Below are 71,164 nucleotides of genomic sequence, written 5' to 3'. Positions count from 1 at the left end.
TGAAATGACTGATCATGTGCGTATGTTCATTCTTTGGGAAAATTAAACTAGACAAATCTAAAGGATATATGAAGGAGTTAATTTGAGCTAAATGAAGAAGTAGATTGTATTAGTTCTTTTTTTGCTTTGGAAATTAAGTCAAATGTTCCTCATCTACTAAAAAGCTTACAATAAAAAATAAAGACTTTTTGATTTTTTTATACTTAATCATAACAAGATAAGAGATTTGATTTAGAGCAAACTAATTATAAACTTTTGCATGATGGATAATATGAGAGATTATACAACATACTTTGCCATATACATTTTGAGAGTGTTGATAAATGCACTTTAAAAACTTGTGAGTGTGACTCCAAGTTGATCAATGAGCTGCAACTAACCTTGCTTGATATGATTTGTACTTTGTTATGGCCAATTCATTTATTCATGTTTTTGAGGCAATAAGGAAGTCTAGTCCTTAATATCCGTGTTTCTTATTTAGTTTCCCTCTTGTTTTCTTTTAGGACAAATAAAAAATTAAGTTTGGGAAAGTTGATAAACACGGATTTTACATTTTTTAAGGCCTAGATTTGACTCGTTTTAACTATCTTCCATGCAAAATACTATGTTCTTAAATGTAATATTTGTACAATTTATTATTTTAACGTGTTTTGTGATAAATGTGCAAAATCTTATCATAAAAGGGCATGAAAGATCATAATTGAAGATCGAAGGATTTGACCAAGTCGGCGTGTCGATGAAACCAACGGTCCGTTGCGGAAATCAAGCCTGAGCCGACCTCCCGACCAGCGGTTTGCTGAGTTCAATGCCGAGAGTCCAGAAGCAAGTCAGTGGCCCGCTTAGATGAAGTCAGTGACCCGTTGAGTTTGTGCAGCAGATGCAATTTTCCCTATTTCGCTCCATGATTTACTTTCTGTTGTAACCATACTGAAGAAAACACTCCAAAGTTTAACTCCCATTGAGGGGGACTCAACTTTAAAGTCCATTATATTCACGTTTCCATTCCACCAATATTCATCTATCGTCCGCACTTGGATATTAAACCAAGACAAGAAGAGAAGATTGGAGACTTCGAGATTCATCCTTTGAGTTTTCTCTTGTGTTGTTTTTAATATTTTTGTACTTTGGTATGGATTTTGTCACCTTGTCAATAGGTTATATTTGTTGAATTCTAGGGATTTTAGAGCAACTCTTTATGTTTATTTAATTTCTTTTTTTTTATATCCAAGACTTATATTTATTTCATTCAATCCTGTTCGATAATGCTTCTAGTTGAGTGACATAACCTACGTATGATTAAATGGCATGTGGGGGATCATCGAGGGAGTATCCATGTGTTAGATTATGATTGATGACACTATAGTCAATATCTAAAAAAAGGTAAACCAAACAGTGGGAGCATTATAGGGGCTAATTAGAGCATTCACTATGGTTGGCCGATGGTAAATTTATTTAATTTGATAAAATATTAAATATAGAAATGCTAAAAAATTAAAACAAAATAGTGATGATGTGAAAATGAAATTGAAAGGGATAGGCTCTCGGAGGGCCCTTCCATTGTAGGGAGATAGGCCATTTTATAAAATGATGATGTGAAAATAAAAAAAAATAAAAAAAGGTCCCTCTGAGACGGCCCTTAATGCTCTTAATCTGTTTGGAGTTATTAGCTAAAAATATTGACAATCTTAATGCTAGCAGTCAAAGTTGTTCTAGTCAATGGCAATAACTAGGTGACTCGCCTTAGTAATCCTATAGTAGTGGAAATTTATCCATGAAATTCCATTGTCGGTATTGTTTTCTCATCAAATCTGATTATTTATTTTTGTTTTAATTGTTTTGTCTACCTGTTAGTTGCTTTAGTCTAGTTAAAACACTAAAAATCTCATTTCTCCAAATTTTTATATGAAGCCAAGTATTTGGTAGCCAAGAAACTGTCCATGTATTCTATTTCCACCTTGTAAACTTGCAAGTAGTTCTAGTGCTAATAAATTGTGCAGTACCGATCCTCAGTCTGGTGGTTGTATTGAGGTGGTGGTGCTATCTGTCGGTCTCCGAAACCAGCATCTATGCCGGATCCTGTGGGTCTAGCCGCCGAATGTCGGACCGGCAATCTTCTTGTTTGATGATTCCAAAAGCGGTTTCGGAGTGAGCACCAATGCACTTCTCATCCTCATAAGTTTTTCATGTAAAAAAATTGAGAGTAATTACAACATTTTCCTATTATCATTATTTAATATATATTTTAAATTGGATATTTAGTGGTATATATGAATTTATCATAGTAATTAATATGGTTAAGAAAGTAATTGTGATTGTTTAATTATTTTTTATTTGGTAGCATGATGAGATTTGATAAAAACTAGTGGGCTTTTCTGATACTCCTAGGTAGTATTAGCAAGACAGTTGACATTAATCTCTGAAACAAGCATAATTTTGGTTTCACTCTTTGATTACGTATTTAATTTGTCAACTAATTCAAAGTCCGTATTCAACTTTTCTTCCCCCTACCTTGACGAATGATTGTGTAACGTGTGTTGGAAAGCTGGTGTTAAATGAGTTGTTGAACACAAATAAATTGTACTAGCAAAATTTAAAGATGAAGAAAAAGGGGGAGCAACCTTGATAGCTTAAAGACAAAATTATAAAGAGCAAAATCTTGATTAATTCGCCTCTTCCTTTTAGAGTAAAGACAAAAATTATATCAATCAGCTTCAAGAATGTGAACTTGCCAACAAATAATTCGTGAATTAGCTTATTGGTATTGGTACAACTTGTAGACCAATAGATTAGGAGTTCAAATAATTAATCTCATAAAAAAACTTGGTCCACCTATCAATACATTTATATATAGTCACCTATAGGGGTAATTTTATTGTACATAAAAAATTTAAACATATGTAGATAGTTGCCACCTTTTAATTTTATACGATCAATAATGATGCCCGCACGGGCTAGCTCAGTTGGCTCCAGCGGTGGAAATATGTAACAATGAGCGGGTGTTCGAATCTCACTACCATCGTGAGGAGACTTCCACCTCTTAGGTACAAGCGTAAGGTCTCTGTGGAGGTGGGTCTCTGGTGGGACAGTGGATTGAACTCTCCCCTCTAGTGGGCTGCTGAGTACCGTGATTTAACTCCCCTCACTGATGTCAGGCCGGGGGTTGGCGATACAACCTTTTTGTAACAATACAATCAGTAGTTATGAAATTTTGCCTCTTTGATTAAATTGGTGAGTACTATTTTGCTTTTACTATTTAAATAGATATTTTCAACAGTAGAGATTGGTGAGTACTATTTTACTTTTACTATTTAAATAGATATTTTCAACCGTAGAGATGAGATAATAAGTATTTTATAGGAGGGCTCAATGTTTCAGTGTGATGTAGCAGAGGCCATAAATATGGAGTTGGGGCATGGGCGATTAAATTGTGTAGTTTTTGTACTTGATTAAATTTAGAGGGGCTGTATTGTTGGCAGAAATAAATGCATTAAAACCCCAACTAACACTTTCCATCTCTCAACTTGCAAATACCATGGCTGGCCTCCCTTTGATGGGGACATTTGCATATATTAATTCCTTTACCATACATATTTACTAGATATTACATGTATTTAGATTGTACATGTCTTCGTTCGAGGTATACATACGTTGTCCACACAATACATAAATAAAATATGGACCAAGAAAACTGATATCCATACACATATGTTACACTCCAATACTAAAGGAAATATGATCAATGCTATCATATTTTAAAGATTTTCATGAATATTTTATGATTTGTTTTAGCAAATTATTACAAAAAAGTAGTTAGAAATAACATCATAGACCTACATATATCTATGAGGACAAATGATTACATTTATTTAGTTTTTATGACTAAAATTGTCATCCATAACAACGAATTCTAATTCGATCTAAATAAGATATTTTCAACGAAAACTTATTCTACACAGAAAACTATGAAATGTTTTTGATATTTTAGGTCACTTTTAATATCCGTGATAAGTAGGATAAAAAGTCGCATAAAGCCATGTTGATTAAGTTGCACCATGTAGGATAAAAAGCCACACACACAAGTCAAATATCACGCGCGAGTGATCCGCATAAAAAATAACTCACCAAATATAAAACGCTTTTAAAATTTATAGAAATTATCAAAATTGATTAAGTTTGTCTCGATCGATTCAAGAAGATAATTCATCAAACCTATTTATGTACTCAATCTAGTATTTTATCTCTTGTTATTATATTACTACAATATATGGAACCATATAATAAGAAATACAGTCACATAGTAATAGAATTTAAGAGTGCCATCCATATATACCTAGCATTTATGATGGTCTAAATTGGGCGTTAGGCAAAAATTTCCAATATTACCCTCGTAAGATTGACAAGTCTGTTGCCAGCCCATTTATCTTCAGCTCTCAAATGGTCATTGATTTGAGCCTACATGGGTTGGCAAAAATGTGGTGATTGAGACTCCCATCTCCGAACCATCGTGATTCTAACTGTCAACTGTCTGTCACTAATTTAATCCAAATCAAAAATGACCATCAATTCACAGTGTATTGTATATTGATCTAATTGTTGGCTGGTTAATGTTTGAACCAAATGTCTCAAATTCGAATCCATCTTATGTTGATCTAATAGTTGGTTGGTTAATGTTTGGATCCAAATATCTCATGTTCGAATCAATCGTGATACGGGTTTGTAATTTCTATTCATTTAACTGGAAAAAAAATCATCCTTTCTTACCTATCGCACAAGTTTGTGGTGTTAAGTTGTGTTTAATTCAAATGTGGCGCTATTATTCAATAAAACACTTGATTTGAACGCACTTGTTTTGCCAAAAGATACCACTGTGCTAAATTCTGATATTTATGACTAACTTTTCTCATTGTATGCGCTAAACTCACTAAACATAGATTTCCCACAAAACTCATGTTCATTAATACTATTAATTTATTGTTTTGTCCCACCTCTCTACTCATTACGGAACAAAACCCATTTTGGGCACACTTACCATAATTTTATTTGGCCAAAAGATAATACTACTTTGCTAATTATTTATTCTTGCAACACACTTTATTTTGCCAAAGATACTACTTAGCCAAACTTGATATTTATAATTAGAACTTTTCTCATTGTATGTGCTAAACTCGCTAAATATAGATTCCCGACAAACTCATGTTATTAGTTTATTATTTGGTCTCTCATCTATAACCGAACAAAACCCATTTTGAGAAACCTAGCTTTATTTTGTATTGCCAAAAAAATTTTATTTTGCTAATTCTGATACTTGTATTTTTAACACACTTACCTTTATTTAATTTTTGCCAAAAGATACTACTTTGCCATATTCTTTAATATTTTGTCTCTCCTCTCTATTCCATCACCGAACAAACCCCAATTTGACTATTTTCCTTTCCTTAATAAAATGGTTTTGTGTATTATGAATTGAGGAAAGTGTTAGTAATGATTAATAGTACATATAATATGATTGAAGAAAATCATAGATCATGTAGTGAAAATGATAAATAAGCTAATATGTTGGAAGTAATATATATGTTGTCCATGGGATAGTATATATCAATGAAAAATAGACAAATTTTTGTTGATAAATCAAAATAACTAAAATAGACTAGTACTATTATTTAGAGACAAAGATACTGCTCGATATATTTCAAAGTGAATATCATAACACTTCTAATTTAACCTTTATTATTATTATTATTATTATTATTATTATTATTATTATCAAATAATGTTATTTTAATTTTTTACTACTATTATCAACTCACGCGAATGAAAATTAAGTTACATCATATTTAATTTTTCGTCGATTTCGTACCATTTGTGTTTCCAGTCAAGGAAATTGGTCCACATCAGTGGGGTATATATGTTCTCATTCAAATTATTTTACGGTGATTTATATGTGCTAAAACACATGCTTCGATTTTGACAACTGTATATCAACAATCAATTGTCATATTAATTAGGAAAAGTAATACAACGATCCACCACAACTCAGGTAGCAATTACTTTCCTCCCCAAGCAATATATATGTTAGTAATTAATTACACTATTAGGACAATAATAGTAAACACAATTCCATTCCATACACATCAATTTCACATTCTAAACCAAAAAAAAGCCACAAATATAGTGGATGAATCAAGTTGATCACAAATTACTCCATAAAGAGGGTTAGCAAATTAGGCCTATTGCTGTAGCAATAAATGTGTCACAATTCACAAACAACACTTCCAAGAAACAGAGCCAAGCTGCACTATTTCAAGCATTATATATATTCCATCCTCATCTAATTCCATTGTGACATAAAACAACATTTCCTCCTCTTCTCCAATCCATTGTTTACATTACATTTGGTGCTCAAATTGGAAAACACAAAGGTTTTAGCATGGCTGCACCATTGTCTGCTTGGCCTTGGGAATTCTTGGGCAACTACAAGGTACTTGGACACAAAAATATCAACATTTTTCTATTTATAATCAAACTTCTCTTCCAAATCTTGTGTTTTTTACTACTTGCAGCTTGCTGTCTATGGCCTTTTCCTGGGGAAAGCAATGTACACCAGATATCATGAAGAAGCCATGGATCAAATCAATTGGTGTCTTCACATCTTCATCATATGTATGTTGAGACTCTTTGTACACCAGGTATGGAGTTCTTACAGCAGCATGCTGTTTCTCACGCGCAACCGACAAATTAACAAGCAAGGAGTTGATTTTAACCAGATTGACAAAGAATGGAACTGGTAGTTACAACACACTTTTCCCTACTACCTATTCTTGTTTGTTAATTGAGTTGTTAAATTTTTTATGACTTTTGGTTAAATCAGGGATAATTTTGTTATACTTCAAGCTATCATTGCTGCTATAGTGTTGTACATGTTCCCAACCTTTGAAACACCATCTCTGTGGAGCAAAAATGGCCTCACTGCTGCACTAGTCCTTCATGTAGCAGTCTCCGAGCCTCTTTTCTACACCGTGCACAGATGCTTTCACGGAGAATTTCTCTTTACACGTTACCATTCGCTCCACCACTCATCGCCCGTGCCACAGCCCCTTACCGGTATAATTCAATACATAAAGTAGTTTACTTGAAAAAGATCTAAAGTAGTACTAATAGTTTGTTCATATATATATTTGGTTTTTACTACTGCAGCTGGGAATGCTACATTTTTGGAACATCTTTTGCTGGCTGTTGTAGTTGCAGTGCCAATTATTGGTACTTTTGCAATTGGCCATGGATCGATAAGCTTGATCTATGCGTATGTGTTGGTGTTTGATTGCCTGAGGTGTTTTGGACATTCCAATGTGGAGTTCATTCCTCATCAGATATTTGATGCAGCACCCTTCCTCAAATATCTACTCTACACTCCAACGTAATCGATCTTTTCGTTCTAATAAATGTCTCTAATCTTTACTTTATTCTTGATGAGGCTCTCTGTCTAGGATATGATTTGGTTTAAAAGCACTTATATTTTCAGCTAATTTATTAGGGGGCTCCAACTCCAACTACTTTTTATTGTACAGTTTCTTCAAAGGTTGAATCTTTTTACTGATATGTGCAGGTACCACAACCTACATCATGTTGAGAAGGACTCAAACTATTGCCTTTTCATGCCTCTTTTTGATGCATTAGGCAACACATTGAACAAAAATTCATGGGAAGAGCAGAGGAAAAACAGTTTAAGCTCAGGTCCATTATAAAGATCCGAGCTTTTTTCGATTTCGAATGAATGGTACATGATCATTTAACTCTTGAGATAATGCAGGTGTGAATGGGAGGGTTCCAGATTTTGTATTCCTGGCACATATAGTCGATATGTCATCTGCTATGCACGCACCGTTTCTGGTCAGATCAATGGCCTCGTTGCCCTTCCACACAAGACTTTACTTGATCCCGCTTTGGCCTATCTCCTTCGCGGTGATGCTACTGATGTGGGCGAAATCCAAAACTTTCTTGGTCTCGTTCTACTACCTAAGGGACCGGCTGCACCAGACGTGGGTTGTTCCCCGGTTCGGATTTCAAGTAAGGACAAGTGCTAAAGGTTTGGTGTAATAAACATGAAATTGTGGACATGCCTGATGTGTGTTGTGTGCATTGTGCAGTATTTCTTGCCATTTGCAGCAAAAGGCATTAATAGGCAGATTGAAGAGGCTATTCTAAGAGCTGACAGATTGGGAGTTAAAGTCATTAGCCTTGCTGCTTTGAATAAGGTCACTCCCCTTCTCTCTCTTTTCCTTTCATTCAATTCACAGACACATCCACATTCTAATATTGGTGAAACCTTTTTACTGCAGAATGAGGCCCTCAACGGAGGTGGAGCGATCTTCGTGAAGAAGCATCCGAACCTCAAGGTGCGCGTGGTGCACGGGAACACTTTGACAGCAGCTGTGATTCTTCGTGAACTCCCTCAAGATGTGACTGAGGTGTTCTTAACCGGAGCAACTTCAAAATTGGGAAGAGCTATTGCTCTTTACCTCTGCAGAAAGGGAGTTAGAGTTCTTGTAAGTTTACATCAAAGACCATTGTCAATAAAGATGCAAACTACATCTACTTGTGCACTAACTAACACAACCTCTACAGATGCTAACACTATCGACAGAGAGATTCCGAAAGATCCAGAAAGAGGCGTCGGCCGATTGCCAAAAGTACCTTGTACAAGTAACAAAGTATCAAGCTGCACAAAACTGCAAGACATGGATAGTAGGAAAATGGATCACACATTCGGAGCAAAGATTCGCCCCTCCCGGGACGCACTTCCACCAGTTTGTCGTTCCGGCCACAAAGCCATACAGAAGGGACTGCACATATGGGAATCTCGCAGCCATGAGGCTACCGGAAGACGTTCAAGGGCTCGGATCGTGTGAGGTAATTGGTCTGAATTTCAACATTTTGTGAAATGGAAAAGGGATAACATTAACAAGCATGTGGTTTTGTGTTGTGTGCAGTACTCAATGGATAGAGGGATTGTGCATGCTTGCCATGCTGGTGGAGTGGTTCACTCACTTGAAGGTTGGAAGCACAATGAGGTTGGAGCAATAGATGTTGACAGGATTGACTTGGTGTGGGAGGCTGCCATCAAGCATGGTTTTAAGCTCATCTCAGACACCAAACACAAGGATTAATTAGATTCTAGAGCCACAAATAATGTATACTATGAAGCAACATCTTCTTCTTTCTTTCTTTCTTTCACATGAACATCATCATTGCTTTCTGCTATAACAATTCCTTGCACTGATTGTTGAGTTCATTAAGATTGTATTTTTCCACTAATTCTATTCTACATATACATTGTTGGGGTTCAAACTTTAGAGCATCCCACATCAATGAATTTGAAAATGTACAAATAATACATAAATATAATTCCTACTTTGTAAGTTGAGTTGAAATCGTAGTGTGGCTGCGCGGAGCTGAGGTGATCTTGAGGTCACGAGTTCATACCCCGCCACCTGCTGGGACATTTTCGGCCTTAATAAACAAACCCTGTCGGATTTGGGAGACTTTTGGTTTCGGTCTTAATCTGTAAATTCGGTCGTGCAAGATTAGTCAAATTTGGGAGACTCGGGATTAGTCGGATCGAGGAGACTTTCGGTTTCGCACTTAATTCGTAAACCTGGTCGAGCAAGATTAGTTGATTTTGAAAGTTTTTTTATCTTAATCCACAAACTGGTCGAACAGGATTATTCGAATTTGTGAGTCTTTTAATCTTAATATGTAATCTCTGTCGAACAGAATTAGTCGGGGTTGAGTCCAAGTGTGCTTAAAAAAATGTTAATTTTGTCAATTTCATGATTCAGAAAAGGAAAGAGAGGTCAAAACGGCGTCGCTGCGGTGAGGATTGGCTCACCGCACCGCCATTGAAAAAGTACACGTTTCGGCATTTGCGTGTCAATCGCCGCACAAAAACTCAAAACCTATATTTTCTCTCTCTTCTTCGTTCTATCCAGTAATTATCGGCGTTGCCTTAGCAGCTACAGCGCAAAAATGGCGAAGAAACTCGTTACTCGCTGGAAGAAGCCAGCAAAACGAATCAGCAAAAGGAGGAAACTCAAATCGGCGTTGAAGATGATCTTCAACTATATGAAATCGGACGATTACATGTTTGCGCCGCTGATCAGCCCTCAATCCACTCCCTCACCTGCCCCTGTTTCTCCAGGTACATTTATCTCTAACCAATTCACGTCTTCTGCAAATTAGTTATATCCAATTTTTATAAGCAGGTGAAGTCTCCATGGACAAGAAATTGGTTGAGGAGTATCTAAAATGCGATGTATACATGTATGCCCCCTTAGTTGTTGACCAGGGTACAACTAATCCTTCTTCAGGTACAACATACATTTCCCCTGTTTCATGGTGTTGATTTAATTGGAGGAAATGTGATAGAAATACTTATGGCTTTAGAATGGGTGATAGGTAGAGTTGGTACTCTATTGAACCCTTCATTGTGAATTTTGGAGGAGTTGGACATTTTTTTATTTGCGGCCATTCCTTTATTGAACTAGCCTAAATTTAAAGTCCAGATGTATAGTTGGGTCATTCCTTATTTTTTATTTCACGATTTAGTGTTTGATCAGTTAAATTTGGCCTATTGTCGGTGACACACTCTCTAATCATCATAGAAATTCATACTCCGGTAACAGCATAGAAATCCATATGGTTCAATCCTGAAATAATTGATAAATTCATACTCCAATAACACCATAGAAATCCATATATGGTTCGGTCAGATCTTAATTGATGATAGGAGTGGCTCATTCGATGTACATATATTTATTTTTATTTCATTTGACAATAAAATGCAGGTACTAAAGACTTAGTAACGACCCCTATAGATGTCCTAAGGCGAAGACGGATTGTTGTTGATCATAGCCTGTTGCAATCGGAACGAGTTAAGCATGTACATCACCAAGGTTGAATTTACACTCTAATTCTGGTTTCATCTTTTGTGTGTGTGTTTATGTGGTTGTTTTCTTTCTATTATTTGATGTTCTTGTCTTGAACCTCCAGACTAGCTGCACATGCTTGGTCTATTACAAACACAAGGCATGTGGATCTAGTAATAGGATCAATATGGAAACTTTGATGGCGATTGCACGAGAAGAGTTGTCACAGAAAGCCAAGCAAACTGAAAATGGTGGCTCATACATAGCTCACTTTGTCCGCCTATAATGCTACCATGTATAGATTTACTCTACTTTGGTTTGGCATGTCTCAACTAATTAGCTACTACAAGTGGATGCTCTACTCAATTATAAAACCCTTCAAAGCATACTTTACAAATAACATGGTCTTTTACACGGCTTCTAGTGAACCATCTTTGCTTGGAACAAACAAAATACAAATGCTATAAACAATTTGCATTATTTTGTCTCCTCTCTTGAGATTTCAACTAGCTTCTTTTCTTTATCTACCACACATAAATGTGGGGTTTAAATGAGGATATTTAGTTAGGTTGTTAATCAATTATGGGCCCGATCCAACTCTGGCAGAAAAGGCCAGTGCAGCTTTATTACGACGATACACTTTTAAAAGAAGAAAAAAAATGAAAGAAAAACAAAAGTCTCAAACTCCATTTTCAAAAGGACAACACTCCATATTTGAAATTTTCATCCATTTGAAAAGTAGAACAATCACTTTGGACTCCTATGGCGTAGCAGTTTTCCTCTTAGCATAACATTTACATACATATCAAAAAATAAAAATAAAGCCCAACAATGCATTTAAATGATCAACACTCTGCCAATTTAGAGAGTCGGTGACCTTTCAAGTAATGTGCTTTTATCATCTTCAAAAACCTTTTCAATTCACTTCTTTTGACTATCACAAAAATAAATAAAAACCTTTTCAGTAATTCCGGTACGATAATTTGAGTAATACTTCATTTGTAAAAGTGTCTTTTAAAGAAAGATGAATGCAGTAGTATTTTTCATTAATATAATTTTCTCTCTTTTTATTTACGAGTTTTGCACTATTGGTAACTAGTATCACAGTTTGATAAACGGTATAGTGTATTTTCTTTAAAAATATATTTCATATGGAACTATTTTATAATAATAGAGTTATTTCATTTTCTGCACTTGTTTTTAAAAAAATAACTATAAATAGTTAAAGTGGAGAAAGATAAGGGAGAAAATATTGTATGTTCCATTGTTCCATAAAAACATAGGCAATAGATATGGCACGGGAATGAAGACAAAATTGGTAAAGTAAGAGAGATGAGGAGAATGGTATGGTAAAGTAAGAGAGGGGAGGAGAATAATAGTTAAAGTAGTGTTAGTAGGTATTGAGACATGCATTATTAAATAGATATAACTTTTCAAAAATGGAATGCAGATATTTTTGTAGGACGAACGAAAATGAAAAGTGCACATATGGGACAGAAGGAGTATAAGACTATACACTACATTATTCGCTCTCTTAGAGCGTCTCCAATGGCGGACGTCTCGGTAGGACGTCGCTGACGTCCGACCGGACGTCCGCCGTAGTGAAGGGGAAGGGCGCCCACGCCCGTCCCATATGCCCGTCGGATGGCCTCGCCCGTCACCCCCACGTCCGACCGGACGTCCGCCACTGTGTCGACGGTCGGACGTCCCACTCGGACGTCCGATTTTTAAATTTTTTTTTTAAAACTCTGTAAATAGGGCTCGTTGAACTTCATTTCATTCATACCACTTGTGTTGACAAGTTTCTCTCTCTAAATCTACAAATTTCATTTCTACTACAATGGAGTAAAATAGGAACTCCCCCACCACGAGCGGAGAAAACACACCCACGATTCCCACCGGAACAGAGGAAAACTTTGTGGGGATGAATCCCCAGATTGCAGGGATGAATCCCCAAATGGCGGGGATGGCGGGGATGACTCTCCAAATGTTCTACAATATGTACACTTGGATGAGTCGATGCAAAGCACGAGTAAGTGGTTTAGCACGCACGATCCTGTGTACAAAAGGTTGTGCAAGGATGTGGTCGATGCATGTCGGTGCGATTTAGGAATGCCACCCATTGATGATTATGGCGTTGAGATTGGGGGCGGGGACGTCGGAGGCGGCAGCGGCATGGGCGACGGGGACGAGGACGAGGAGGAGTGAGAGCCGAGAGTTGTATTTCTCGACTTTTTATGATTATGTAATTTTTAGGTCTTATGTAATTTTTTTTAATTATGTAATTTTTTTTAATTATGTAATTTTTTTTTAAGTATTATGTAATTTTTTTAATGAAGTATTCGAATTTTCCTGTATTCCGTGTCGACATTTTAATTCCGTAAATTTTTATTCCATAAATTGAATAATTGCGGGAAGTCCTAGTGGAAGTCCTAGTGCATGGGAAGTCCTAGTGATGTGCCAATAAAATGGGAAGGGCTAGTGATGACGTGGCAGGAAGTTTTTGTGGGAAGTCCTAGTGGGAAGGGCGCCTCCGGAGACGCTCTAACTCTCTCTACTTTAACTATTTATTACTAGTATCATATTTCGAAGACGAGTGTAGAAAATGAAATGACTCTAGTACTGTGGAATGAATGGAGTAGTATATTAATATAGTATTAAATCGTAATTGCGTTCAAATGTATAATGCATAAAGTAGAGATTCATATAATTCTTGGATATTATTACTACTAGTATCACACCCGTGCGATGCACAACTCGACTAATTTCATCACTGGGAATTCATATTTTGAAGTAATTACTTAAAATCAGATATTATTAAATTATTTAAGGACTAAAAATCACAAATATATAAACTAATTTTAATGTACAATTCCAAAAACCTAATAACGCAACTTTAGAAATCAACCAAGCACAATTTAAATTCAATTCCAAAAACATAAATAAAGTAACTTTAGAAATCTATACACATATTTAGTTAAGATGTTAAAAAGTTCGAACCGCTTATGATAAATTATTGCTGAATGAGAAATTGTATAAAAAATGTACTACTTCTTCTGTCTCACAAAAATATACACTTTTTAATTTTAAATGTCTTCTAATAAGATGAGACTCATTCTCCACTAATAGTACTTTATTAACTTTTTTCTTTTTATCTATCTCTTACTTGATCAATTATGGATTAAAACTCATATCTAACCAAAATTGCATATTTTTATTGAACGGAGGGAGTAATAAATATTAACTATATAACACATTTGAATTTATTAACTATTAATTTAATAATATCCAAAAAAACATATACATAAAGCATCACCAATATTCTAAAATAGGATTCTAACAAATATGAGTAATCTCGAAATCAGTATAAAGATCTTATGATACCTAACTCAAAGAGTGTGTACAATTTTCAAATTAAAATAATTATGAACAACAAATTCAATCACGCATAAAATTATCTACTAAAAATGTTTTAAGTTTCATCGTTTCTCCTATATACGCTGGCAACATCCCGATAATATTGAACTTCTCAATATCCTGCGTTATAGCAAGATCCATCAGAATCATATAAAAGCAATGAAATATATTGTGATATAGCTTAGAAACTGATAAGATAAGAAATGACAAAACACCTACCATGCAGTCTTGGAAAATGCATTCTAAGCTGACGACATTTGACTTGTCTCCGAGTTTGATCATTTCAAAACAAAAAACACACAGATGTTTGATGACTGATAAAGTTATGCTAGATTGCAGATTACAAATTACAAATTCTAATGAGAAGTTTAACAGGAGAAGCAATGAGAAAGTGAGTAATATCTTATGATTGACACATATTTATAGTCAAAATATATAAAGAATCTATTCAATAATTTTTAGTACGTTTCTAATGATGCGGCGGTTACAAATTAGTGTAACGCTAATTCCATTAATTATGTAATACTAACAATTTGTGGACTAAACAATGTTTGCCTTTATTCCATTAATTAATAAAATATACTATTACTATACTATACAATTCTTCTAATCAGCTAACAGTAACAGCTAATTTGTGGAGTATATATTTATTATATTATTTAATATTAATTGTAACCGTTCAACGGTGTTTATTGTGATGAAATTATATTAGCAGTTATAATATTACTCCTTAATTAGTGTAACCCTTTATAATTAGTGTAACTATTTATAAAATAATTATGCCAGTTACAAATTTAGGCTGAATTTATTTTAAAACTCCCGCACCATATTGTTTAGCCAAAATCATTTAAGAAAAATCTAAAAATAGTGACAGTTACATAAATTAAATGGGTTCAAAATGAAAGGCCATTTAATAATTTTTCTTAATTGCATATACATCCTTTGCATAAAATAATTATTCAAAACGTCCTAAAACTGTCTTTTATATATGCACGAATTAACTTATTTCTATATTTGTATGTTTAATATTGTCAATTAACAATTTATTAAGAGTACATCAAGTCTAGGCACTTGTGAAAAATACCTTTGACAAACCTTTACATTTCTATAGTACGAAAACACAAATAATTTTTCTAACAAATAGTTAATCCACGACTTATAATATTCAAAATATCAAAATTATTAAAAAAAAAATACATTTTGACACAACTATAATAGATTAATAAGAATCACCATTACTATTAACTTATTTATTTTCAATTTCAATTGGGAACGCTTTAATGCACTCAAGTCATATAGTACAAAATAGAAAATTATTGGATTTCACAACAAAAGCTAAAATAACATCTAATGAAAATGAGATTATGAACTTCTTAACACTTCTACCATAAAAATAATATCACCAAATATCAATTCATTGCACTAAAAATGGAACATAAAATGGTAGAACTTTATTGCATTATAATAACGTTAAACGTATATAATTTTAAACATTTGTTCACACCGATTCTAGACGATGAATAAATGATTCATATTAGAATAATAAAAAATGAAACTTGAATAAACAAATATTGTTGTATATCATAACTAACAATCATAATATAACTAAAGAATCTACACTAATTATAGAATTATTTGCAAACAATAAAAGGGAATCAAGGGATGCCTGAGAGTCTAGTCTCCACTCTTCTTGAATCTTCCGTTCCTTGTTCTTTATCTCGGCTCTTGTCAAATCTTCCATCTTTGATGCCGCTATACTCGACTGAGCACATCTCACTCTCAGCACCGTCACCCATTGAAACACATCTGAAATTTTGATTGAAGAAATTTGTTGGGTGAATAAGTATTTGTAGAGAGATCCGTATAAATGTGCTAACATTATTACATTAATTATTGTTCCTTTGAATATTGGTGCATTAATCATTTTTTATTACATTTTAAGTGTAACTTATTGGAATATGAATAGTCTAGCCTATTTTTTATGCATGTTTATAGTTGTTCTCGATAAAGATTTTATTTTTATGACATAATTATAGCCAAATATTTATTAATTATAAGGAGTATATTTTATTCAGCACGTTTAATCACCTATAAATAAGATTCTTCATATTAAAATTTATTGTGCCACCAAAATAGCTAAATCCTAAATCCTTCTTTCTATCTCAGTCAGTAATAGTTATGAAGTAACATTTATATGATAAATAATCAATATTAATTGTACGAAGAATATATGAGAACTAATAATGAATGAAACTATGATTAGGATATTAATTTTTTACATTGTGGGCTATTTTAAGTAACGTATGTATGAGTAGTACATATGAATATGTAAATTTATATTAATTACAATAACACCTAAAATTTATAAATATTTTAAAAAGCGGCTCAAACTCGTCTTTTATATATGTATAGATTGAAGCATTAGTTAGGAAATCTGATTATTTTGTAAAGTCATACCGAAACTTTCGAAACGATAACGATATGAAATTCTTTCATATCGAAATTTTCAGTATGATAACAAAATAAAATTTTCGATACGGTATATCGTATCGACCTAGCCCTTACCTCAACAAAAGAGAAAAATAATCAAATACGAATAGCAAGTAGCATAATCTCACCACTACACACATTTTTAAATAGTGAAAAAAATATAGTAACAGAAATATAATGAAAAGTCACAAAAAGTTTATGAGTCAAACAATTGTTTCTAACATAAAAATATCTCACATTTTAGTCTGCATGCTAAGGTTCGTAAGTCTCTGCATGCTCGCACATCGTTCTCTTCATCTCCCTTGGAGGCGCACTCCTCTCCTTAGCCTACATTCAGAAAAAAAAAATGAAAGAAAAACAAAAGTCTCAAACTCCATTTTCAAAAGGACAATATATTTGAAATTATCATCAATTGAAAAGTAGAACAATCACTTTGGACTCCTATGGCATAGCACTTTACCTCTTAGAGCATCCACAGTGCCGGCTAGCCGACTGGCTAGCCGATTCGCGGCGCCATTGTGGCGTGCCGATTCAGGGGCGCTGGCCGATGCGCTGGCCGCCATTGTGGCGTGCCGATCGGCCAGCGCCTATTTTCGTTTTTTTTTTTTTTTTGAAAACTTATATATACGCGATTTTAGTTTCATTTTCATTTGCACCACTTGTTTTAACGAGTATTCTCTCTCTCTAACTTTATGTACAAGAGCATCATAGAGCGATGGACAACAACAACGAGTTCGGTCCGGCCCTGACGAGCGGCTCTCATACTCCCACGGTACCCGTGGGATCTCGGATGGGGCTAGATGGGCCTGGGGTTGCGTCCCTTGGGGGCGCTTGATGGGGATGATGGCCGGTGCGCCGGGGATGCGAGGGGGGATGCAGGGGGTATGCCGTGGGGGATGGGGATGCCAGGCGGGGCAGGGGAGCCAGGGGAGCGGCGGGTAGTCAGCCGGGGTGGGGAGGTATGCCCCCGAGATGCAGCGAGGATGGCATGCCATAGCAGATGATGGGGATGATGTGGCTGGTGGAGGGATGCAGCACGATATGCATCCCGGGATGCGAGGAGTCACCTGTGGAGGGACGCGGTCCCATCGTCCCTCTCTCGGATTTTTTGACGGCCTCGTCCTCACACGTCGACCAGCAGTGTAGGGCACGCAGTTCACCGGCGATGACCTTTTGTCATTACATGACATGGGGATCGATCTCGGGGATCCGGACACTCCCGTTCCAGCGGGGGGGGCCGTGACGAAGAAGAAGAAGACGAAGGGGAAGGCATGGCGGTCGGCGAGTCGTCGCAGCCCGGGCTCGCTGACGACACCCCGGCCCGGAGGAAGTGGACGGAGGATGAGTACGCCGGGGTGGCCGGGGGTGGTTGGAGGTGTGCGACCTATCCGCTGGTTGCGAACAACCAGCGGGTCGTCAACATGTGGGCTAAGATCAGAGCTACCTATAGGAGGGACTGCTACTCGTCAATTTTAGAGAGTCGATGACCTATCAAGTAATGTACTTTTATTATCTTCGAAAACATTTTCAATTCACTTCTCCTAACTATCACAAAAATACATAAAATCTTTTCATTTTTCTAATTATATTAAAAAATTTATAATGACATTGTTGTTATTTTCTCCAACTCCCTTTTTACGTGTGTATAAAAACGATATTATGCTTCACATGGTTTACAACTTTTCATATATCTACACAACAATACTCCTTCCGTCCACCATTTATACTCTCATTTTGGCTTGACATGAGTTTTACAAAATTATTTGACTTTGATAATAAAAATTGGAAAATGAGTTAGTGGAATGTGGACCCCACTTTATATATTACTCCATCTGTCCCAACTTAATTGTCACTCTTGGTTGGAAAAGTTAGTTGAATGTGAGACCCACTTTTTTATATTGGTTTTATAATAAAATGTGAGTGAAGTGAGTTAGTGGAATGTGGAACATACTTATTATTTATGGTAAAAAAGAAGTGTGACAATTAAATTGGGAGGACCAAAATGTAAAAGAGTGACAATTATGTTGGGACGGAGGGAGCATTTTATAATAGAATGTGAGTGTAGTGTGCCAGGTGAATGGTGAGGTCCATTTACTTAGAATGGAAAAAGGTAAATCGGACTTTGAATCGCAACAATCTGAAATGGAAAAATGGACATTATTTCACGAACGGATGGAGTAGTAATGTATTTTAATCATAGTAATCGACGTATAATTTGTTCGTTTAGTTAAGCCGATTTAGAGATTATCATTTTTATTTTCACACATGGACCAAGATTGTTGGAAATATTTCATTATAATAAAATGTATTTGTTGCTGAGATTGAGGTTAACCATGCATAGGGGAAGACTTGCATAAAAAATAAATCATACGAACAAATTTATTAAACCAATTATGCGATTAATTGATTCACATGTTAAACTCATAATTGCATGTTGGAACACATATAATTTATGCAAAACGAATTAAAACATAATTCATGAATTTCTACGAGTTAAAATTACCGAATTGATTTTTCAAAGAATCATCAGTTGCTTGCTATATCTCAACATGAAGTTTTTCGTACTCAATCACAAATCTTATAATCTTGTAACATCCCGACTTTTGTATCTCTTTAGTTATTCTCGATTGGACGCCATTTGTTTAGGCTGAATTTCAAGTTCGTTTCTTTTGTCGAATAAAGAAAAAATTTATGCTCATGGCGCTTAAGAAGAATTTTCAAGTTATATTTAGTTTTTGGAATAACACCAATTGACTAATTAAATAATTTTTGCGAAGTGATCCTAGAGTAAAGAATGTCTAGATTTATTTGAAGTCTATCAATTGGACTTCGATAGTCCAATTAATTTAGTTACGCTTTCTTTAAGCTAAGAATTCAAATTAAAATATAATTAGTAGTTGGGTCTGATAAATAAAAATATATAGTAAGAGAATTCTTTTACTAGAAGAAATGTTTGAGTCTAATTTTCTCGAGAAGTTCCTCCATTCTCCAAATTGATCTCTTCTCGGGAGCGGTTGAAAATGGAGAATTGATATCTGGAGATTTGGGAAAAACTCCATTGAAGAAGAAAGTAAAAACTGTGAAGAAGAAACTGTCGAAACCGAAAGGATAAAACGTGTTTCACTATTGACTACATTGTGAAAAAATTACAGCAAATTGCAACTAAGAGCCTTATATATAGGCTAAGTAAAAGACCAACTAACTAACAAAAAGCTAACTAATTACATTTTATTTTTCTAATTTCAACACTCCCCCTCAAGATGGGAGCAAAACAAATGCAACCATCTTGCCAAGGAAATGAAGAAACCAACAAACAAAAAACATACAAAATTCTCCTTGTAGGATAGTGATCTTAAAACTCCCTGTATCACATCAGCATCAGCAACAAGGACTTCAACTCTACTTGCAAGTGATCTCAAAACTCCCCCTTAGTAGGGAATCTATCTTGAGCATCAAGACTTATCACAACAACTGGAACAACACCACATTGTAGGATCTCTGCAATTTGAGCAGTAGCAAAAGCTGTGACAACAGATTTCCACCCTAATTTCAAACTTTGAATATGAATGAAGCAACAACACCATGAATGATGCAACAACACCATGAATGAAGCAACAAAACCATCCAGCTTGAGCAAACTTGCTGCAAAGCCAACAATCTGCCTCAAATCCTTGAGCATCATGACCAAGAACAATCACAACACCAATACAAACAACGCCGCATAGAAGCATAGCCTTTCCTCACCCAAACAAAAAACAAATCTGGCAAACTGACTCCTCAATGAAGATCAAAAACACATCCACCAACCAAGCTTCGGTCATAGACGAGATTGAAGAAAAAGGTTTAGAAAAAACAGATTCACCCGAACAATGGTGAACAACAAAAACAATCATCCGACATACAATCGGAAAACCAGAGATAAATCTGAAAACATATTCAGATTCAACAACAAATTTGAGAAAACATATTCTCAAAACGAAAAACTCAACCGATTTTGATCGGAGAGAGACAAACTTGGATCATACAAATCCAATGAACAAAGGATACAAACCTGGATCATACAAATCCAGAAAAAAAGGATGCAAACTTGGATCATACAAATCCAATGAGTAAACGAAAACGAGACAGAAAACAGATCCGAAATTTCAGATCGGCGGAAATTAACGCCGTAAAGAGAGAAAATAGAGAATGAGAAGCAAACAACGAACCGATTCAAACATCTGAATTGAAAAATCAGAGATATTTGAAGAGAGAAATTGAAAAACCAGGAGCACCGGTGAGAAATCGGAATCCGGTTAGAAGCTTGCGGAAGAAATACGGAAAAAAAATAACCGATTCAATTTTAATAACAAACCCTAACTATGAAGATTCAAACGAAAAAAAAGGATAGAGGTAATCAGAGGAAAACAAAGGCGCAGCAATTGCGCTCTGATACCATGTTGAAAATGGAGAATTGATATCTGGAGATTTGGGAAAAACTCCATTGAAGAAGGAAGTAAAAATTGTGAAGAAGAAACTGTCGAAACCGAGAGGATAAAACGTGTTTCACTATTGACTACATTGTGAAAAAATTACAGCAAATTGCAACTAAGAGCCTTATATATAGGCTAAGTAAAAGACCAACTAACTAACAAAAAGCTAACTAATTACGTTTTATTTTTCTAATTTCAACAGGAGCCCAATTCCATAAATTTCCAACAAGAGTTTTTGCTGCATTTTCTTCTCTTTCAGAGATTCACGCTCCAGCTTATCTCCCATGCCTTTTCCGTTACACTCCACTTTCTGCAGGAAATAAATTGCACAATTAACACAATTAAATCCACCAATTTAACCTAATTTATTTTGCAATTTAATCGCACAATTAATTACCATTAATTTCTTTTAATCCACCACCTGCGTTTTAATTTGGAGTTTGATCCCAATTAATCTCCATCATTTCACACGGTGAATACATATATACCTTTATTCCCACCACACTCAATCTTCATAACCTCTAGTTATTTTGGGTCTTTGGCCCATATTAATTAATTCTTTGGGGCTGGAAAATAAACTGATTAGTTGGGCTCATATTGGTTAAAGCTTGGGTCTTTTAATTAACTAGGTGGACTCTTTGAATTTAATGATATGTTGGGCTGATGTTAGTTTAAATGTGGGGACGTGGTAAATATTAATTCTCGGAATTATGAGTTATTAGTGAAATTACTCTAAGCCCGAAATAATTAGTTTGAGGAAATTAATAATGATTAGTTTGAAGGGTAAATTTCGTCTAAATTATCGTCAGCTTTGATTGCACTACGCAACGCTCGTAGATAAATTTCTCTAAAAAACTACGATTGAGACTTACATGATACCCATGCAAAACTCTTTCGAAGAAGAAGAAGACAATGAAATGCATTAAGCACTGATTGGGACTTAAACATTGCCGGAAAATTTCTAACTTTGTGTGTAAATATATAACATTATCAATTACGGGAGTGTGTTATATTGCTAACTTTATAAGTTGCTAACTATATATGCTAACTCACCAATGTAGTGTATTAAAAATGTAAACACGATGACATTAAAATGTCAACACAGTATATTGAAATATCAACAAAATTATGTGTTGACATTTTCAATACACTGCGTTGATGAGTTAGCAGAGTTAGAAACTTAAAAAGTTAGCAATTAATCATACCTCATCAATTATATGAGTAAATATCTTATTCTTATTTCTAACGTTGATGAATTTTCTAGATATAATTTGACTTTTAGAATTATCTATAGGGATATTGACATCTAATATCATAAAACTTTTAAAAGGTTGGATTTTTTTCCCATGAACTTTAAAATTGACAAATAATGTAACAACCCGCCCTCCTAGGGTACAATAAATGCGGCGGCTGCTACCCAAACCGACTCTAAAGAAGTAAACCGGGGCTAGGGTTTCATTTAAAAAGTATTGACCAAAAGAATTGAAAGAATTATCAGAGTATTTAAAACAATAACTTAACCTAGAAGTTTAAAAGAAAAGGAAAGGTATCATAAATGACGATCAAAATATCTTAAGAGTACGACATAATATCCAAGACAAAGTCACAAGAAAAGGCTAAGGCCTCAACTCGAAGTCAAGATGCAAATATCCCAAAAACAAATCCTAAAATGTATCAAATTCAGCGAAAGACGACCAAGAGAAAGAATAGCTATGTATGAAGACACAACTACGCTTGAAGTTCAACATATCCATATTAATTAGTTAACATGCTCAACACCCGCCACCGCTCGTCATCGTTCAACCTGCACATAAGGAAAACACATGCAGGGCTGAGTATTTTGAAATACTCAGTGAGCTCATTGCCAAAACATTTTATAAGTTATGCCACCCTTACCAAGTGAACTCGAGTTTTAAGCAGTTAAGAGAAATATCACGAGTATTACAACATATATTTTCAAAGACTGGCCAGTCAAAATAATCCCCCATTTTCTCATCAAAATAACAATCACAACATTCCATGGTGCGACGAAAGTGTGGCCACACTTTTCGCCCACGAGACCGGCCGACTAGCAAGGACGGCCCTCGATCCCCTCGTGTACACAGCCTGGTAGGGCTTGCGGCCCATACTCAGACCCGAATTCGTATAAGCATATCCAATATCACATTAAAATAAACATAGGCATGGCATAACAGTTAAACCACCCTTATAACGCCAAACAATATTTTGATAAAATAAAGAGAGTTTTTAGAGTAAAGCCCACCTCGACTGCTTAGTTTTCAAGTAGTTTCGCTTTTCCGTTATCCGGCTTCGCAACCAAAGTTTCACCTTTTAATTACATAGGCACATATCACAAATTAGGTTCAATACTACTCTTACTCATGCATGTCTCAATACTTTTTCCCTTTTCCCATTGGTTTATCTTATCATTACTAATTAATCAAGATCATGTTTATCTCACAAGATTATTTAGCCATCAAATACATACTACACAAACACTACACACACACACACACACGTCGCACACACACACACACGCCACACACACATACACGACATACACACATACATATTCCCACATCCCTTTTATCCCACTTGTACTAAATCAAGATGCATGAGGGTTCAAGAAGACCGATTAATCGGTTAGAAAGAAGAAAAAGAAGGAGAAGAAGAAGAATAAGAAGAACTCATAAACAAAATACCTCTTTAGAGAAAACGATCGGTAGAAACAAAGTAGAGACTTGGTTCTTCAAGAATCTTGGCGTTCAAACTCTAAATTCTCCTCAAAGGATGACAAAATATTGGTGTGTGGAATAAGAAAATTTGAGAGAGTGAGGAATGGTGGGGGACGAAAATTTGGGGTCTAGGGTTGGGGTCTTCTCTTATTTATAGTGCTCAACAAGATCTTTAGGTAATTAGAATAGAATATTTGGTAAGATCTTATTCTCCACAATTAAATAAATAAATATTATGAAGTAGGGAAGAAGAGTTAACAAAAATAGATCCTAGGGCAAAATCTCATGATTTTCGAAAATTAGGCTCCCAAAATAGCCAAGGTTTAGTTTTGGTTTATTTTACTGAGTAGAATAAAATATCACGGGGCAAAATAAAAATAAAAATTCTCCCAACTTGGGATGAAAATAGGCGTCTCTATGCCTATTTAAATAAGGCATGGATTTTTAATATTGCCTAGAATAAGGTAAGGCAAGATCTCTTGAAGTATGGAAAGATTTGGTAGAATATATAAATTCTAGGTATGGAAGGAAATCAAATAAGGGATTAACTAAAATAAAATAATTCCTTCCTTCCCACAATAGGTGATTTTCGAAAATCACCCAGAAACAAAGGGGCTCGATTTTTCTCTCTTCAAAAGGAAATAATTAGGTCTTGGATTTAATTTGGATAAATATCCCAAGAATTAAATCAAATCCGGAAAGATAGAATTCCTCCTCTAAAAGGCCAAGGGGTCGAAAATTTCAAGAATTAGGGTGACAAGTATTTATGGAAATTTCCTCTAATATTCTCACTCACCCTTAGACAATTAATTTACCACACAATCTCATAAATTAATATATCACATGCCACATCATTAAATCAATAAGTTTGACTTTTCAAACTTTCAACGCAAACCCTAGACTCAACTTGACCATATCATCACATGAAATAAATGCATGCACGACTCCACGTCATCAATAATTAATTTTAGGGCTCTAAAATTAGGGTTCTAAATTCCGAGATGTTACAAATAATATCACGAACTTTACCCCGGGTTTGTTTTTTCCACGAATGAAAAAATTCATGTTATTTTAATAGATTGAAGAACAATTTTGGAGGGTGTGCTTCAAGAAAAACTATCTTCAAAGATTAAAAAACTTGAAGCTCTCAAAATTATTTTCGAGAAATTAAGAAAACAAAGTTGTATCATAATATTATTTGTGGAAATTTTTTCATTCGTGGGAAAAAATAAATCCGGGGTAAAGTTCGTGATATTATTTGTTAATTTTAAAGTTCGTGGGAAAAATCCAACTTTTTGAAAGATTCATGATATTAGATACCAATATCCCTTATCCATAAGGTAATTCAATTATAGATCATTGATGTGTAAATATTTTGTTTTTGTGGCATACTCTAAACATATTATGGCTCTTATAGGGTCATCTTCTAATGCTTATAACATCCTAATCCAAAACTACACCTTTAGATAAAAATGAGTGAATGAGATTAAAGCTCACAAATTTCAATAAATAGTAGACAGAATATGATCAAAAAGGTAATATCATCATTATGTTATCATATGATAATTTTCGTGTGTTTTTTTATATCAACATAGTGTATTACAAATATCAACAATATGGCATAAGGATATCAACATAAGTACAAGAGAATATCAATACAGTTTTATTGATATTTTACATACACAATATTGAGATTTTACGTACACTATATTGAGATTTCTTTTTGCATTTGTTGATAAAATCTGCTTATCAACTTGTACGAAAATTAAAATATAAAATTATCAAATTTCATCACCCGAACATCGTCGGAACATATATAATTTGGATCTCGTTGGAATCCTTATAAAATTATCTTTAATTTGATCTATTTTTTGCAAAAAAATAATTTAAATCGACAGAGTTACGTAAATTTAAAGTTTGAGATGATTTTGATAAGAGAGAATTGACATTAATACCCTTTAAATTTATTTTAATAATTATTTAATTTTAAAACATAATACACTTGTCATTATTTTAACCATTGAGTCTCTTAATCTAATGGCTACAAATTAATTTTTTGGATTGTTAATGAGTTAGCAATTGATCATAACCCGCTCTTATGTTATTTATATTGTATGGTTGCATTTGTCGCAACCAACCGAAGCTAGTGCTACTTGAATATTAGTATTATATTATTTATTTTATACAAAATTATAATAAATTTTACTATTTATTAAGTATTGAATTCCACCTTCTATTTTTGGATTTTGGATCTGCCATTGATGCCACGTAGTGCCCACATTAGTGGTGGTTAGAACACATTAGAATGGCGTGACGTCACATAAGACCATCTCCAACTATTACACTAGACTCAAACCTATTTTAGTGTAAATATCACACTAAATATTGATTTTACTCCAACCATTTACACTAAATCTAAACCAAAAAGAAGTTTAAACCAAAAAGAATATTCTCCACTCACTTACTTTTTATACTTTTGCAATCATATTTATGTATTTTATCTAAATTGCTCACTAACCCCATAGCAATTTATCAATAACTTTGATTAAATTAAATTATACTATTAAATAACATAATAAGACTTATTAATTAATATGACTATATATAAAATTTATTATTTATTACATAAATATAATATAATTAAAAAATGTGTAATTTTAATTATTAATCTTTCTATTTTTTTCGTATTTAGCTTATTAATATAACTTTTAAGTTTATTGTATCTTCTTAATCTTATTTTATTTAGGTCACGTTTCTTTTTATGCATATTTTTATTTTGATTAGGTTGTGTCTTTATATTTTTATATTCTTAATCATATTTTAGATTTTTAGTCTTGAATTAATTTTATAAAAAAAAAACAAAAAAAAAACGTGTATAAAGAAATGGGCCAGCCCACTAATCAATAATTAAATAACATTAATAGAATTATTTAGGTTATTATTTGTTATCTTCTTCTCCAACCTGCTGTTGGGTGTTTTACTGAATTACTGTAAGTTTTTTTCCATTCCTTTTCTTCTTGCATTTTCATTTCTCTACCTTCCCTTGTTCATTTCATAAATATAAAATGATTTGGACTTGAATGCAATAAATCAAAATCTAAAAAGTTTTTTGGTATAGTTTTAGTGTAAACCTAAAGATAGGTATTTTTTCATCAAAAACCTATAATAGGATTGGCTTTGCAGTACTATTGGAGGTATTTTCCTACTGCATTTTAAGAACCTATATATCCGAAATCGCATATCGTAGATAAATTTAAACAACAAGAAAGTTTATGACTTTTACGTTCAAGGTCCAAGTCGGTGGAAAACTTAAATTTTTGACCAAAATTCGTGATATTAGTGACTAATTTAAAGGATGATTTCGGGTTTCTTAGTTTCTTTAACAACTAAATCAACTTATTCCAAGAAGTTATAGGATTAGAAATTAGAATTGTAACACATGCATGCATAAACTGATATGTCATATACGTACATATGCGTATATGTAAATTTGTGGCGCAACTTGATATGGGTAGCTAGAGGTGAAGAATTGATTGCTATCGTCCATGGATAGATAGTGAAAGGGTATTGCTATCTCAATTCTCAAACTAGGGGGCCTCGAGAATTAATGAGACACACGTGCATGGCTTCTTCGTAGATTCTTGAGGGCTACATCAATTTCATGCATCTTTATTACTTCTCCCGTCCAAAAATAGACAACATCCGACACGACACAAATTTTAATACATAATTGGTAAAGTAAGAGAGAGATAGAAAAAAAAATGACTGAAGTAATTTTTGTGGAATATTGAAACCACCTTATTAGAGAGAAAAAAATTTCTTTAAATAGAATTAATCAATTTTTAAGAGAAATCTCAAAATGATAAATGTGGTCATTTTTAAGGGACGAAGGAAGCATTAAACTTTTTTTTTTTATTATGCTCTACTATCAATGGTCTTTACCTTAAGTAGGCCAAACATGTGGTAGTTTCCATTGGGTCTTTTCGATTTATGATAAAATTGATCTACTTTTAAGGGACATTTCAAAATGACAAATATAATTATTTTTGAGGGACGCAGGGAGTTTCAATAATTTTTATTATGCTCTTCCATCAATGGTCTCTATCTTAAGTAGACCAAACATGTGGTTGTTCCCATTGGGCCTTTCTGATTTATGTAGAATTCATGGTCTATACTCATATCTGTACTGTCAATAGTTGGATGGAATAGCCTAATCGATGAGCAACGTGATCGATTCATTTATTTATATTTTCTAAATTGTGAATACTCACAATCTTTTAAATTACAAGATCAATGCAGTTATATATATATTGAATGCTTTAGATTCGTTCCACGTTAAAAGATGAGTACTAGGACGCAGCTAGTCCAATGCAAGCCGCAAGGGATTCTAGATTATAATACTATTAAATAAAAAAAAATCGAGGGAATTAATCACTGTACGATAGTGTTGGTTGATGTACTGATTCGCATTTCATTATAAATGAAACATCCGAGTATAAGATTTTATATAGTGTTATTTTTAAAGTTGATGAAGAGAGAAAGTTAGAGAAATGAAAAAGTAGAGATGATATTGTTTCTATTTTTACGGATGTTTTTTAATAGGGAGGGAATACTATCTTTAAAATTGTAGCTACAATGAAGTATGATACTCCACATTCACAAAAAATAGTCTTATTTGTGAACGGCGCTACAGATTTTAATGAAAAATTGGTAAAGTATGAAAGATGGAGAAAAAATAGGTAAAGTAAGAGATATATGGAAAAAAGTAGGTAAAGTAAAAGAGAAATGAGAAAATGTATGTAAAATATGAAAGAGAAACATTCCACTTTTCGAAATGAGACTATTTTTTGTAGACATTCCAAAATGGCAAAATGAGATTATTTTTCATGAACGGTGAGACAAATTGTCACATATGAAATTGAGCACAATTTGCAAAGAAATAGCCCATTCCAAAATACTATATTTCTATCTATATAATTTATATTCTTTGAATTGAAACAAATTAGAATTCTCACTTTTCTACGACGTTTAACGATAAAACATTTTCCGGAACAAGTAAATTAAAATGCCTTTTGTCCACAAGCTTGTAATAATATGTCCGTGATCTGTCATTACATGCGACTATCTTCACTATAGAAGTAAAAAAAGAAAAAAAGGCTTTCTACATATGGATCGTCAAATACTCTCTCTGTCCCATTAAATATAAAACATTTGCGATTTTATGTAGTTGTTTTGTGAATTAACTAGAAGAGAGTAAAGTAAGAGAGAGAAAGAAAAAAATAGAAATAATGGTATTTTTATTTTAGGAAATATTTTATTTTTAATGGGACGGAAATAAAACGACTAAGTGGATTGGATAAATGAAAATAATGGATTCCAGGAACTTGTACATTGTTTAGCTTTCTTAAGACAGTCCCATGTGTGCACATGCATCCCTCATCCAAAATTCATTAGTCTTAAATGCATTCGTGCGGGTTCCCTTCTTTCTCCACAACAATTTTTCTATGGAGTATAAGATTAGACTTGTAAATATATGGGTGTGTTAAACTGAAACCATTCTCTTATACTCCCACCGTCCTACTACTGTGATGGATTTTTTTTGGGCATGGTACTATTTAAGAAAATGATATTTATTAAGTTAAATGAAAAAGAATAAAGTATGAGAGAAGAAAATGTCAAAGAGATAAATAGATAATAAAATAAGAAAGATAATATTTGAAAAAAAAAAAAAAAGAAATCAACCGCTTATGATAGACCAACCCAAAATTATTTGATGTACATTCAACACTCGAACAAAATCTACCAAGAATTTATTACAACTAACACCACACTTATCATATATCGACGAAGAGAGTTATTTTTATCTTACTTAAGTTTATAAATGCTGAAAGATACAGCGAATTCGAAGGGTCACGATTCATATTTGTTAGCAAATTATAACTAAGTTGACATGTGGCTCAAGGCTTGCTAAATTAGAAGTTTATAACTATTCATCTCTTTCGGTTAATTTGCTACTACTGTTTCGTACAAGGAAAATTATTGGCTTATTATCTCGTCATCTAAAGAAGATGGATGTCTAAATCAAACATATTTAACTAATTGTGTGATCAAATTATTTTATTTTGCTGTAAACCCACGTTCTTGTGGGATAAATGATTGCTTCGTTTATCAATATATTTTAAGAAGTTCAAAAATATAACGCCTTAATTAAACTCATCTTATTCTTGTAGAATTAATATACGTGGATGTTGTATTGACACAAGGAAGGTTGCAAATGTGAGGTTCAGATTGCATAAAAAAGGCATGAAAATATAAGGATGGGATATAATCAAATGCAAATCTATATACAGTACAAACTCAAAACTATGATCTGAACCGTTAAATTTTAAGACTTGATGACAACAAATGACAAATAACGTCAGTAGAAAATGTCAACACAACGTCAATGTCAACCGATTGACATTGTGTTGACATTTTCAGTTAACGTTATTTATCACCCGTTAACATCAAATCTTAAAATATAATGGTACAAATTATAGTTTGGAATTTGTAAAAAAGATGCAGTTTGCATCTTATCACTACCCTTAATGATACGTACTATATGGGCATAAACATATACTACTCCCTCTGTCCCACAAAAGATGTCACACTTTCCTTTTTGAAAAAAGTTCTCTCTTACATGAATATAAAAATTATATTTTCTCTCTCCATTTAACACACAAAACAAAACCTCCAAAAATCTCATCTCGTCCCACAAATGTGACATCTTTTGTGGGACGGAGGGAGTACTAATCAACATTCAACACCATAATGTCAACTTATCTTAAATTAGGGTTTTGACATATGGGCCATAGAGTTGCATGTGCCCGCATGTGCTATCTTTCTCTCACTGACCCACCACAATCCACTTCTTTCTCCTCATAAATTGGCTTTATTCACTAATTTCTTTTCTCCCCTCTTTCCTCTCTTTCTCAGCTTGCCTTTTGTTGTAGTTAGATCCCAAGAAAATTTCAACTATTTTCTCTACATTTTTTCTATCGGGCTATGCTGCTATATGTTCGCAAGATGAAAGCGAGGTATGTACCTATTTATCTTTCAGAATTCATTAATTAATTGCATACTAGATAATAGCACTAAATTAGCTGACCTTAGAAATAGGCCACTCATCCTCGTAAAAGGATTTATAAGGATGAAGGGTTATCCAAATATATATAGATTAGACAGATCCCCAAACAAGAATTGAATTATTTCAACATTCCCTTGCATGTGTGGCACATCGTACTTTCACACGCACAGACAAAGAGATCCACATCGACTTGAGCATGCCATAATGCTAAGTAGAAATGGGTCACTACCACTCTTAAAAGACCTTATATAAGGGGATTGGACAGGGTTTTCCTTTTCAATTTAAAATTTATTATCCAACTAGGTAGTGCAATTGGAATAATATGGTTAATAACCAAACAAAGTGTTTTGGTTAAATTTTATGGGTCATGTCCTCATGCAGTGTTCCTCATTTAATTTCACATACGATAAAATCGTAAATTAATGCTGCTTAATTATTCAGAACAATTAAAATTTTATTGATAGATCATCACTGAAACAAGAATTCCTGGAAAAATGGAGAAAGGGTCTTCAAATAGGAAGTAAAAGCAAGGAAGATTCAACCATTCTAGAGACGAAAGACGCCATCAAATTATCAGCAGATGTGGCCATCGCCGCAACCAGAAACGCCGGCACCCGATGGCGACAGGCGCTGCTGTGCGACGTCGTTTCCAAAAACCTGACCAACAAACACGTCGTCGAGCAAATTTTAGGTTATAAATTGAAAAACACAGCGGCGACTACTAGGCTGACCACCGCATGCACCCGGAGAATTTTGAGACGTGGCCAAAATCATCGTCGTCGGAAGAGGAGCAGAAGCCGGGCGCTTCGGAAGCTTGTACCGGGTGGAGAAGAAATGGATGGGGTTTTGCTGCTTCAAGAAACGCTCGATTATATTGTCTCGCTACGAGCTCAGGTGGATGTCATGCGACGCCTTGCTAGCATCGCCTGATCATCAATCTATTTTTACATTAAAACCCATGTCAAACACAATGTCCTGTGCATCTACATCTCTTAGTTTTTACTATCATTTTTATTTTTGGATGTAAATATTATGTGTGTACGTAATTAAAGATGAAGGAATGAAAGAGTATTCATGCTAATTACAATATTCATTAAATTTCTGATTTTTAGTTTCAATGCTACTCAGACAAACATCTTCTATCAAAACTTTTCTTTGGAATTATAATTAATTATCTAAAAATGCTATAACTTATATTAATAAAGTTGTCTAAGGAAATTTATTAGCCAACTAAGAACGTTCATTGGTGTTATAAGTACACCACCTTCACTTTAAAAATTGGTTCAATCTTGAGGGATGCAAATGAAAGTGTCAAAAATATAAGATTAAGGTGCGATGGACAATTGTGACCTTAATTTAAAAAATTTCTAACGTAACTAATTGCGTCTATAATTTTTTTTCTTTATAAGATAAGTTTGTTGCAATGTTATCAATGGATTTAATTATAGTGGCACTGTCGCAGTTTCATTTCATTTTATGAAATGTTACAACCTTTTAAAAAAACTTATTTTGAATTTTACTGCATTTGAAAAACTAACAAGTGTCCGTGGGATATAGATATCAGGTGACAAAAATGCATTTGGCCTGCCGTAAGAAATTTGTATCCATCTATATTGACCTTATTATAATGTTTTTTTATAATATTTTAGTTTAATGTATATAATACAGAAAAAAAAATTTGAATATGTATTGTGCGTTTTTGAATTTGGGGTTGTGAAAACGACGATTGTCATATTCTAACATTTTGTATATAATGGAGCATATATGTTGCAATGCTAGGATATAATTAGATTCCTTATAATGTCAACTGTCATATAGGTGGCAACTGTTATAGAGCTAAAAGATTTACTACTACTATTTTATTTGTTCATTGTTATACTATATTAGTGTTGTTAGACTTCTTAGGTAAGAAAACTTTTTGGCTGACACTACAACTTATTACCAATAGGTAAACCAAAACATATCTAAATTGTGAAATTGAATTTTGCTTCCGTGAGATACTGATTGAGTCACATATTGTAGTGTTCATGTAAAACTATTTAGTCTTCAAAAGACTTAGACTTATTTGTTTTTAGATTTTAAATGTTGTAAAACACATCATAAATATTCAAACAAAGCACAATATATTCATTCTCTACTGACAAAGACTTTAAAAACGTTTTATTTTTATACCTCTTTTACTTTTTCAATAATGCGTTAAAATTTGTGTCAAACTAAATGTTGATCCTATTTGAGAACGGATGGAGGAGGTATATTATTCTCATTTGAAAATTCTCATGCAACTGACTTCTTAACATTGGGATGTGGGAAGAACCTATATATAGGCCAATGGCATCACTTGTCCGAAATAAGTTTTGTCTCCAATTATAATTGTCGAATATGAAAGTAAAGAGATACTATAAACATATCGTAAAAATTGATGTTCAAATGTTCAATTAATGGGTGGGCAGGGCCAAGAGCCCACTAGGATTAGGCTATAACTTGCGACAATCACAAACATCCTAACCCAACATGAATTACGACACTACTGAATTCAATGGTTTAACCAACAGAGTTGTCGATTCAATCTATTTTCGACAAGGAAAACTAAAATATCTAATTGAAGTCAAACCAATAAAATCAATCGTATTATTTCCTCTGTCCACCCTTTAAAAAAATCATTTTTTCATTTTGGATTATCCACAATTTAAATAATTATTTATTTTTTTCCACTTAATTTGGTATATGGGTTCTACTTACATTCCACTGATATTTACACTCACAATTCATTAGATCAAGAATAACTTAGTTAAAAAATTAATGAATTTAGACTCATAATCTTGTAGTCACGAAAATAATTTTTCTTATCACGATGTGTGCAAAGGAGTTGTAACTATTCTAATGGAGAGTTTCGATCACTTGATATTTGTTATTTGGTTGATTACTAGTTTTTGCGTCTTCTCTCACATCACAATATGAAAAGAGCGAAAATTGTCTCCAATTAGAACAAGTTATATCAATAATTAATTATATGTAGTGTTTCCCATCTCCTTGAAATAATACTTCATATCATTTTGTTAGTATGTAATTACAAATTCACATTTAGAATATTTGTACTCCGAATGGAATTAGGAAAGTTACTTAAAAAAAGGTGGAGTTGCTTGGAAACTTAAGTGTAATGATAGCAATTGCCAAAATCAAATGATTATCACCATGATTTATCCCCTTACTAAAGCACATTTTACGTTTCTTTTTGAGCAATAAAGCATCAATGCTTAGTGCTAATTACTTTTAAAGTTTTAATAATGTTGCATCTCTATTCATTGCACATGCACTATTTGGAACAGCTTAATTACTCTATGATGTATGTTTTTCAACCTCCACGTATATTATAATTATTAGTATTAATTATTATTTCTGATTTTCTTTCTGTCAGTGGCTAAATTAGGTGTTAGAGACAGGTCCCTCACTTCATTATTTAAAAAAAAAAAAACTTAGGCAAGCACAACTTAATGCTGTCTTACCACATGATCTCGATGACTATTTCAAATATTTTGTAAGACCTCAAATCAATAATCTCAAAAGCTAATTTGTACATGCCCTTGTCGATCAACAACTTGAGACGATAACAAGCCTAGTGAGAAAAAGTGGTTTTGCTCATTCGTCCAACATCATTTCAATCTAAAAGCTAATCTTAATTTAATTTGTTTATTAAGGCGATAATCATCCATATATACATAGCATATATAGCATTGCTTTTGAGATATTATAATCTAATTCAGTTATATACATCTACAGCTTCTAGATACCACGTATGTGATTCCAATATAGAATCATAGATAACACCTCCTTTCCAGCTAATACTATACATAACATACACAAGTTTTTATTCCCAAATTGGTGTAAAAATTATGAACTTTGGTCATAATTTTGATAATTTTGTCAATTATTTTACTTATTTGTATTTGAAGGATATTTTATATGCCATAAAAGCCGAAATCCATGATTTTTTTTTATATATAAATTTGTACATATCATTCACAAAAGTTATTGATTTTAGCTTCCAAATCATACACAACTTTTCTCAAAATCTATATCAATTGGACAACTTAGAAAAATATAAAAATTATGATATGAGTGGCTATTTTTTAAAATCGGGTGATTCACCAAAATTTGACCAAACTTCGTTATTTTTACGGCAATTTGCCATTTTCTATTTATAGCGTAGCATTTTATTTATAGCGTAGCATTTTCTTGGCATCGGGACATGGCCCAAGACAGCTCTTGCTATTCCTTCTAGCACTTATGATGTTGTGTCTCAAAAATTGGCCATGCTTAGCTAGAGCTTCTGGTATGAATTTAAAGAAACCAAAATGAAGGGCCCAAAGAATTTAAAAACATCTGTTTATCTTTTTCAATAAGAGTCATTTTAATTAGTTTTTATATATGCTTCATGAGTGGCAAGCATGTGTGTTTTATCCCATATAAAATTGAGTGCTTTTCTCCAACAAAATCTAATTATCTACATAAACATGCATATATATGCCTGATGGGGTCCTCCTAACTCCCATCAACAAAAAGAATTCCAAGCTATACTAGTCCAAAGTTGATAATTTTAAAATCTTTTCCAACGGTAGCTAATCACTTAAGTTCTTAACCAAGTACTTCTAGTTAAAAGTCTTGATGAGACAACACAAAGAGGTGGGTGGCCCGTTGAGATAGGAATTGCCTAATTTTATTGTCTAAAATTGGTTTAACCTGTGCTAAGGGATGGATCCTAAATTGTTACTCCCTCCGTCACACTTAAGCTAACATGTTTCCTTTTTAGTTTGTCCTAACTAAGATGACACATTTTCTTGTTTAAAAATTCTCTCTTTTCAATTAATACACCCAATCATCTTTTCTCACTCCTATTAAAATATTCATCTTTCTTTGTCTCTCTATTTTAATAAGTACACTCACATTTTCTCTCTCCAATTAAACACATCAACCAATAATTCCTAAAATTTCATGTTGGCCAAGAAGTGTGTCATCTTAGCCGGGACGGAGGAAGTAGTATTTTGTAAAATATTCCAACGTAGTACTTGGGTGAGTCTCTATTTTTGTGTTCTTAAAAGATAGTAAGTTTTTTGCAGTGGAACATGGTACTCCTTCCGTCTCATTGAAGATTACTCACTTTCCCTTTTGGTTTGTCCCAATCAAGATGACCCATTACTAAAAATGGAAACATCCTTCTCTTTACTTTGTTCTCTCTCCTACTTTACTCTCTCCACTTCACACACAAAATAAAGTTGCATAAATTCCCGGACCGCTCAAAATAGGGATCATCTTTCTTGGGACGGAGGGAGTACATAACAAAAGAATGACTAAAAGATATAGTACTATGATACCACAACGAGTGAAGTAGAGGTCCCCAAACCGAACCGGCTCGGAACCGCCATCGGCGGTTCGGAACCGTGAACCGGAACCGCGGTGACGGTTCGGAACTGGGGCAAGGTTCGGCGGTTCCGAGGGGCCGGTTCAGGTCTTCAAAACATGACGAACCGTAACCGGCGGTTCGGAACCGTGAACCGGAACCGCGGTGACGGTTCGGAACCGGGGCAAGGTTCGGCGGTTCCGAGGGGCCGGTTCAGGTCTTCAAAACATGGACGAACCGTAACCGGCGGTTCGAAACTGGCGGTTTGTCGGTTCCGGTAGGGTATAGGGTTTGGGCCTAGGGTTGCAGGAACCGGTCAGAAACCGGTCCTTTTCCTTTATTTCTTTTTTTTTCAATTGTTTCAACTTTAAAATATACAAATACAATTATACAATTGTATTTGTATATACTTTAATCAGTGAAGAAGACTTCTCTATAAGACTAAATCAGAGAGACTTTTGACAATTCTAACATGATTGTTGATGGTTAAATTAAAGAGACTTCTCTTTAAATTGTTATACAATCATGTATATTTACATTCATCATTCATTTATTAATTATTATTGTTTAAGTCTTCAAGTCTTTTGTAATTTCAATTTGTATATAACTAATAAGTCCATAGATAAATTGTAACTTGTACTTGTACATTTCAATTTTCAACATTTGTATTTGTAATATCGACATATCGTTCAAATTTGTATCAATAAAATTCCAATTGTCCAATGTCCACTTCTACTCCATTTGTATATTGTCATTCTCGTTTCATTTATTCAATAGTACAAGACTACAAGGTGTAATTTGTAATTAGTACTATAAATGAATAAATTTGAAAAAAAAAATCGAAATAGTGAACCGGCGGTCCAAAACCGGAACCGGCCCCGGAACCGCCCGAAACCGGTTGGAAACTGCCAGTCTTGAACCGTGCGTTGAACCGGAACCGTCGGAAGCTATGGCGGACCGGTTCAGGTTCGTAATTTTTCCGAACCTGAACTGCCAGTTCCGAACCGGAAACCGACGGTTTTTGAACTGTGGTGACCTCTAGAGCGAAGTCTGTTTGTGGTGAAAGGTGAATGTATTTTTCAAACCATGGAACAGTACCAAAACACTCTTTGGATTTGCTAGATTTCAATAAGCTGTTGTTCCAGATCATTAGTTCCCACCTTTGAATACATGTCAACTAGTTTGTGATAATAAAGCTCTCTTATTATTCAGTTCAACATGTTCGAACCAAATATATAGTGGTTGATAGATATTTCATGAAGGAGAAACTTGAAGCTGACTGAGATTGTGCAGCTTCTGTTTGTTCATTTTAAAGATTAGTTGGAAGATATTCTAATTTTGGTCTTGAACTCAAGGAGGTTCACCGAAGTTTTGAGCAATTTGCATATATGTTCCTATCTTCTGAAATTTTCTAGTCGAGGTATACTAAACTGGCAATATGATTTGACGCGTCTTACTAATAAATCTTTGGCAAATGGAAGCATATGGTTTTGGAAAGGATATATAATCGAGAATCAAATTAGCATTGAATCACATTGATTCCTTTACTTGTATATCTCATCTTGTAATTGCATTTAACTTTGTAATTGGCTATATACAGAGAAAAAATATTCCTTTTCTCCAAATAAGGATCCAATACTACTGATCATCAATGGTAGGCTACCAATCTCATTTTGGGTTTTTGGGTAAAATATACATATCTATAGGTTTGACTAAAACAAATCCAAATCACTTTCTTAAATTTTGTGAGTGAAAAAGGTACTAGATAGAGAATATTCTTTTTAAGTTTGGGGGACTCACTATTTGATATAACATTCACTAAAATGGGTTCGAGTTTAGTGTAAATAGTTGGAGATGCTCTATATATTCGAAAAAGCAGAAGAGAGAATTGAGAAAGAGGAGTAGGAGAGTGTCACGATAATAAAAGTGAGAAGAATTAATTTTTCATTTATGACAGTTACATTTGTTTGTCAACTGATACATGCATCGAATGCTTATTTAATGTAAAGTAACACAATTCAATAAGAGTGATTACAAGTAGTTCTAATGATGTGGTAGGCCCTATATTCACTCTATTTTTTATATATAGTTTTGGGTTCACAATACAGCTCCAAATCAACAACTTTATAGATGCTTATGGACCATTTGATGTATATTAAGCCACAAGTGTAAAGAAAAACCAATCTTACAATTTGGTATCCTCTTCTAAACTCCATGGCCTTAGCAAAAATGGATTCAGACTGCAATCCAACACTCTCTCTAGCTCATCCGGAGACGATGGATTTCCTCTCCCACGCTTGGTGCGACTTTGCAGTTCAAACTCTGCAGCCTCAGACACAGGACCGATCACTCGTTCTTCACGACAGCTCAATAAAGATACCAGAGAGCGATGCAAAGCCTCCGTCTGTAGTAAGTTGGCTACGGAGCTTTAGCTTATTCTGTTATTACAAATGATGCATGTTTATGTGACAGAATATATATGCGTGCGTTTAACTAGCAGAAGACCAACAACAGTACAAAGTTAGACGATGGAGACAGTTTCTTGCCTCCATGGAAATCCAACGACGTTAAGGTAAAGAGAAGATAAAAGTTATGGTTCTTTGTTGTCAAGATTTGTGTAGCATACTGATATCTATTTTCAGTCATGGATATGGATGCAACAAGCTATGCACCCAGAAGTTAATTATAGCAGTTACTTCAAAAGGAAATGGGTAAGTGGCAAAGTGAGTGTGTGTGTGTGTGTGTGCTTCTGGTATAGATCTTCAACATGTAACTATGAATGCAGATGTCATGGAAGCTCGCGCCATTTAAACAAGTCCCGATAAAGAAATGGCTGAAAGAGATGAAGCAGAGGCGGAAGGAGGAGCAGAGATTACACAAGGCAGAGGTCCACGCAGCGATATCAGTAGCAGGCGTTGCAGCTGCACTGGCTGCATTAGCAGCAGAGAACTCAAAACATGGTGAGAGAGACGAGTCTCGTGCTGTTGCTTCTGCAGCAGCCTTGGTTGCTGCACAGTGCGCTAAGGTGGCTGAGGCGATGGGAGCCAAGAGGGAGCAGCTGAGCAGTGTGATAGGCTCAGCTATCAGCGGCACAACTGCCAGCGAGATGGTCACACTAACGGCCGCTGCTGCAACGTGTATGACCTATTCATTTCATATTGGGAAAACAAATTCTATGCATAAGATTGTTAGTCATAGCATCTTCTCACTTGTTCAAATATGCCAGCAATAAAAGGAGCTGACACTCTCAAAGCCAGATCACCGTGCAAGAATAGATTAAGTGGGAGTACACCTGTGCTACCACTCGAGGATGGTGATGAAGCTGATTTCAACTTCGAGAAATGCAGAGAAATTCTGGCCAAAGGTGCAGACCTCAATATTGAGATGGAAGACGGTATGAGTTATGATGTTTATTATAAGTTAAAGACAAATAAAAACACCATTAAATCTCCATCTATCTCTAATTCCCAAAGTTGAAGCAGGAAGGTATTTGCTGAGATCAGTGGCAGTGATCTTAAATAATGAAGGAAAGGTACTCATATTACTCAATGCTAATAGCATACAATTAAAACTGAAAAACTATCGACTTCATCTCGTTCCAGAGTTTCATCAAAGTTTCAATCTTTGATCTAACAGGTTGTTCTGAGGATGAAGAAGCTCAACATGCTAAACGCCTTTACAAGACAAAAAGAAAGTAAGTCCTTTCACATATCTAATCTTCAATCTCACTTTCCTACAACTCATAGTCCCCTCAAACTAATGTAAAAGTAACATAAGAGTCTAATGATGATTAACAAAATTTTACAATATAGGTAGTGTGCTAGACTGGCATGCAGAGCTATATAAAGATTCAGAAGGTGGGGATACTGAAACCGGCTACCTGGTCGTGTTATCCACGAACAAGGGGATGGTGAAACTGGATATGATGAGTGATTATGAGCGCTACAGAACATGGTCTATGACTATAAATCACATGCTAATGCTCTCAACTTCATTTACCAAGTATGAGCTGCAATTCTACAAGAGTTGAACTTCAACTCTACAATTTCTGGAATATATGTTCTCTGTCAAGAAAGTCCTCTTAAGGCATTGTTATTTAATATTTATGTGTCTGTATATGTTTGAATATTGGTGATTCAATCATTTATGAATATAATCCTTCTATTTAAAACAATTTTTCAATGATTTAAAATCTAACATAATGATACGTTTTGTGCCTGATTTTTAAACTGAGTACATATACAACTTCTCCTGCATAAGTTTTTTGCTTCGATGAGTGCATCTAGCAAGAGGTTTACTATTTGTTGTTATCTTTCCATAATCCATCGAAAATGTTAGAACAAGAAGTCATAAGCTCGATTTGATACAGCTAATAGTAGATAGAAAGTAAGAATGCAAAGGTTGTATACAGATGATATGATCCAGAATAAAACTTTACACGAAAAAGAGTCAGGAAGAAAAACCATTAAATACAGAGAAATTTGCACTGGATAATGCTTTCATGTAGTATTACAATTGGTATGTAATAGGAAGACCTGTCCACAAAAGAAGCCTTCGGGGGCGATCCAAGAACCTAGCTTGCCATGCTGGTTCATCGCTCTCTACAGTGAAGCCACTTTTCAAGTAGAGATTTTTAGCTGCCTCATTATTCACAGCCACATGAACGTATAAGTCACTTATTCCTGTAAATTCAAGATTCATCAAAAAACTTAGGTCATTTCACAGCACATAACTACTACAATGATGCATTTTCTCAAAATAATAATAGTGTATACAGAGAAGATAGCAAAGCTGTTACTAGAGGATCAAAATTTTCATCTTCTACAAATTTGAAACGGGACACATTTTCGAGTTAACAAATAGTCAAAATAACTACTCAACAGAAGGAAATGCAGGAATTGACAATCTGAAATGGTGCGCTTAATAGTCAATTGGGTAGAAGTAATGCCTATGATGCATCAAATTGATAAACTGTTTAGGTAGCACCACCAGTACACACGAAGGCATGCAATCATATATTTACGAACTGCTTACCCCAGTCTTCCGCAACCCTCTTAGACTCTGCAATCAATTCATAGCCCAACCCATTCCGATGCAACTCTTCAGCCACGCATACGTTGCTAATATACGCCCTCGCAAAATCAGATCCAATCCCCTGGTAAAGTGGAAAATTAAGTCAAGTAAGAACTTTTCAGATGATCAACTGGATTGAGCTATAGTATGGTTTAAGAGAATAAGGATATGCCCTTATCAAAATATTTAATTCAGCCAAGTAATAATATTTTAATTTCCCAATTACCACTAGCCTACAGAAGAGAATACTAAGGAAATGTGCATGGATAAAAATACCTGAGGCTTCATTCCTACTATTTCATTAGGAAGGCCGACACACTGATTTAGATCCAGTGTCCCAACAACAACTCTGTCTTCTCCATTTTGTGAAAACTGTAATGAATGAAAGAGACATCAGGTAAATTCAAATATAAGTTCAACAAATTAGAATCACATGTGAATCAAGGAATGTTGAACGAAGAATAACTAAAAATCGACAATTTGATGATATTTAAACTGAGAGAAACTAGCTAATAACCAACCAGGGGATGTTACTATGAGGAAGTAAATTCAACCAATCTAGAAATTATGATCAAATTAAGTAGATGTAGATGAGGTAAGAAAAGAGGGTGCTTACTTTAGAAGCAGCACACAAGTCTTTGGAGACATTGATCATCCATGAGATGGGCAATGTAGCATTAATGCAAGAAACTTTCCTAAATCCCTTTCTCTTTCCGGATACACGTTCACATAGTGCTTCATACTCACTTTCAACCAAGTACCTTTTATGATCCTAACAGAACTTGACAAGTAGTAAGAAACAACATCAGGCTTCATTCAGTTGACAGTAAAATCAAACAAATAAGCCAATAACTAACGCACATAGGCATAATTTGAGGTAAAATCATCCAAATACAATTTTGAATTAGGCTAATTCAATCAAAATCGAGCACAGGCGTTGACTTGAAATAGGGGGGAATAGCGCAGTTACAGCATAAGACTCACTTCGATGCGGAAAGTTTGTTCGTTGAAGTCGTAGAAGGTGCGGACGCGGAGGCGAGCAGCGGCTAAGAGCTCGGCTTCCGAGCACGCTGCTGAAACAGAGAGCGACGATTTATCGATGAGGGTGAGGGGAGTTGCAAATTGAGGTGCTGTTTGGTGGTTGGAGAGGTGGCAGTGAAGAGCGAGGGACGGGCGACGGAGGGAGGCGGCGGCACCGTGTGGAGGGGTAGGAGTGTGGTAGATCAACATCTCTCGTCTCCACCACTCAACCAATTCTGCTATCAATTTGATTCGGATCAACAAAAATAACTTAGTTCTACTAATTTATTTCTTTTTTTTTGGGGATAAGTCATAAACAATAAAAAGGTTTCTTTTAATAAAGTTTGAAGGTTAATTTCATTTATACCTGTATTAAATTGAACATTAAATTCTAATTTATTTTAGTTTTTACCATGCTAAGAATCTGTAAATGCAATATGAAAATTAGAGAACAGAACAGAATAACAAGTGAGAAAATCAGAAAAGCGAATCCCAAAATTGAAAACAGTGAGAGGTTGTTAGCAGTAAATCTATGTGATTATATGGACAATCATAATTTAATTTAATTGAGAAAAAATCGATTTATAATAATTTTTTATTTAATACTAGCAATTAAAGTTATTTTTCCATCCTTTATAATACGAGTAAAATTGCCGCCCTTTCTTCTTCTACCCAAAATGATGCCTGTTTTTCAGTTTTCCATTTCTTCTACTTCCTTTTCATTTTCCTTGATTATTGATAGAATATAAATAATGCGTACACAGTTATCCATATGTATTCTCTCACCCATTTTCTTGTTTTTTCAGTTTTTCTCTCTCTCGTATCGTTTTACTATATGTCTATAGGTGTCCATGTTTATTCTCTCTTTCCATTTTCTGGTTTTTCAATATTTCCCTCTCTCATTTTCTTCTACCCCAAATAGCAACGACCCATATGAATATTTGTATGTCAAAGTACTCTTATACTTTTCCATAATTACACTTAATCGATTCCATAAAAATATCTTTAAAATTCTCTTAAATTCATTAATCATATACATCAATTTATTTACAACTTATATCACTAGGCACTAGGGTCCACCATTAAAGAGTAATAATAATTTAGGTCTCACTATTCACTAACAATATTTTAGCGTACATTTTTCCTCATCTCTACTACTTTACCAATTACCCCTTCCGTCCGTCGTTAGGAGTCTCATTTTATGACGGCACGAGTTTTAAGAAATGTTAAAAAAAGCGGGTGGAAAAAAGTTAGTGGAATGAAAGTCTCACTTGTATATATTACTTTTAAATGGAATGAGTGGAATGAGTTATTGGAATGTGAGACCCTATTACCATTTACGGTAAAAGTGATCCGGGACTCATATTCGCGGACAGACTAAAATAGAAAAACGAGACTCTTATTCGCGGACGAAGGGAGTATGCATTAATTCATGTCGTCCCACATGTCCTTACTTCTTTTGGACGGAAGGACTATATTGAATATAGAACCTAATGCTATATATTTGGATAAGAGCATCAGCAGCGGTGCTCTTCCGCAAGCGCAGGTGTCGTGCCGACGGCACGGACGTGCTCTTGAGGAAGAGCAGGCGACGTGGCGGTTTCTGGTTGGGCGGTGACACCCAATCGCCTCATGCGCGATTGGGCTCGTTTTTATTCCGTTAATTTTTTAAAAAGTTGAAAATAATCTGAAAAAAAAAAAAAAAAAAAAAAAAAAAAACAACTTGGATTCCCAAATATATAGCCGTTTTTCAACCGTTTTTTTCAAATTTTTTCATTTTTTTTAAATTTTTTAATCCCAAAATCATCTATATATACCCAAATCCATCATCCATTTTTTACATCAAATTATCTCACTCATACTTCTTTCATATTTTTTCATACAACTCACCTTCATCTTCCTCTCTCACTCAAACACTCATAAACCCTAAATTCAGTCACGAGTAGTGGGTTTTTTTTAATTTTATAAATTTAATTAATTTTTTAGTAATCTATAATATTATTTCGGGTATTTTGAATACATTTTAATATTGTGGAAATGCTTTTAGTAATTGCAGTATTTAAATTGAATAATAGAATGGTGGAACCCTTTAATAGTGTAAGAGCATGCTCTTGCGGAAGAGCAGAGAATTAAAATTGAATAAAGGTGAGCCCGGACCTACATCCGTGCTCTTGCGGAAGAGCATGGATATAGATGCTCTAATACGCCTTCAACTAGCATGGTGATCTTATTTTCATAATAAGGACTAATGATGTTCAAATAGTCGTAAACTCAATTCAATATTATATTTACATATCAATAACATGAAAATAAAGACTCAAACATAAAGATGAGTATTAATATCATGAAATTCTTAAAATTAAAACAGTAAAATTTAGTTCCTAGTAATGTTAATATGTCATATACAGTATTAAACTTGTATATTTGTTTAATGATACAGTGAACTGAACTATGAGTTATAGTAATATTTATAAAGAAAAGGAGAAAATATTCAATATACTATAGCTTTAAAATATTAAATAGTTAAAACAGGGGCGGATTTACATATAGCAAAAGACGGAGCAATTGCCCCGCCTCATATTTTTATATTAATGTATATATTGTATAATTTACAATTTATTTCTTTTAATTTCTCACTAAATATCTCTCCTAAAATTCTTAAAATTCCCTTATACGTAAATTTGCCCCTCTCCCTGCAAATTCCTAGCTACGCCCCTAGGTTAAAACATGTGAATATTTATTTTGTTCGAGGTTCGATTTTATTGTTCCAAAAATTTAAGAATTTGAAAAGAATAATTTAAAATAAAATTGTGATATAAAAAAATGTAAACTCAATTAGTATTAACTTTAAGGATTGACAATTCGAAAATGCTGATACAAATTTTTGGACTTCCCTGCGCATGTTAGGCCAAAAGAAAGATAGTATGAGACGTTGAAAGGTTTGGTGCTCATCAGGGTGTCCGGCCGATGGGGTATTTCTTCATAATTTTCCCTCGGGGGATGGAGTCGGGGCTGGCGTATAACCGACCCTTGAAGTATAGTACATTCCCGATGATTGTAAATAATTGTAATGTGGGTTGTGCATAGCCCACAACTACAACTTCGTGATGAGCGATCAGGTCTATGCAAGCAGATTCATATACTTATAATCTATTTAGATTGTATGAACTCATAAATTTAAATAGGAAATTGAATTATAGTATCATGAATTACTACGTAAAGTCAAGAATACTTACATTATAATTCATTTTGTACTTACTTAAAAATCATAATTAATTACTCCCACCGTCCCATAAAAATAAGGACATTTTCCTTTTTTGTCAGTCTCATAAAAATATTACATTTCCATTTATGGAAAGTTCTCCCAAACTCATTACTCATATACATTAATTTATTTACAACTTATACTACTAAGACCCACTATTAATCACTAACAATAATGTAGGTCTCACTATCCGCAAATACTATTTTAACTACCTTTCTCATCACTCTTATTTTGTCAATTATGCATTAATTCTCGTGTTGTCCCCAATGTTTTTATTTTTTTGGAGCAGCGAGAGTATTAAAAACAGTCGAAAGCCACTTGCAAAGTTATTGGCTTTGTGGGGAGGGCACCTTGAGGGATATCCCCCGTCCCTTCATAGTGTGCGTCACGTGGGGAGGGAACGCTCGCAACATGTCCCCCCGATCTCGTTCCCTTAATGGGACATCCGCTCTCTTACATTATTTTCTCATATACTTTATTTTCTTTTTAGTTATTTATTTTCTTTTTTCTAATTTATTTTCTCTTTATTTATATTTTTCAAATAACTAACTAAATATTATTTCCTTAATTTATGTTTAAAAGAAATATATCAACTACACACGATGCACGATGAAGAAAGTACCTTGTCCCTAATCATAAGTTAGCCTAGAAATTTTGAAGCTTCGTATGTAAATACTGGATGAATCCCAACCGATGTTGAGGGTCTGTGTGTGCGTTTTATAATATATATTATAAACTATGGTGGCGTTCGGTTGCCATGACTAATTATCATGAGACTATCCATCTAGGATTAAGTTGTGAGATTATTTTAGTAGGAGGGGGGAGACTATGACTAATAATCATGAGACTATCCATCTAAGATTAAGTTGTGGGGGTTAATCATATGGACCAAACATGATCCATATTTAATCATGAGATTTAATCTTGCCAACCGAACACCCCTTATATATACTAAAGGCATCTATAATGATATCAAAGTAATTAGCTTAATTTCAGTCGCAACTTCATTTTTAAGATGCTATACATATTTTTATTTAAGTCACAACACTTGTAACGCATCCAACTCCCTTACGGTCTCATTTTTTTTCCGGTAATTACCAATGATATTTACTGTCGGATTCAGTGACTATTCTCAAACTGATTTGTAGGCACGTTAATGGGTGGGACAGATGACCCAAGTATTTAAAGTTGTTTCATACCTAAAAAACAAGAATCGACCTCCTATCACTTTTTGTGCAGGTGAAAAAGGTCGATATATGCGTATGAATTTAACGTCTTAAAAATTGATACAAGTCGGAGAAGTACAAGAGAAGTATAGATATGAAATTAATAAAAAGTAGAGGAATAGCCTGCAGTTTAGAGCAGCTGGAATAATTGCTTTCCCCATGCATGACCATTACAACTGAAAATTGCACAAAACCCTACTTCTACTTTTCGGAAAACCATTTTTATTTTCTAATTAATTAGTAATATCAATAAATACAAGCAGCATTTACGATGAAAATACTCAGCTTTAGATGCAAAGCTATTTTGTGTTATTACTAAGGCGGGTGAAATATGAAGATTCTATTTAACCAAACAGCCATGGACTGTTGTGCCAGCGTCAAATCTCATCTAATACTCATCTCTTTTTCTCTCCAACTATTACTCCTATTTTCTTAAATTCCTTCCAAAAGAAATGTTTATAACTATTGTGAAACGATGTACTAGGAGTAGTATACACAAGCTACCACTCTTAGGTATTTTAACTTTTAGTTGGTAATTTGGTATCATGAGTTGACTATCCATCTAAAACACTATAGTATGGTTTATTTAGGAAATACTCGCTCCGTCCCTCATAATTTGTCACCATTTGACTCGGTATGGTAAGAAATATAATAAAAAATGAGTTGAAAAAGTTAGTGGCACGTGGGACCTACTTTTAGATATTAATTTTATAATAAATTATGAATGAGAATGAGTTAGTGGAATATTGCATCTACTACCAAAAATGATAAAAGTGAAATGTGTCAAATTTCTAGGATGGACGAAAATGGAAATAAGTGACAAATTTTCAAGGAAGAATGGTATCATGGAGTAGAATAGAGTGAAATATATATTTAGTCTTGGATTATGTGTTTCGCATGCAAATACCTGGATTTTATGTCACAGATCCCTGGATTACACCTTAATCATAATGGTCCTTTTCACTGTTCATCGCGATTTTCAAGCGAAAATACCACTAACGTGATTAAGGCGAAATCCAGGGACCATGAGTATATTTTTAAAATCCAATGACTATTTGCGTGCGGAATGCATAATCCTCGAACTAAATGCGTAGCTCATTCAATAGAATACTAGATCTACAAAGTTAAAAATAATAGTAGTAGGTGAGATAGGATCTCAATTGACCACCAGCAAAACCTAATATCTGCGGAGAACTTCATTGGCCGAAGAGGAAGAGAAGTATTTACGAGTTTTGACTCATAAAAACTCAAAAAAAGGCAGTGAGAATTAATGTATAGTTTCACATCAAGAAAGGAACTACTCAGTAAACAAAATGCAACCCATTTAATGAACCATGTTTAATTCCTCAATATCGTACAGTGAAATAGCCTCAGCAAAAATACCAAACACGCCAAGTGAAAAAGAGTCTGAAAAACCATTTTTGCATCAATATTAATCACACTGTAGCAAATCTCTCTCCTCTCTCTATATATAACGTGGTTCAGAAGGTAAAAGATATTTATCTGACATAGTTTGAGAGACAGGTGCAATAAGGAGCAGTTTGTTCAGTCACATTACTCACACTGACATGTTCTTAGCATTATTCACACACACACACATATTAGGGTGCTTCCAAAATTCACAATTTCAAAATATTGTATATATGATAATATTGGTAGTTAGAATTCTATATAAACCTGCTTCTTCCATCCCTCTAAATGTGCCAAATTCCCATCATTTCAAACAGTCTATTCATGGCTGTCTTTTCCTTCTCATCTTCTTCCTCTTCATTTTTGTTACATCACCAATTCTCTGTACTTCAACCACCTGCATGTTTTCTGGAGAATGTCCATGGAGATAAGACTGTGATTACAATGTTTTGAGCGTGTCGGAGCTATCCTTGCTGAGCTTTTATAATGACGAGAGATGGTGATTACAATGAATGAAGAATTAAATGGATGTAAATATACATCTTTTCTTCGTTTTGATTATTAGTTTTTGTAAAAATTTTCTTTTTCTTGACCTTGCAAGGCTTTTATCTTATTATCTTTTCATTTTTTAGGATTTATAGTACTTTTATTTCTTTCAAATCTTTCATGTTTTTCATTTGTGTCTATTCCTCCTGAGCTTATGTAAATATGTTTCTATTTTTCCTAATGAAAAATGTGTTATCAGTGTAAGAAAATTCAAAGGTAAATGGTGCTTCATTGAGGTGTATAATTGTCCGAAATAATCTTTATTTCTACAAACAAACAATGGCAAATTACTCATAGTTACCCAAAACAATATTTTTCAAGCGATAATGCAATAACATTAATTTCATCCAAGATAATTTCTTTGAAGAAAATATGTACGGCTTAGAAACAATTGGAGAAGTGGTCAATGAAAAATGATCAGTCAGCTCCCATGGATTGATTGAAGGAACACAGCCAACTCCTTCCGTCGTTCTGAGACGTCGAGCGTCGCAAGCTCGACGACCTCGAACAGCGGACCAACTGGCCGCTCATGCTGCGGCCAGTAGTCCGTGGAACTAGACAAGGGCTCGTGTCCGGTGCTCCCATGCAGAGGCTGGGGCTGAGTTTCATCGAGGGGAACTTTTTGCAGCTGAGGGATCGGAAGGAAGATCCGAGCGGAGATGGCCGAGGGCACTGAAGATCGGGCTTGCAACACGGTGTATCCAAAGAATTGGTGTCCGGGAGCTCAGTGGAACAAGTGCAGAAAGACAAGGACAAACTGTTTCTTGCAATCTCTTTCGTTGCTGGCCTTGTCCCTGCGAGCTTGCCAAAGGAGACTATCCCGTGCCGGCATAAGGGGCACGCGATTGAGCCGGGCGGCCCCTGAGAAACTGTTGATGTGCTGTTTGTGGAACATAGGTAGAGAGCACATTGGGTGCAGAACTCATGGAAACAACCTGCATAATACAAGTCCAATTTTGTGTGTTTTAGTGTAACTTTTGTCGATTTTAATGCTGAAATCGGACTAGTTTACCTTCTGCTGCAACGGTGCACTTTCTCTCTAAGCAAACAACACATGGATCTAAACATGTTGTTGGTGAATCATTGCATCTCCATCCGTTTTCTCTGAAACAAAGGAGACGAAAAATTGCAGTTAATTCGGTTCAATTTTGTAGCAAGCTGCTTATTTGATGTGATTTCTGCTCACCTTGCGATTTCAACGATGCTCATGAGAGGAAGGCATAGATATGGCGAAGGACAAAGCCTTGGTCGCCCTGCTGGTCGTTGGCTTAGAATCTCCTCGAGCCAATCTCTATGCCACGAACGAGCGACCATCAACGGAGTCCATCTTCAGACAAAAGTGAAAGTAATAGGTGAATCGAATCCCAAAGCTTCAAAACAAAAGTGCATTGTTGGAAGGAAGAGGTTCTTGTTTTCCCTTCATATCAAAATTTATACGAGCCTATCGGCCGTAGCCACACTGGTGGAAGGAAGATTGATGACAAGATTCACAGCTAACATGAAAATGGAAATTGTTTCAACTATATAAGCTGATTACTTTTCAAAAAAATGGATTCATTAGCCACATTGTATTTCATTAGCGTGGTATCAGTGAAGAAAACGTTTAAACACAACCCAACGGAAACTAAACTATGACACTGCATACCCGTTCATGTTCTCTGCTGTAAGACTCGCACCCTTGGCAATCAACAGCTGAAAATGATCGAAAAATCTTAATTACATTAAGCAAATTTAAGACAACGTTAATATCTCGTTTAATAACTGAATAAACTACCTGACAACACTGTGCACTACCACCACATGCAGCATAATGGAGTGGTGTGCTTCCAGCACCTGTCAGAAAGAACCGCACATATCCTTTATGATAGCATCACTTGAATTTTCATTTTGCAAATCATATCTCGGTGTTGAGACAAACTTTAGAGAAGTAATATTGCATTTCTGAATAAGGTTTGATTTTACCATTTTCTTTATATATCAGCAAATCAAATCACTAATTTGTAGCGGCCCAAATTCGAGTGAAATCCGAAGTCAAGAAAGTTACAACAAGGGAGCTACAGGCTCAAGGACAAACAAGATTTTTCACATAAAAACTACAGCATATTACATCTAGACAAAAATACGGGGACCAACAATCATCTCAGTTTCTGATACGGTAAAATGGACATTTCTGAATGCATTTTGTGTTGTGTCGAAATCAATATCAATACTGTAACATTGTCCTACAAGAGAATTATCATAAAACAGAAAATTACAACTATATAAGTTTTTGCTACAATAGCATACCTATTAAGTCGATTGTAGTTCCATCCTCCACTGTCGCGCTGGATGCTGAAGCCCCGATATCCAGAAGGAGATGAACAGTGTCAGCATGTCCGTTTAGTGCAGCCATATGAAGGGCGGTGATGCCTCCATCAGCAGGCAGGCTGATTACTTCCTGGAGGGAACTAACAGAAACAACAAAAGTTTAAATCCGATAACCATTTGATTTTTCAGCAGATACATATATTCTCATGGAGTAGTACCCTTGATCGAAGTCTGAAACAGATTCATCATTTTTGGACTTTTTCCGTAAAATGCTGCAGAAGTTAGGGATGCTGGGAATGTAATCAGCAAGGAGGAGACGGATGCACCGGGAATGCCCATTTAGAGCAGCTAAGTGGAGAGCCGTTCCTCCATTTAGGTAATCTGCTCTGATAATCTACAAGCCAACACATGATTTACAAACTCAAATCCTATTCCTACACATAATAACTCATTAACATCACGAAAATTGCACGATTATAACACTCGACATACATTGGCTTTAAAAAGTATCAGAATCTGAACAACCTCCCAATGACCGTATTGACAAGCCTGCATCAGCGCTGTCTGCCACAGATAAACAAGAATTGAAGATACCATCATCTCACACTAGAGTCCAATAACAACAACGAAAAACTAGCAAAAAATCACCTGCCCCCTATAGTTCCTCAGATTAATATCAACACCAGACTCTAGCAAGAGTGAAACAATCTGATCAAGGAACAAGCCACAACAATCAATTCAAGTCAATTGCACATTTCTTCTACAAACATTGGGGGTTTTGAGATACCTCATGGTGGCCCTGAGCTGCAGAGTAATGCAGTGGGGAATTGCGAACACCGAAGGTTGAATACCTCGCAAGACGAGGGTTGTATTCCAACAAGGCCTTGGCTTCTTGAAAATCACCATCTCTTGCTGCGGAGACCAGTCGCTCCCCTGATGCAGAGCATCCAAAAGAATTCCCAACCAGACTCAAGAAACGCATTGTCACCATATATACAGAATCCTACAAACAAGAATCAAGAACAAATCAAGATTCTTGAATAACAAAAACCAAATAGCACAAGAATGAAATCTATTAGTCCTTCCTTGGTCATTGAAAATTTCCCAAAAATCTCAACAACACCACCAATTCACCAACTCTTTCACACACAATTCCTATGTTTCCTACCTAAAAGGGAACCAAACAATACCTGCACATGCCTCCATAAACAATCTGTTGTTGTAACTGTCAGAAACCTCTCACACCCCTGATTGAAAGCCAATGGAGAAAGAAGAAGCTCACCATCATACACACAAATTAAAAATTACCACTTGATTATCATTTATAATTATATAAATGAGTTTAAAAGTACCTTGAAAATGACAGATTTCTGTATCAGCTAAAGGGCCTTTGTCAACTCCTAATGGCCAAAGAGAAATCAGAGCTGAAGAAAAATGGATAAAAAATTGATCTTTACAACCCAGCTTGACAAAATCAAACGACCGTTTCTCTGTTTCTCCTCATCATCAAGATTCTTCAACCAAAAAGAGAATCTACAAATCCGGCCATGAAAATACCGGCCCAGAATCCAAATTTTCCGGGAGGACAATCACAACAACAATAATCAAAGATGTATACATGTTTTCCTAAATGTTTAAATCCGAAATTCCACCACCCCACAAAACTATCTGTCTCCCTTCTTCATTTCTAACCGACAATTTACATAAATTAAACGACAATCATCCCCCAAATCTCTCTCTCTCCCCCAAATTATTTATTTTTCTACGGCGATTAGGTGTAACGATGAATATTCGCCATCGGCATTTTTTTATTTTGGTATTTATTTATGATGGAAAAAGCAAAATAAATTTATATCCGTTTTTAGTTTTTTCTTATCAGGAGTAATCTCTAAATTAGGGTAAATAGTTATTTTTGTAGAATTTAATGTTAATTTTGTTTGATTTAGATTGATTATTAAAATTACAGAACATTGTAGTAGTAACATTTAATTTCATATACGTTGCTATAACATCTTTTGAATTGGAATGAAAATTTTCAATTTTCCAGCTTTATTTTTCCAAAATGTCTTTCATTTCTAAAAGGTTATTTCATTCTATTTTATTCAATTTTTTAAACCTACTACTCTAGCGCTCTGCCCGTCGTTCTATCTCATTTTTCACTCTTACTCAATCTTTACCACTTCTTATACTAGTATTAAATAATCTCATAATATTTAAATACTCTGTATGACTTTATGACAACTATTGCAATTACAATTTATATAAAGCGTGCCCCATGCCCGGATACCTTTTGTAAAAATATAATTTATATTGAAAAGCTGCAATATTATTCTTTTTTTTCCCTTCAAAATATGAATTATTTAAATTAAAAACTTTTTAAATAGTTTAATTAAATATTAATATGGATTCAACTATTCACTAACATTATATTTATATCCACTCTTTTTTCACTTTTTCTTTATTACTTTACTAATTATATTCTAAAATTATATATTTTTATAAGACGATGAAGTACTAGTATAAATTAAGTGGACATAAGGAGTGGTAAAATTTTTATCAACTACCTTCATTTCCTCTACTAAAAAACCTTATTCATGCCTTGCTGTGCATAGAACGGTCAAGGGATCATTGCAAATAAGTACTATCTCCGTCTCACTTAAAATAAAACATTTGGAAATCAGCACGAGATTTTATGCAGTGTTGTTTTGTGAGTTAAGGAAGAGAGAGTAAAGTAAGAGAGATGAAAAAGTAGAGATAGAGTTATTTCCATTTTAGAAAACGTTTCATTTTTAATGAGACAAACAAAAAAGGAAAACATTTCATTTTTAATGGGACGGAGGGAGTACTACAATTATATTTTAATTATAAAAATATAAATTAATATAACTACTTGTGGAGATGGAGTTAGAGAGAAAAAAAAAAGGGTACGTGAATGAAAGTACAGAAAAAACAGAAAAAAAGATGATAATTTAACAAACAGAGAGAAATTAAAGAGAAGAGAATGGAAAAATATTGGACCAAAATATATTAAAATAGGAGTAACATAAAGGATAGAAAGATATATATGTTTAGATTTTAGGAGTCAAATAAAGACTGATTAATTATACCCTTAACAAGTTAAAATCTCTTATAATCACTTCGATCCCAAGTAAACTATGACGAAACAGTACAAGAGGTATCGATCCCACAAGAAAGGGATAATTGCTAAAACTTTGTGAAACTAACTAAAAACCAAGTAAATTTTAATTGGTTTTGAAAATGAAAAAGTGGAAAAAGCAACAAGTAATCAAAAGACAATAAAAAAAACATGTATGAGTGTGAAGATTGTTTTTGACTCAATTTAGGTTATTTGTTCATTGATCATGGAATAGAACACCTAGGGGTTGGCCGATCGTAGGCTCGACTAACCTACCACAAATTCCTACCAGACGCATAGTAGGCTCGAGGTAGGCTTCTAACCACATTCGACACCTAAGACTCGTGTAAGTAGTTTTAGTGGGAGAGTAGAATCACATCATTATAGTGTAATATAGTTATATAAGTTGTAGGAGTAATGTATTACTCCCACTGTCCCACATAATTTGACCCAGTATTCCATTTTGGACCGTCCCATATAATTTGATACATTTCACTTTTACCAGTTTTGGTAGTGAACCTCATATTCTACTAACTCATTCATACTCACATTTTATTACAAAACTAATACTCCCTCTGTTCCATAGTAATGGAGGCGTTTCTTTTCGGTACGGAGATTAAGAAAAATTGTGTTAGGTGAGTTAAGTAAAGAGAGAATAAAGTGGAAAATGAAAAAGGTAGAAAGATGATGAGAGAAAACAGTAAGAGAGAGTAAAGTAAATGAGGAAAAATGTATTGACTTTTACTAAAAAGGGAAATGACTCTATTACTACGGAACGTACCAAAATGACAAAATGACTCTATTACTATGGAACGGAGGGAGTACTTTAAAAGTAGGACTCACATCTCACCAACTTTTTCAACTCATTTTTCATTAGATTTCTTAAAACTCATGTCGGATTAAAGTGTCTCAAATTATGTGAGAAGGTAGGAGCATTTAATTATTCTAAAATTAGAAAGTTGTCATGCATTTCATTATTTTTAAGAACATAGTAATAATGAAAGTTGTCATGCATTTCAGGAAGAAAGTGGAGTAGTATAATTTTATAACAAATAATATTAATATACAGATAAGATAATTTTAACACAAAAAATTTATCGAAAAAAATTCAAGCGGAAAAGAATTTGCAATATCCACAAACAACAAGAAACGTGTGCTCTACATCATTGGCACTTATTATGATTCTCATTATTGCCTGTCAAATTTGGTAGTTGGTTGGTTATTAACCTATTATTGCCCTCAATTCCTTCCAATATGTTTTCGTGCGGACAATTTTTTTTTTATCATTTTACTTTTTTTTTTACTGCAATTCATTTTTTGTTTGTTTAATCTCAAGAAACTTAGAGATCAATGTATATTAATTAATTCAACTTTATAGCTAGCCTTAAGAATTGCTCATATAATGATTCGAATATGCAAATGCTTGACCCGTCATCATTTTTCTCACTTTTTTCCTAAAACAATTCTGAATATTCCTAAGGGTAGGAAGCGATAAAGATGCTTCGATTTAATACTATCTACTAAAGGTATTTTGTAGATTTTAAAATTGTTTAATGCATTTCAAAGTTCCTAGACATTTAGAAAGAAAACTTTATGTTGTGGAAGAACCAGGTGTGTACGGACAACCACATGGAAGAATATACACAACTTAGCTAGGCAACAACTTCAATTGAGTTGGATGAATAAAGTGCTCAAAGTTTTTTATTCAATGGAATAATGGAAAGAGAATCGTAATCGGTGGCTTCATATATGGGTATAATTATTTTGCAACTCGAACTTATAGGGGCAAAATAATTAGCATTGTTTTATGGTAGATCTAGAATTTGGCACTCAAGAGCCAACAAAATGTTTGAAAATTATGGAAGGATAAAAGTGGCAAGTTTGTGTACACATTTTTCTTGTGAAAAGTAGAGAAGCTTGATGTCAATCACATATTTCATGGTCTTTATCCCCTTAATTTTATTCACTGCTAAGTGTTTTATAGACTAATTATGTTGTAAGTTTGCTCCTATAGGTAGTAACTCAAGGCAAAATAAACGAATGAATAAAGTCATAATGTAAATAATAATTGGCTTGTAATGATAATTTCCAAATGCTCTTTTAAGCTCAATCTCTTCCCCATTTAAGATATAGTTTACATAATTCAATATCTATCAAATCTCCTTCTTCTCTACATCTATAAAAGGATTAACTGACTCAGTAATTCACATCTTTTATCTCATGTTTTATATTATTTATCTTCCATTTTTTACACCGTCGGATAATAAACCTAGGAATCTACACAGCACAACTAAAGATTGTGCACTTTAGTATTTTCATTTAGAAATATTCCCCTCCGTTTCTTAAAAATAGCAACTCTTTCCTTTTTAGTCTATTTCTTAAAAATAACAACTTTCAAACTTTTCATTTTTGGAAATCTTTACACCCTTATAAAGTGGACCCCATAATCCACTAACATTAATTCCATTATTTTTTTCCCCCTCTCGCTCCTACTTTACCATTTTTTTTCTTCCTCTCTCTTACTTTACACATTTATAAAGTGAGTCTCATAATCCACTCACATTAATTCCATTACTTTTTTCTCTCCCTCTCCCCTACTTTACCAAAAAAAAAATTTCTCTCTTACTTTACCAAATTTTGTATTAAAACTCGTGCCGTTCAAATGTCCCTATTTTGAAAAACGGAGGGAGTAATATTTATCGAGACATTTTTTTAAAATTTCATTTAGGAGGAAGAAAGTCTAACGTTTATATAATTGTATTACAAAAATAAAATATTAAAGAAGAGAATCGGTATATTTAAATGGAAATGGCAATTCTCTAAAAAAACTCTCAAAAATAGTAGCTCCAATGAAAAAGAAAACGAACAACCCAATTGATATTAAATCGCAAAAAATATTTTGACAAGGCCCATATCCAAATTGAGTTGAACCAAAATTACTTTGGGTTGAGAGATTCGTTTTGCCACCATTATTGGTAATTGCCATATAAATCCAATATTCCTAACAAGTTGGATTTGATTTGTTGATGGAAATTTTGTAACATATTGTGACTCGAAAGTGGAAAAAATAGTATCAATATTTATACTGTTACTATTAGTTATATCGATTGCATGTTTTATTTAGAGTATAGTTACCTGCTACACACATTTCTACATGATAAAGACACACCCTGATAAAAATATCACTGATACAATTGTCATATCTAAATTTGGCCAAGAATTATCACCAGTTCATCGACAAGTATGATAGGAAGTTAGCTATCAACTGCGAAGAACCCGTGATCAATATAGTTGCTTTCAATTATTTATTTAATTTTAAAATTATTTAATTAACTTCAAAAGTCAATCATATAAATTTTGTTACTCCATCATATATGCCCCACGTACAAAACAAGAGTTCGTCGTATTATGTTACTATGTTTTAATAACATATTCCATAGAATTTTAAATACTCCCTCCGTCCCAGTTTTATAGTCACATTTTGCCATAAAAGTCCGTGCCACATTTATAGTCACATTTAGAATTTTCCATATTTGGACATAAAATTTTACTCCATTATTCACTAAAATTACACCCAAATGTCATTATCAACACAAAAATAAACCAAAACAAAAATAAAAAACCAAAAAGTCAATAAGGGACCCACCTTCAACCAACTCACTTAATTTATTACACACTCCTTCATCTCACTTCATTTATTACACACTCCACCATCTCACTCTTCCATCTCACTTCATTTATTACACACTCCACCATCTCACTTTATTAATTACACACTCCACCAATTCCTTAAAACCCGTGCCCTAACTAAATGTGACTATAAATGTAGGACGGAGGGAGTAATAGTTGTAGTAACAATATTTTTAAAATAAATAGTGTGTACGATAAAAACAAGGGAAATTGGTCTCTAAAACCATGAACTTTGCCCAAAATTTGGTATTTCCCATGAACTTTGAAATTGGTATATAATATCACGAACTTTGCATTTTGTTTGGTATTTCCCATGGCATGTTTATTACTATATTTGACTAACTTACGAGGCTTTTATCATACTTGACACAATTAAAGCAACGTGGTTTTCAACGTGACTTTTTATGCTACATGTTATGAACTTAAAAAATGGTTTCAAATATTATAAAACATATCACGGTTGCCTATGTTAAATAAGATTTTGTTGAAAATATCTTATTTGAGTGAATTTGGGAAATATCAAACAAAATACAAAGTTCGTGATATTATATACCAATTTCAAAGTTCATGGGAAATACCAAATTTTGGGCAAAGTTCATGGTTTTAGAGACCAATTTCCCTAAAAACAAATAGAGAGAGATTTTCTTACGGGTCAACTAGTTGACGGATGATCCACGCAAGTACTGATTATGAGACATTATATGTATTGCAGAGGAGTTGTTGTCGATTATGTAATTGTAATTTTTGGCTTCTTTCAGATATGACGATGACAAGTTGACAACATTTCATCTTCAATTCAAGGTACAAATTTGGTTTTTTTTTTTACCAATCACTATTCTCATCTCAATGTTTGAACATATAGAATGAAGACAAACTCAACTCAAACTATATAACTGTACCCAAAATTCCTTCTACTTAAAAATATTTGTTCCAACATCTGATTTCACTATTTTAATTTGCACAGACCGGACAATTTCTGTTTAAGGGCTTCAATTTAAAGTGATGTACCAAAAAAATACGTGACCCACCAATGATATAAGTTCCTAAAACCCTTCAAAAGTCCTCACTCTCAATTAACAGTATCGTTTTAAGGGAAGCTAATTGTAGTGTCTATTAAGTGGATCTAACTCGCCAATCTCCTCTCACGATTATGTAGCAAATTATATTAAATCTTCATCGAATGTGTCACTCAAGCATGAAGTATTATGGAACAACTTAAGGAAGAAACGAAGTAAAAACAAAATGGATATTAAATAGAAAAAGGAATTGTATAACCAAAGTCGTTATTAACACATCCCTAGTATCCTATGAGTTTAGTTACACATGATAGAATAATCTAAAAACATAGAATGAAGGGAAAACAAAGTAAACATAAGAACTAAAGCGATAAAACCTAAAGGTAGAATCCTCGTAGCCTTGATCTTCACTTGAATTCGTCTCCAACCTCTTGCACAGCGAAAAACTCTCTCAATTTATGCTCTAGAATTATGAGGCAAAAAGATGGTGAAAGTAAGGTAAAGTGTGTTATGAATGAAGAGGTTTGATGGGGTATTTATAGGGAATGGTTCGAATCCTATTGGTAGAAGGAAAAAGGTGGCTAATTTTGGTAAAATCTGGAGAGAAAATAGGTCAACTCGTGCGTCGCGTTTTCGCAGCGGACCGCTGCACCTTGGCCAGCGGTCGTTGTGCGTTGTCCGTAGCTTCTGCCATCTTGGGTAGCGATCGCTGCATGTGTTGTAGCGGTCGCTGCAAATTAGTCCAGTAGCTTTGGGAACTTCTCAAGTGATATACTTGGATTTGACATGGTTTTGGAGGATGGTTTTGTATGAATTTGATCATATTTTGTCTACCATTGGGCATGTTTATATCCACTTCTCTATTATGTTGGTATGTTGACCATTTTGTTAAGAATGTGTAGAAAAAGGTACAAAATATGTGGATGTGCAGCAGCCTTGGTTTGAGATAATATTAACTGGAGATTTTAAAGTCCAATCAGCCCCTAATGCATATCAATCTCTCCGTCTTCGAAAGAGCTTCGCGTGGGTATCTCGCACGTCTCAATCGGAGTTCGATAGAAGAAGTTATGGCCGTTATAAGAACACTGCACGTTCCAAAAACTTTCACGCGGCCGGGTGAATTAACCACCCGGCCGGGTACTGTGTTTCTGCGCGGAAAGAGAATTTTGCTTTATAATTCCACCCGGCCGGGTACGCTATTTTGGCGTATTTTTATGCCAAAAACGCGATTTTTGACGGGAGATTAAAAGGAAGAACGCCTAGGGTTCACATATTCTACACTTACCGCCTCCAACACTTACACACACCCCCAAGAACACTTTGAGAAAGAGAATTGAAGATTGAAGACTCCAGATCAGAAGATTGAAGACTTCATTCCATAGATTCGTTCCACAGGAGTTCTTAGTATCTATCTTTCATGTTTTTATTCGGATTCTTTGTGTTAAACTTAGTTTTCACCATGAACATGAGTAGCTAAACACCTTTTTGTAGAATTCTTGGTGATGATGCATTGATTCCATAGTTTTTATCTAATTAATTTTGTTCTTACCTTGCTCTTGTAGTTATTTGATTATTCTTGGGTTTATTCCTTTCAATTGCCTGATCACCACTTGATTGTGTAGGATTAATTAGATTAATCCGGAGATGAAATAATTAATCTGGAAATAAGAATAATTCACACCTTAATGCAATAAAACTCGGGAGAGTTGAGGTTTTGAGTGAGGTCTTTGACCTAATCGAGCTTTTGGGAGTTAGGGGTTTTAGGATTAGAAGGGGACTTCAATCCTAGCACCTAATCTGCAGGTTTCTCACCTCGGGAGGGGGTTTAATCTATAATTGTGGTCGACTTAGTAATTCTAGAGACACCAAAATGTAAGACAATTTGATTGGATAAGAGCATGGAATTGTGCATCGGATTCTTGAGTTCTACAATTTTCTCCATATTATCTTTTCACTCCGTATTTACTTGCTTTTACTTATTTATTTGCTTACTATATGCCTATTGTAGTGTTAGAAAAAAAAAAACCAAACCTTTTCCGATTCTCTAGATAGTAGTCAACGTTTGTTCGTGGTAGTTAAGTTGATACGAATTTGTCTCTGTGGGATACGATACTCTTGCTTGCTAATTGCTACACTAGCCCCGTACACTTGCGGGTATCACTTGTGTTAAAATAAGTCGAGTCAAGTTTTTGGCTCGAGCGGTCGCTACGCATTCCCCAACGGTCCCTGGGTGTCTTCAGATTTGTAGCACAACTTTCTCCGGAGCAGGCCGCTATAGGTGTAGCGGTCGCTACGCATAGTGCAGCGGACCGCTTGGATGGCTTGAACGCTCCAGACTTCCAACTTCGACTTTTTCCGTTCTTTTTGAGCTCAAATATGCACAATTCTCACAAAACATGTCAAAATACCAAAATAGATAATATATGCAAAATATGGACATGAATTGCGATTTAGACATTAAAAACAGACCAAATAAAGGCCATAAAATAGTGCAAAATCCGAGCGTATCACCGAGAAGGACAAGTGCATTAAAGTATTATTCTTCGTTGTAAAGGGAGCCGTTTGGCTTGGTTCGGCTCCTACCCAGCCTCTAGATCTAGCCACCTTTACGGCCTTGGTCCCAATCGGATGATGTCGTGCACCGGATTTCGAGCCCCCTGCTTGTTTCTTGTGAATTGGCTTGCGACCTCCTCATTGGCGGGCGCAGATCGGCCACCAACACCGCTGCGGCGCTGCCTCTTGAAGTGTATTGGGCACTGGCCATGTTGGACTAGATGCCATCCGCCCACCTGTCAAAATAGTGAACCTTATCCCAAGTATTGGCATACTTAAAGGCCCTCCCAGTGTCTTGTAGGAAGAACATCATTGTCGCCCTCAAAAAGTCAGCTCCACTCGCTCCGCTTTGGTACTACTTTTCTTAATTCATGTAGATTCTACAAAAAATTTTGACGACGTCATTGTTGACTCAATCCAAAAAAACATCTTCCCAGTGCATGTTGGCGCTCCTCTCAGGCGCGTGTTGTTGTAGTTTCCAGTCACACTTGCCCAAAAACCATTCCTGTTTTGTTGGTTTCCGACGACCGGATCTTATGAAGTATCCACACTTTGAAAAATTTCTCTCCGCATAGGGATGACGGGCAGTGGCATCGTAATCACCATCGGTCATCGGAGTATCTTCCCGAGTTTCTTTCGGATTTTCTTTCGGATTTCCATCATCCCCCGGCTAGGTCTCCCAAATTTGGGATTAACGATTGTTTTGATTCGTGGAATCTTATAAGTTACCTCAAATATGGTTTCACACAGCCAAATATAAATATTTCTTGAAATTTTTTAGGAATATATAGTAGGGAAGATATGTGTTTTCACATAAGTCTGAAGTAAATGGATCTGAAAACTTTTTTATTCAACAGGAAACGCAATTTCCCTTGGTGTCTTTCAAAATCCTATTTTAGTGTAGGCTCCTATCAAGTAGGCATCTTTAAAATCGTGGAAGACGCCGATTTGAATGGCTTCGCTTCTAAAATTCACTTTGACAGGTCTCAACCGTAATGATACCTTTTACTCACTCATTCCTTGATACACGCTGGAAGAGATATGAGCGAGAAAGCAGGGGAGTTGTTTAGCCTAACAACTCAGAAAAATAGAAGAAGGAGTCAGCATAAAAAATCTCGGCATTTGTTAATTGTTATTTTCATGATTAAGTTGTTGCACTTTTTTAGCTCCATTAGTTATTGTAAGCCTATAAATATTGAGCTCTCCACAGACGAGAAATCATCTTGGAAACTCGATCTTTAGGGCGTTTTAGCGCAGGCCTCCTGGTGAGGATTTTTATCTTCCGTTGTTCCTTGTTCTTTTACTGTTATCAAATAAAGCCGAGATACTTCCATCTTTATTTATCATCTTCTTTGTGTCTTGATTAAGCAGCAATCGAGTGATTAATTCTAAGCAATTCCGGAGCATTCCTTGTGCTCTTGATCTTCCGACGGCCTTTACTCTATCAAAATTGGTGCGGTGACGATGGTTAACACTCGGAATACGGACTCGCGACTTGACGGATTAGAGAAGGCTGCCGGGGAATTGGAGAAAGGTGTTGATTCCCTACAAGTTTCCGTGGGCAATTTGAATGCCCAGTTTCAAAAGACAAACGAACGAATTTCAGCGGTGGCTTCTCAACTTGAGTTGTTCATCGCAGAGATGCGAAAGACGAATGGCAGAACCACTGACGAGGAATCTGCGGAGAACCTGGAGTCGGGCACCGCGGAAAAAGCGACCACTGCATCTCTGACCATGCCCTCTTTCGACGGATCCGAGGCGGTCGGATGGCTGGCAAGGGCCGAACAATATTTCCCGGTCTCTAATACCCCAGTGGAGAATAGGGTGAAGGTAGCCATGGTGGCTTTGACGGGACCAGCACTCCCATGGTACCAGCTATTGATCAAACGCATTCCCAACCTCTCGTGGGATGGTTTTTTACAGGAACTGATGAAGCGTTTTGGGAACAACGGCGCTTTGGATGAATATGAGGCTTTCGCAGCGGTCCGCCACACTGGTTCTTTGGCTGACTATGTAGCGGTTTTCGAGTCACGCCTCGCCTTGGTACCGGACCTAGCATATCATCAATACTTGGGCTTCTTCTTGGCTGGCCTTCGCCCTGATGTTCGCTTGCAAATGAAGGCGGCCAAGGTCACAAACTATTCGGATGCGGTCCAGCTAGCCCTCATACTGTGAATCTGCCCCCATACTCGGGTCAGTCGCTGACCGCTAGCCAATCAGCCACTTCGGCAGCAGGTTCAGGGCGGGCTATCTCAAAAGGGTACTCCCAATCATTTTCTCCCCAATCAGCCATGGGACCATTCCGGAACCCCTCACGGAAATTCAGGAATATGTCAACGGAGGAATACCGAAAGCACATTACAGCAGGTACATGCTTTAAGTGTGGTTTGAAATTTGATCCCACCCACCGTTGCCCTCCAAAGACTCTCAACGTGCTAGTGTATGACGACGGTGATGAAATCTTGCCCGATGGCTCGGCCGTGGAGCCGGATGGGGTGGAATCCGATCAGGAATTAGAGTTGTCAGAATTATCTTCGAACGGGCTGGATACCTCCCAGACCATGAAATTATTCGGAAAAATCGGCCAGCATAAGGTGCTAGCAATGGTGGATAGCGGAGCTAGTCACTGTTTTATTTCAGATCAGCTTGCTACGCTACTCAAATTACCGGTAACACCAACCATTCCCTACTCGGTGACTTTAGGTGACGGCTCTCGGGTCAGGGCTGCGGGGATTTGCAGAGCCATTGCCCTGACTATGTCCTCTGAGGTCTTTCCACTCTCGTGTTATATGTTTCCTCTGCGGAACATTGATGTTATTTTAGGTGTTTCGTGGCTAGCTTCCTTGGGTGATGTGACCGCCAATTGGAATGATTTATCTATGAAGTTCTCGGTGCAAGGGCGGCATGTGGCGATCAGAGGCGACCCTTCCTTAACCCATCGGGCATGCTCCGCGCGTGACATTCAGACTTTGGAGGCGGGCGATGCCTGTTGGGTACTCCGTTCGATGACCGACGATATATCGAAGGACCAGTTCGAATTTGATGTTGTCCTTTCTGCGGCAGAACGACACCAGCTCCAAATTCTGACCGGGCGGTTTCCAGCTGTCATCAACGGCCCCAGCTCCCTTCCACCAGCCCGGCGGACGGACCACCGCATTACCCTCCAGCCAGGGGTTTTGCCTGTATCAGTCAGACCCTACCGATACAATCATATCCAAAAGGATGAGATGGAGAGGTTGGTAGCAGAGATGCTAGCGTCGGGCGTAATTCAACCAAGCACAAGTCCATATTCAAGTCCCGTTCTACTTGTTCGGAAAAAGGATGGCTCATGGAGATTTTGTGTGGACTACCGCGAATTAAATAAGCGGACTGTGCCGGACAGGTACCCCATCCCGATTATTCAAGAGCTTTTGGATGAATTGCACGGTGCTCGATGGTTTAGCAAGCTAGATCTGCGGGCCAGGTACCACCAAATTTGGGTTGCCGCCCCGGACATTCACAAAACTGCATTTTGCACGCATTCGGGTCACTATGAATTTTTAGTAATGCCTTTTGGCCTCACCAACGCCCCCGCCACCTTTCAGAGTCTCATGAATGACATCTTCCGGCCATTTCTGCGACGGCATGTTCTCGTTTTTTTGACGACATCTTAGTCTATAGTGATTCCTGGGAGGCTCACTTACGACATCTCGGCCAGGTATTTCTAGTCCTCCAGGAAAATCAGCTGGTTGTGAATCCAAAAAAATGCTTGCTGGGAAGACGAGAGGTAGAATACCTCGGCCATATCGTCTCCTTCGAGGGGGTCAAAATGGATCCCTCTAAAATATCAACGGTGATGCGATGGCCGATTCCAACCACGCTTAAGGGTATCCGTGGTTTTCTTGGCTTAACGGGATACTATCGTCGATTTATTCGGGACTATGGGAAGATTGCAGCCCCCCTAACAGCCTTGCTGAAGAAATCAGAACCGGCCACACCCAAGCGGGCCTGGACTTGGCCGACAGAGGCTGATCAGGCGTTTCACGATTTGAAAGCCGCTTTGACATCAGCTCCCCTCCTGCGCACACCAGATTTTACTAAGGAGTTCATCGTTGAATGTGATGCTTCTGGTCGCGGCCTAGGCGCCGTCCTCATGCAAGACCGCCAACCCGTTGCTTATTTTAGCAAGACTCTCTCATCTCGTTGGCTAGCTAAGTCGGCGTACGAAAAGGAGCTCATGGCCTTGGTCCTCGCCATCCAACATTGGCGCCCCTATCTTCTGGGCCGCCGCTTCATAGTCCGCACTGACCAACGGAGCTTACGGCAATTGCTAGCCCACCCCTTGTCGACGCCGGCTCAACAAAATTGGGCGGCCAAACTCCTGGGATACGACTTCTCTATTGTTTACAAAGAAGGTAGGCTCAACCGGGCAGCCGACGCACTTTCTCGCCGGGACAACGAGCAGATGGAGTTGACCGCCCTATCTCGCCCAATCTGGGCTGATTGGTCAGCAGCACAGTCATCCGTGGCGTCTGACCCCCAGCTCCAAAAAATTAAAACTGCATTGGAAGAAGGTGTTCCAACCGCCCCACACTATGAGTTGATTCATGGAGCCCTATTTTATAAAGGCAGATTTGTGATTCCGTCCCACTCTCCATGGATTCCAAGGTTGATTGCTGAATTCCATATGACTCCAAGTGGGGCCATGTCGGTGCCTACCGGACATATCGGCGCCTCGCGGCAAATGTCTACTGGCCAGGAATGGTCAAGCATGTGACAAATTTTGTTGCGGCATGTGCAACGTGCCAGAAGAGCAAGTCTGAAACTCAAGCACCAGCAGGTCTTCTAGCACCTCTACCGATCCCAGAACGTGTTTAGGAAGACGTGAGTATGGACTTCCTTTCGGGTCTTCCTAAGGCAGGCGGCGTCGATTGTGTGTTTGTGGTGGTTGATCGATTGTCGAAATATGCCCATTTTATGGCTCTCCGTCATCCTTTCTCTGCTAAGCAAGTAGCAGACTTGTTTACTAAAGAAGTAGTCCGTCTACATGGCATCCCCCGCTCCATTGTCTCTGACCGGGACCCCATTTTTCTGAGTTCATTCTGGCGCGAACTGTTCCGGGCAACCGGGACCAAGCTTAAGATGAGTTCGGCATACCACCCGGAGACAGACGGGCAGACCGAAGTCCTTAATCGGTGTCTGCAGACATATCTAAGGTGTTTCTCGTCAGATCAGCCGAAGCAGTGGAATAGGTGGCTATCTTGGGCTGAGTATTGCTATAATACAAGCTCTCATTCGGCGTCGGGCATGTCACCTTTTGAGATAGTATATCGACGACCTCCCCCAACAATCCATGACTTTTTACCCGGCGAAGTCCGAGCTCAAGCTGTGCTGGATAACCTGCGTTCCAGAGACGAGATGTTGGCACAGTTGCGACGTCATCTGGAGCGCACACAACAGCGGATGGTCGCCTCCGCGAACAAGCATCGTCGGGACGTGGAATTCGAAGTAGGGGACATGGTTTTTCTGAAGTTCCGTCCTTACAGGCAGTCCACACTCTTCACGGCTCCTAATCGGAAGCTTGCTCCCCGTTTTTTTGGTCCATTTCGGGTGGAGGCCCGAATTGGCAGCACGGCCTACCGTTTGGAGCTTCCAGCTGAATCCCGCATCCACCCGGTCTTCCACGTTTCATTGCTGAAACGAGCGATTGGCTCGGAGGTCCCTGCGCAGGAATTGCCCTCCTCATTATGGGATTCGGACCCCCCATTCCTTCCCGAGACTGTGTTGGAGAGGCGGGTGGTGAACCGGGAAGGGGAGGAGTTTGATCAAGTGCTTGTCAAGTGGCTGGGTCAAGGGATCGATGAGGCAACTTGGATGGACGTTGCTGATATGCATGGCCAGTTTCCTCTCTTCCGCCTTGAGGACAAGGCTTCTTCGACGGCGGAGGCAATTGATACACGCTGGAAGAGATATGAGCGAGAAAGCAGGAGAGTTGTTTAGCCTAACAACTCAGAAAAATAGAAGAAGGAGTCAGCATAAAAAATCTCGGCATTTGTTAATTGTTATTTTCATGATTAAGTTGTTGCACTTTTTTAGCTCCATTAGTTATTGTAAGCCTATAAATATTGAGCTCTCCACAGACGAGAAATCATCTTGGAAACTCGATCTTTAGGGCGTTTTAGCGCAGGCCTCCTGGTGAGGATTTTTATCTTCCGTTGTTCCTTGTTCTTTTACTGTTATCAAATAAAGCCGAGATACTTCCATCTTTATTTATCATCTTCTTTGTGTCTTGATTAAGCAGCAATCGAGTGATTAATTCTAAGCAATTCCGGAGCATTCCTTGTGCTCTTGATCTTCCGACGGCCTTTACTCTATCATTCCTACTCACGTTTTATTGTAAAACTAATATATAAAAGTAGGACCCGCATCCCACTAACTTTTTCAACTCACTTTTCATTACATTTCTTAAAACCCGAGAGAGTAGTTTTAAAAAATGAAAATATATGGTATATGCAGGGCTCGCCAATCTCACTAATATTCCCCCTGTCCCAAGGAAGATGACCCTTTCTTGGGACGACACAGAATTTAATGCATGCTAATTTTAAAGTGTTTAAATAGAGAGAGAGAAAGTTGATGGATGTTTAAAAGTAGGAGAGATGAATAAAGTAAGAGAGATAAAAGATTTTGATATTTAAAAGTAGGAGATATGCAAAAGGTAAGAGAGAAAAAAGGTTATTGGGTGAGATGAATAAAGTAAGAAAGGGGAAAAGATAATTGAGTATTTTAAAGTATTTCTTTAATAAGAAATGAGTCATCTTGGTTGGGACGGACGAAAAAGGAAAGTGGTTCATCTTCGGTGGGACGGAGGGAGTAATTTTTTTCAGCTCTAACGCCAACTTCGTTAGGGCCTTTACCATTTTCGGAAACAAAAAATTAGTTCTACTATTATGGAATTTTTGTCCCAAATTCTACCTAAATAAAAAAATTTCAAAAATAAACACCACTTGATTGGTTATTGTTAATCGAAAATTTCCAGAAAAAACACCATTTGATTGATTATGGTTATTATAAATATTTCCACTTTTAAATAAATAAAGAAATAAAACACCATTCGATTGATAATTGTACGGGAAAATTTTCCAGAAATAAACACCATTTGATTGATTATTCTATAGATGTCCACTCTTAAACAATTACTCTCTCAATCCGCCATTAGAAAAAAGATGAGTCTCACTTATACAGTATATATTAGTCAAAAATAAAATATGAGTGGAATAAGTTAGTGCAATATGAGATCCTATTACTATTTAAATAAAAGTAAATCGAGACTTCTATTCACGAACGGACTAAAAAAAACGAAGCTCATTCGCAGATAGAAGGAGTAGTACATAAAAGAACACCATTCGATTGATAATTGTACGTGTGACCCGATCGAGCCCCTAATTACAAGTATAATTTTTGTTTATTTGGTTCTAAAAAATGTAGAGCTCGAGAATTAATGAGTCAATCACAAAGATCGTGACAAACATGTATTTTGCTATTGAAACCAAATCTATTATCTTGTGCATATACTATTATATATGTTGGGATTGGATAAACTTTATTTATGACTTAAATTGAGGGATGGAGACTTCCATTCACTTTGAGCAATGTGCCATATGTTTGTCGTTTATAGATTGACATTGCAATTTGCAAGCCCTATTTTCAGCTACTCTCTTCTTTTTAACATTTGGATCTTCAATTTCCACCTGAAATATGGGTGTTTGCCTTTTCCATCCCAAAATATGAACAATCATATGTAAAGACAAACGCAAGAATCAACTCACATTTGTAAATTAAAACCATAACTTTGTTACAAGTCAACACCTAAATCTTTATTCACGTGTCTTCTATTTTCTGTTATTTCAACGAAGAAGTTAAGTATAATTAGGCGCGTGCAGCTGCTCCGAACATTTACTATTTTACTCCAATAGTAACTAAAGAATATGCACTTCAGGTTCAGCATGAATTTGAATGCAAAATTGATAAAGTAAGAAAGAAGTAGAGAGTAAAAATAAATAAAGTATTAGTAGTGGAAATGGGTCCCACCTCATTAGAGAGAAATGAATTACGAAATTAGAAAGTGCATATTCTTGTGGGACAGATCAAAAAAGAAAAAGTGTGGGACGGACTAAAAAAGAAAGAATGCATATTTTTATAGGACGAAAGGAGTAAAATTTAAACTTTTAGTATTGTTAGTGGAGAATGGGTCATATCTCATTAGAGAGAAGAGTTCCAAAATTAGAAAGTGCATATTCTTGTGGGACGAACTAAAAAAGAAAAAGTGTGGGATGAACTAAAAAAGAAAGAATGCATATTTTATGAGACGGAAGGAATAAAATTTAAACTTTTGCTACTATTTTACATAATAAAGAGTAAATAAGAGTGAATAAGGCTCTTTATCTAAACAATCTGTTTCTTCCATTTTCTATTTATTTTAAAAATCTAAACTTTTACTATTTTACATGTAAAGCAAGAGAGTGAATAATTAAACTTGAATATGTTATAAAATCTAAACATTCACATGTCTTCTATTATATGTTATTTCAAAGAGACCATATTTTTTATTTTCACTCACTCTTCATTTTATTTTCTGCACTCATTTTGGAAAAATGAAAATGATAATAAATAGTTAAAGTGAATAAAGAGTAAAATAAGAGAGAGATTAATGTAGAGAAACTCTTTATCTACTTTTTTTTAACTTTATTATTTCTCTACTTTAACTATTTATTACTTTCTCCGTTCCACAAAGTTTGTCTCATTTTACTATTTCCGTCAGTTCCACAAATTTTGTCCGGCTTAGAATCATACCAAAAATAGACATTAATGCATCATTCAATCTCCTCAATGTGGGACCCTTATTCCACTATACACCTCTATTTAATACAAAGTCAAACAATTTCTTAAAACTCGCGCCGGATCAAACCGTGACAAACTTTGTGTGACGGATGGATAATCATTTTACTAAAACGAATGCAAAAAATGAAATGATTCTACTACTGTAGGAGATAATGGCTAGGAGGATTTGAAAGGCATTATGGCATTAAGATTTCCAAGGTTTAGCCAAGGGTTAGCTCAGGATCCCACTACTCGTCGTATTTGGTTTGGTATTGCTACCGCACATGACTTCGAAAGTCATACAAATTATAAAATAATTAAAAATTACATAATTAAAATCCTAAAAATTAAAAATTACATAATTAAAATTCTAAAAATTAAAAATTACATAATTAAAATCCATAAAATTAAAAGTTACATTATTAAAATCCATAAAATTAAAAATTACATAATTAAAATCCATAAAATTAAAAAGACCCACTACTCGTTACCGAATTTCGTCCAAATGT

General features: G+C 35.5%; 7 protein-coding genes across 12 annotated transcripts; 5 read left to right on the top strand and 2 right to left on the bottom strand.

Moving 5' to 3' along the window:
* The first annotated feature begins 6,269 nt into the window (after positions 1-6,269).
* Positions 6,270-9,289, top strand: LOC125192406 (very-long-chain aldehyde decarbonylase CER3). Its single transcript, XM_048089945.1, has 10 exons — positions 6,270-6,478; positions 6,561-6,784; positions 6,869-7,101; positions 7,195-7,414; positions 7,604-7,731; positions 7,808-8,064; positions 8,145-8,252; positions 8,337-8,543; positions 8,623-8,907; positions 8,988-9,289. Exons 1-10 carry the CDS (start codon positions 6,428-6,430, stop codon positions 9,162-9,164), a joined length of 1,890 nt encoding a protein of 629 aa, XP_047945902.1. The 5' UTR covers positions 6,270-6,427; the 3' UTR covers positions 9,165-9,289.
* A 667-nt stretch (positions 9,290-9,956) lies between these two features.
* On the top strand, positions 9,957-11,322 carry LOC125192792. Its single transcript, XM_048090445.1, has 4 exons — positions 9,957-10,195; positions 10,260-10,364; positions 10,842-10,949; positions 11,047-11,322. The coding sequence occupies exons 1-4, from the start codon at positions 10,024-10,026 to the stop codon at positions 11,049-11,051; spliced, it is 390 nt and encodes a 129-aa protein (XP_047946402.1). The 5' UTR covers positions 9,957-10,023; the 3' UTR covers positions 11,052-11,322.
* Positions 11,323-30,988: 19,666 nt separating this feature from the next.
* LOC125196801 (transcription factor IBH1-like 1) lies at positions 30,989-32,243 on the top strand. Its single transcript, XM_048095427.1, has 2 exons — positions 30,989-31,112; positions 31,627-32,243. Exons 1-2 carry the CDS (start codon positions 31,081-31,083, stop codon positions 32,090-32,092), a joined length of 498 nt encoding a protein of 165 aa, XP_047951384.1. The 5' UTR covers positions 30,989-31,080; the 3' UTR covers positions 32,093-32,243.
* Positions 32,244-38,591: 6,348 nt separating this feature from the next.
* Positions 38,592-40,731, top strand: LOC125196097 (VAN3-binding protein). Of its 2 annotated transcripts, none has more exons than XM_048094465.1 (8): positions 38,592-38,966; positions 39,058-39,129; positions 39,200-39,268; positions 39,343-39,694; positions 39,784-39,951; positions 40,031-40,089; positions 40,194-40,251; positions 40,370-40,731. In XM_048094465.1, exons 1-8 carry the CDS (start codon positions 38,772-38,774, stop codon positions 40,585-40,587), a joined length of 1,191 nt encoding a protein of 396 aa, XP_047950422.1. In that variant the 5' UTR covers positions 38,592-38,771; the 3' UTR covers positions 40,588-40,731. The 2 variants fall into 2 exon arrangements, with proteins under 2 accessions (XP_047950422.1, XP_047950423.1); XM_048094466.1 differs by having other exon boundaries at positions 38,593-38,966; positions 40,040-40,089.
* On the bottom strand, positions 38,687-42,911 carry LOC125196098. 5 transcript variants are annotated; one of them, XM_048094468.1, is made up of 7 exons: positions 42,615-42,911; positions 42,247-42,402; positions 41,907-42,002; positions 41,592-41,712; positions 41,093-41,239; positions 39,850-39,929; positions 39,613-39,701 (listed from the first exon to the last, which is right to left on the bottom strand). In XM_048094468.1, exons 1-6 carry the CDS (start codon positions 42,858-42,860, stop codon positions 39,886-39,888), a joined length of 810 nt encoding a protein of 269 aa, XP_047950425.1. In that variant the 5' UTR covers positions 42,861-42,911; the 3' UTR covers positions 39,613-39,701; positions 39,850-39,885. The 5 variants fall into 5 exon arrangements, with proteins under 5 accessions (XP_047950424.1, XP_047950428.1, XP_047950425.1 ...); XM_048094470.1 differs by having other exon boundaries at positions 39,850-39,911; XM_048094467.1 differs by lacking the exons at positions 39,613-39,701; positions 39,850-39,929 and adding an exon at positions 38,687-38,961.
* Positions 42,912-49,306: 6,395 nt separating this feature from the next.
* On the bottom strand, positions 49,307-53,202 carry LOC125197057 (probable E3 ubiquitin-protein ligase XBOS32). The gene is made up of 12 exons (XM_048095756.1): positions 52,757-53,202; positions 52,595-52,651; positions 52,192-52,407; positions 52,053-52,112; positions 51,897-51,968; positions 51,623-51,798; positions 51,384-51,544; positions 50,872-50,930; positions 50,743-50,789; positions 50,284-50,424; positions 50,110-50,201; positions 49,307-50,032 (listed from the first exon to the last, which is right to left on the bottom strand). The coding sequence occupies exons 3-12, from the start codon at positions 52,393-52,395 to the stop codon at positions 49,515-49,517; spliced, it is 1,530 nt and encodes a 509-aa protein (XP_047951713.1). The 5' UTR covers positions 52,396-52,407; positions 52,595-52,651; positions 52,757-53,202; the 3' UTR covers positions 49,307-49,514.
* Positions 53,203-64,090: 10,888 nt separating this feature from the next.
* On the top strand, positions 64,091-65,452 carry LOC125194666. The gene has a single exon (XM_048092910.1). It carries the CDS (start codon positions 64,091-64,093, stop codon positions 65,450-65,452), a length of 1,362 nt encoding a protein of 453 aa, XP_047948867.1.
* The last annotated feature ends 5,712 nt before the right edge of the window (positions 65,453-71,164 follow it).

Source organism: Salvia hispanica, chromosome 6, assembly GCF_023119035.1.
Source record: "Salvia hispanica cultivar TCC Black 2014 chromosome 6, UniMelb_Shisp_WGS_1.0, whole genome shotgun sequence".
Lineage (NCBI taxonomy): Eukaryota > Viridiplantae > Streptophyta > Magnoliopsida > Lamiales > Lamiaceae > Salvia > Salvia hispanica.
Note: the sequence above shows the minus strand (reverse complement) of the source record. Positions and strands in the feature narration are given on the sequence as shown.

What these genes read in the sequence shown, in the direction of transcription:
- LOC125196098 (XM_048094467.1), bottom strand. Translation starts at nt 42,860, where the DNA reads ATGTTGATCTACCACACTCCTACCCCTCCACACGGTGCCGCCGCCTCC. An exon ending in TAGTAGGAATGAAGCCTCAG is followed by an intron (nt 41,713 to 41,906) that starts GTATTTTTATCC and finishes CCACTTTACCAG; the next exon opens with GGGATTGGATCTGATTTTGC. An exon ending in GAGGGTTGCGGAAGACTGGG is followed by an intron (nt 41,240 to 41,591) that starts GTAAGCAGTTCG and finishes TTGAATTTACAG; the next exon opens with GAATAAGTGACTTATACGTT.
- LOC125197057 (XM_048095756.1), bottom strand. Translation starts at nt 52,395, where the DNA reads ATGGTGACAATGCGTTTCTTGAGTCTGGTTGGGAATTCTTTTGGATGC. An exon ending in TGATACTTTTTAAAGCCAAT is followed by an intron (nt 51,799 to 51,896) that starts GTATGTCGAGTG and finishes GTTGGCTTGTAG; the next exon opens with ATTATCAGAGCAGATTACCT. An exon ending in GTAGTGCACAGTGTTGTCAG is followed by an intron (nt 50,790 to 50,871) that starts GTAGTTTATTCA and finishes GATCATTTTCAG; the next exon opens with CTGTTGATTGCCAAGGGTGC.
- LOC125196097 (XM_048094465.1), top strand. Translation starts at nt 38,772, where the DNA reads ATGGCCTTAGCAAAAATGGATTCAGACTGCAATCCAACACTCTCTCTA. An exon ending in ATGCAAAGCCTCCGTCTGTA is followed by an intron (nt 38,967 to 39,057) that starts GTAAGTTGGCTA and finishes TTTAACTAGCAG; the next exon opens with AAGACCAACAACAGTACAAA. An exon ending in GTTACTTCAAAAGGAAATGG is followed by an intron (nt 39,269 to 39,342) that starts GTAAGTGGCAAA and finishes CTATGAATGCAG; the next exon opens with ATGTCATGGAAGCTCGCGCC.
- LOC125192406 (XM_048089945.1), top strand. Translation starts at nt 6,428, where the DNA reads ATGGCTGCACCATTGTCTGCTTGGCCTTGGGAATTCTTGGGCAACTAC. An exon ending in TATCTACTCTACACTCCAAC is followed by an intron (nt 7,415 to 7,603) that starts GTAATCGATCTT and finishes TGATATGTGCAG; the next exon opens with GTACCACAACCTACATCATG. An exon ending in GAAAAACAGTTTAAGCTCAG is followed by an intron (nt 7,732 to 7,807) that starts GTCCATTATAAA and finishes GAGATAATGCAG; the next exon opens with GTGTGAATGGGAGGGTTCCA.
- LOC125196801 (XM_048095427.1), top strand. Translation starts at nt 31,081, where the DNA reads ATGCTGCTATATGTTCGCAAGATGAAAGCGAG. An exon ending in GTTCGCAAGATGAAAGCGAG is followed by an intron (nt 31,113 to 31,626) that starts GTATGTACCTAT and finishes TTTTATTGATAG; the next exon opens with ATCATCACTGAAACAAGAAT.
- LOC125192792 (XM_048090445.1), top strand. Translation starts at nt 10,024, where the DNA reads ATGGCGAAGAAACTCGTTACTCGCTGGAAGAAGCCAGCAAAACGAATC. An exon ending in ACCTGCCCCTGTTTCTCCAG is followed by an intron (nt 10,196 to 10,259) that starts GTACATTTATCT and finishes TTTTATAAGCAG; the next exon opens with GTGAAGTCTCCATGGACAAG. An exon ending in TACAACTAATCCTTCTTCAG is followed by an intron (nt 10,365 to 10,841) that starts GTACAACATACA and finishes AATAAAATGCAG; the next exon opens with GTACTAAAGACTTAGTAACG.
- LOC125194666 (XM_048092910.1), top strand. Translation starts at nt 64,091, where the DNA reads ATGGGACCATTCCGGAACCCCTCACGGAAATTCAGGAATATGTCAACG.